Genomic DNA, 72,089 nt, shown 5'->3' on the forward strand with positions numbered 1-72,089 from the left:
TTATAGTTTCCCTTTGATGGTGTATCAAACATATACATATCAGAAGTACACAGAAAAAGCTATTCCTCCACATATAATCTCCATTCTCAGAAGAAGAGCAAATGGGTTTTGAATGACTGAATCGAGAAGTCAGCTAGAGGGAGAGCAGAAGAAATAAAATGTGAGGTGAAGGAAAGAAAGAAAGAAAGAAAGAAAGAAAGAAAGAAAGAAAGAAAGAAAGAAAGAAAGAAAGAAAGAAAAATATCAAAAGGTTGGAGGTATCTCCAAGCCGCTTGTTCTTTCGGGCTGGTATTTCAATCAGGCAGAAAATGGAGGGCCATCAACCCAGCAGTGACCATAAGAAATGCAGGGAGAGAGAGAGAGAGAGAGAGAGAGAGAGAGAACAGTGAACGAAAAGACACAGAGGGATCTCAGGGTAATTGGACTGCAGTTCTGTTGCCTCTCAGCTATTAAGCCCAATGTAGTGTAAAACATTGTCGCGTGGTGTGGAAGCGCGTCTCCGACATACCGCGTGTCTGCTTGAGCGTGTAGCGGGCAGGTAAGTTTGAGATCTGTCGTCAGGTATATAATGGGGTAATGGCTGACTGCTGAGAAAATGACAGGTGAAGTGACAGGTGAACCAAAAAATACCTACATGTGCGTACCTTTTGTTCACCACGCTGAGACAAGATGAATTCAAAATAAAAAAAAAATAGAACAGAAAGAAAAGCACAGCTGCGCTTATTAGAGCTTTCGAAATGAGATTTCGCGATTTGATTTCGGACAAAGTGTTTAAACGTTGTTGCTTGTATCATTGTTGCCTTGATTAGTCTTTCATGACACTGCAGAAATCAGAAAAAAAATATTCACAAGATAAGCGCATTTTACTGATGTGTAGTTTAAGGAAATTATGGTCCACTTGCTCACATGATCTGCACAAAGTACTGGCATGATATTTTATTGTCTGTTTTTGCTTCTAAAAAGTCAAAAAGCAGAGAAAAAAACATATTTTTCATTCCTTAATTAGCCTAGTTGTACAATCTGTTCAGCAACTTGTAAGCAAAATGTTCTGTTACTCCTGAAGGCCAGGAAGAACTGTTCATTTGTTGGAATCTCTCCTGGTTTCTTTTCTCTTTTTTTTTTTGTTTTGCCGTAAGCCAAAGCCCAGACACATGTCACCCAGCCATCTGTCCACTGCTGAGACACACACATCACACACACACACACGCACACACACACACACACACACACACACACACAGACACAGCTCTGTGCTAGAGATGCTCATGTCTTCAGTTGTGAACCAAATCGTTTTTGAAAGAGAGGATGTGACTGACTGAAATTGACTGATAGAGCCTAGTATTGTCTCTTAAGGGACCTACTTCCCCTCGAGTTCAGAGAGAAAGGACCTAAGGCTGATTTTTCTGGAAGCACATGACGTTGTGATAGTTTGACACAGTTGGGTAGGGCTGTTTCTTGTCCTCATCAGCTGAGAATGGAATTCAACAGCTTAATGTAAGAATGGCAAATATTTTCGACAAGAACAACGGAACTATTTCATCACAAAGCTGCGAAGCATGTGCCAAGATACCAGGGCTCACAATGGACAGAGAGAGAACAAGGGGTTGAAATATCTCAAAAAGGCTAGTATGAAAAGAGCTGTTTATGTATCTGAAGTTTGCGAGTCTTTGGAGAACTCTCTGCCTATGGTGCGTGTTTATGATGAGGAGGAGGTGCCCTTGCCTTTGGCACAGGAACAGCATCGAATGATCAAACCTCAGAGGAGAGCTAGTCACTAGAGCCTCTCTCTCTCTCTCTCTCTCTCTCTCTCTCTGTGTATTTGTGTCAGAAAGCTTGCTGAGTTGTCAGCACGTTCAACAGTCTGCCTGGATAAGCCCTGCCATGTTTATAGTGAAACAATAAAGTATAATTATACGACATGTATCAGATAAGTATTTCTGCCATTAACAAACCACTCGTCGTTCACCGTTAGTCTAACTTCCTATAATTAACTGATGCTGAGAAAGAGGTCATGGGAAATTTCACCTAACAATGTGAGGTGAATTTTCCACCACTGCCACCCGTCTGTTCATTTCAGACAGCTATTTGTAAAGCTCAGAAACATTCCAAGGTATGTGCAACTTATAAATATGTCACCCACTCGCAACAATACTTGTGGTTAACGGGCGAGCGACAGATACCTGGCTCGTGGTTAACATTCACGTATCGGAAACTTTGTTCACAAAAAAAATATACTGTATGTTCAATTTTAAAAAAATCACAAATAACACTGTTTTGATGTGGATTTTTTTTTCTTGACCGAAGTTTCAAGCGTTATCTGGACCAAGGCACTGAGAGCGCAAGTGATGAACGGTCTTCTCTAATTTTCTTTCAAACGGTTAGAACGGTTAGTTTATCAATAAAACATCACAGTTTCATCAGTAACACAACGACCGTACGTTTGGAAGCTATTCTAACCTTATATCTTGCCAAACACATTTGTCAATTCTCGATGCCGATTTTTATCCACAACTGGGAGTTTCACCTCAGGTGAGGAGGAGGCGAAAGACTTACCGCTCGTGCTCATGATGCTGCACGGGTACCATCCAAAAAAGAGAGAGAATGAGATCAAAAAAGAGGCAATACAATTTCAGCAAAATCCAGATTTGTCCCTTTGTTCTCGATGGCTGTTAGAACAGCTGAAGTAATATAATAATTTTAAAAAGAAAGTGAAATTCATCAAAGCGTCAATTTTTTCTTGGTGTGGTCCACAGCAAAGACTGACCAGGTGAGAAATCCTTGATTGTTACTAGAAACGGCGGGGTGTTCCCGCTGTATGAGAATCCGATTACAACACTGCTCCTTCTGTGACAATGTGGGAGGAGGGTAAAACAGATTGTAGAATGCTATTAAGACGCAATGTTGTCTAGTCACATTCCATGCTGTTTTTGTTGTTTTCCCTGCAGGTCAAACACTCTCCAGTATCCACCGCGATGTTTACTCTGTGACAGGCGCTGTCACTGTACTCCAGCAGAGCGTGGATATGTAAGCGCTCGCTCCCATCTTCGGTAGAGTGACGTCAGGCAGCGGACTGGCAAGCAAGCTCCAAGCAGCGTGTTTCCTCGGGTCATGCAGGAGGAAAGCTGAAAGGTAGGGTTGGGTTTTTAACTCAACGTGCTGACAGTAAATACAGACGCGTAGTGCCCTCTTCTGGGGTATGGATGTAAGCACATTATGATTAGATTTTTAGGATCGTAAATTGGGCTTCAGAGATGCGTTCAGTGACCATTTTCTGATAGCGTTATACATAAAACTAAATATTTTTAAATTATCGTTTGAAAGAAAGTTAGAGGCCATAAATTGCGCACTCTCTCTCTCTCTCTCTCTCATCTACGTCGGAAGGTAAGCGCTCGTTAAAATAGTAAGTATATGGAGGCACTTTGGTATTGCTGCGCAATTCAAAACGTGTCGGTAAAGGTACATCAGTAAGTGGAATCAAATTCTGTACAATAAAAATTAATTTTGATGCTAATGTTATGGCAAGTTTGTCAGACTTGCAACTTTCACTCTGTTGTATTCATAAGTCTCCCTTCTAGATGTCGCCCGGGGGAGTTCTCGTTCATGTTCCGTTTTGAAACACTAGTGGGCACTCTTTGCCTTCGTTTGGCCGTTACCCTGCGCTCAGTGCTACACTCCCTTGCTTCACCGTTGGACACCTCTTTTGATACATGGAGACTGTCAGACTGCCGTGTTGGCATCAAAGAGGAAGTCATTTTTTAAAACTCTTTTCTTGTCTACTCTGTTGTTCTTTGTGTTATCCTAACCTAAAGGCAGGGTGGTATGACCGCTGTACTGTTGTGATGTCCAGAGCCCTGAAGAAACAATAGGCCACTGGTATTAGAGGAAACAGGACAATGGAGGGATATGCAAGGCATACCTCTCTCTCTCTCTCTCTCTCTCTCTCTCTCTCTCTCTCTCGCTGTCTCTCTCTGTGTCATGTGTTTCAGGGCCATAATGTTAGTGTTTGGCAGACAGTGACAGGGATCAGCTTTGCTTTGTAACCTCCAGCCATATTCAGCTATCCACAAGTGTAGCATCAGCACTCTGTTGGGAACACCACAATATTATCCCCAGGCCCCTCTGAGAAACAGACTTTTTGCTGATTGGATGAGAAATGTATCCCCAAGGAGTTAACCATGTGATCTTTTCTTTTGACTTCTCTGTCTGAGCTGCTCCATTGGACTGACAAATGTGAATAATATAAATAATGTATGAGACTTGGACATCATCCAAATCATCATTTTTACAAGATAATCTGAAACATGGTACATATGAATAGTACACAGTCCATCTCCTATTTAACATTTATGCATCACTATGTATGTATGTATGTATGTATGTATATATAGGGGTGTGTGTGTGTGTGTGTGTGTGTGTGTGTGTGTGTTTATACATGCATATACATATTATACATATATGTTTGCATGAAATTAGGAGGTCATTTTACTGAAAGCCCACTATTCTGCTGGGGGTGCCTTGTCAGACTGGGTAACAGTAATAGTCCCCACAGATAAAATAAAAAAAAAAAAAAGAAAAAGGTAGCACTAGTGCTTTTTTTCTGAAAGACGTTGTTATTGTGAAAGCTAAAAGTGTGGGTTTGTTTAGGTTAAAGTTAGGGTTAGGGTTAGGGTCAGGTTGTTATTCTTTACTATTTTTATAATGGAAGTCAATGGAGGGTCCTAAGAATCAAGCATGCATGGTAATTTGTGTGTGTGTGTGCGTGTGTGTGTGTGTGTGTGTGTGTGTGTGTGTCTGTGTGTGTGTCTGTGTGTCTGTGTGCCTGTGTGTGTGTGTCTGAGAGAGAGAGAGAGAGAGAGAGGGAATGTTTGAAATGTCTGTGTGCAACGTTTGTAGAAATGTCTATATGTTTATGTATTGGAATATTTCCATAGAAACAGGCTCTGAAAACCTGCAGTTACCCTTCATGTACTGATGATACCTGGCTTTTACCTCACATACAAAGGTTGAAAGAGTAACAGTTTCTTTATCTCTCTCCATGGACTTCTGATTTTTATGAGCTTCATATTCATTCTTGCTATCTCACTCCGCTTATCGCTTAATTGCTGACATATTTTTTGTGATTGAGGTCTGATTGTGACACAACTGATAAACAGAGGAACCTTTATATTTTTAAAGGATGCAGGGGTCTCCACCGTCAAACAAAGCAACCATTTAACTATTGTACTGAAATATGACAAAGCCCAAAAAAACAGGAAATTGGTCTTCCTGAGGGCATCAGGGCACAGGGGCACCGGAATGTTCTTTCCTCAGTTACTGCCTCACAGAACGTCACTCGTCGGCCCCTGAGCTAAACAATCTCGCGGGGTACTTACAGAAAACAAAATGTAATTTTATCATATTTCAGTACCTCTTGGTATGACTTTTTGTGTGTGTGTGTGTGTGTGTGTGTGTAGCGGCAATAAATGTCACATAGCTGTGTTTTATTTTCTCATCCCCCTTGTCAATGTGAGGTGGTTTTTGAACATAGCGCACACATGGGCATTCACAGCGTTTCAGCAACTGCATTCCAGGTCATCTCAGTAACCATTGTGCGGGATAGCAGCTATTGTGTGGATGAGCGGACATTGTGTGACCTGCCTGGCCTATTGGCTCCATCAGTAGGTGAATTGTCTTTCACAGATGTGGTCGATAAGCCTGTTTGTCCCGTGCGTGTTTGTAATTAGCCGTGCGGCCCTCATATCCAAGCACAAACCAGGCTAAGAACCATAAAGCCGTCTCTCCTTCCGTGGCAAATCTCGCAGTCACGTGCTCTGTGCAATATTTCTACTCAGGGTGACTTTTCTAATAGCTTACTAAGAGGTCTTAGAATGCGCAATCTGCTCCATGGTTTATATTTAACCAGCAGGAAATTGTAAGAAATGGCTGCAACATTACTAGGTCAAGGTATGTTATCTCCATGCGGAGAGAGAGAGAGAGAGGGAGATAGAGCAACAGGGTAAAGAAAATGCTGGAGCTAGAGGTCAGTCATCCAGAGGGTTGAAGTGACAAGTAAGCAGGAATATCCTGTCGAAAAGAAAAAAAAAAAGAGCGAGAGAGAGAGAGAAGTCATTGGATAGCACCACGTCCATTTTCCGTGACTTCTTAAAAAGCATGATTGGAATGCTGATGTTATAAGATGTCCCCAAGGATGAAAAGGCTCCTTTAGAATGCGAGTAAAGAGGCGTATCTAACTGAATGACGAGGTTAATCACGTATACAGCGGCTTTGTTGTTGCTGAGAACAAGTCTGACCTGACAGATTGCTTCATTTTCTGTCTCAGAAAAAAAAAAAACACACATTGCATTCCTCTCCTTGTAATCTATTTAAAGAGACATGAAAACCATTTTTCTGTAGATCGCTGAATGCAAGCAGAAATGTGATGCAGAAATGTGATGTATTTAAATTTCTGTTTACTGGATATGTGTTTCGTTGTTATTTATCATTCGATTATATATTTTTTTTTGTTTCCCTGAAGTTGTAAACATTAACTATTAGCCGTTTGGCTTGACCTTGTTTACAAGCTGTTGGAGAAGAAAGAAAGTGGAGGAGAAATAGAGGAAAGACAGAGAGAGAGAGAGAGAGAGAGAGAGAGAGAGAGAGTTCCAGCACCGTAAAACAATTTGGAGGAGGAGTTTCTGTACTTCCTGAGCAGCACAGTGCCCTCTCCACAGCACACGACCACACATGCACACGCACATACACATACTCACACACACATGCACACACCCACACACATTAACAATCTCTTCAGCCTACTCTTGTGATACAGGGGAACATGACAGTCGGTTTTAAGCAACTGGAGAGGAACTCCTCTCTTTCTAAACTAAGAACACATTGACAAGCCTTATGAGGAACGAACACACAGCTGGGAGTCAGCAGGACACAGGTAAGTGCTACTGACATGAAAAATCTGCGTTGAAAGTGAGAGAGAGAGAGAAAGAGCAAAACAGAGACAGTGGTTAATGAGCGTGTACTTCTGGGTGTGCATTTAAGCTTACATTTTGATGGGGCAGTAAGACAGGACTTTGGTGCCATGTGAGTGTTGAATGTTGACTCAACTGGAAGTGCCATACAGAGATTGTAGCACTCTCTCTCTCTCTCTCTCTCTCTCTCTCTCCCTCTCTCTGGAAGGTGTATATTTGTAATATATCTGAATGATATGTCTAGATGACAGTTTTTGATTTGGTGACCTCTCTCTTTGCCGAGTTGTTTGTCGTGCTCTGTCCACTCTGTTGCTGTACCCTAGAAAAGGGCCATTCTAAACTTAGAGTCCATACCCCTTACTCAGGTTACATACTTCCCCATTCTAGTCACTGCTATCAACACACATTTGCAGCGAAGCCGCTGAGCTGTACAAAAAGTGGAAGTTCTGAGAGGTTTAGAGACACACACCTTGATCTTTATGATTATTTCCTCAAAATAGACTGATAGATAATCTATGCTTTTTTTTTTTTCCACAAACAATTTCGGAACATTTCAATTTATTTTAACAGAAAATAAGACGGTCCAATATTTTCAGACTTTGGCATCAGATTAAAATAATCCAAGATTGTATAGAGGGTGTGTATATTCAGTTCTGAAGAGATTTGTGTGTGTGTTTGAATGAATCCTTAGCTTGATGATATTTTGGATGATCATTGAACTGTTGATCATTTATAAAACTGACCATGTGAATACCTATCCATAAACAGCTAAAACATTATTGCACTGGTTAGATCTACAAGTGGGTTTTTTTTTTTGCCTTATCTGAAGGGCAGTGTGAGGTAGGGAAGATTTTAAAGATACACTCAGGCATGCTTCAAGGCTGTTTACAGCTGACAACACTCACAAGACCGCTACTGATTGAATTAGGACCAAGCCTAATTCCAGCCTTCCACAAACGCCAGGAAGTAAGGAGCATTTTGTTCTATGTACAAGAGAGAGAGCTAAAGGGAGGGAGATAAAGAGAAGAGAGAAATAGAGACACAGCTGATAAGTGCTCTGATCTTGTTTGATGGATGTATGGTGACAGATTCCCAGCATGGTAGGTGTGAAACCTGTTCTCGTGGCATTTCTTGGTTGTGTAATTAATTTTTATGTAGGTTAGATGGCATACGTATCTTATTAGTTTCTAGTTAGTGGTCATACATTATTGAATAATTTATTTGACATTGTGGCTTGGAATGCAACATATAGGATGCCAATAGTAAACCACTTTCTTCCTATCCTTGACTTCTCTTTTTCTCGCTCTCTCTCTCTCTCTCTCTCTCTCTCTCGCTCAGCTTTACAGACACACACATACACACAGGCACACACTCACTAGAGACCATTCGATGCTCCTGGAGTGATTGCCTGTTCTCTTATTAGTGAACAAGACTTCTACACAACTCTCCTCAGGTTTTATTTTTTTCTTTTGCACTGATGCTATCAGTGTGTTATCAAGTTATGCTTAGTGTCAGTCTGACAGCATCACACTCACATTGTGTGTTTTAGCTGAAAGGTCCTACAGATAGACCAGCCCCAACTTCTCCAACTTCTTTTCTTTTTCCCGCTTTTCTTTTTCTTTTCCCACTGGTTGACAGAGTTTTTTTACACAGGGCATTATGGCATCATGGGTTGTGGACAGCCATTGTTGCTGAACCAGGCAAAGTTAGCTGAGCTCCACGTGGGCAGAGAGAGAGAAAGAGAGAGAGAGAGAAAGAAAAAGAGAAAGAGAGACAGAATCACACCAGGAGTCATGCCATCACATGCCAGGGATGCTTTTAACCTAACCTGATAATGTGCTCATCCACTTGTCTGTTGAGCATTGTGTTTCAGTGTGTCAGCAATATGAGAGAGAAGAGTAGTGCTATGTCTCTCTCTCACATCATAGAGGTTCCCCTTGGCACACAGAACCACTGCCCATCCCACACAAGAATGCACCCAGCAAAGTGAGCTTTGTACGCTCACTGTCCGGCCAGCACAAGAGACAGAGAGGAAGACAGCCAGACAGACAGACGCAGTGAGCAGTTAGAGAGTGAATTGATAAAGAGAATGTGATAGAGACATCCGGATGAATCAAGAACGCCAAAGCCATTGTTTATGCAAGGGAAAAGAGGGAGAGAGCGAGCGAGAGAGAGAGAGAGAGAGGAAGAGAGAGAGAGAGCAACTCCATCAATAATATCCAGTAGAGCTTAAGTGGATTCCTATGTGAGCTGGCGCCACTGATTCTGAGGAGTAGGGCTAACCTGTCGTCCACACCACCATGGCATGCTGCTGTCCTGCTCCGTGTTTGAAAAACTGCTTCTCATTTTCAGGTTGGTCCCGTCCCTGGCTTTCATAAACTTTTGCCATGAGATGGAAGAGTAACTTAGACAGAAAGACAACACTGTATTTCAATGAAACATGGGTAATAGCCCTACCCATGAAGGTAAAGCATGTGACAAGGAAGCGTGCTGTGCCTAGATAGCTGTTTGTGCTTAGTGTGATGTTTGTATTGTTTTCACTCTGACAAGTGAGTTTGTCACTAATTGTGCGTCACACAGTTTGTTGCATTACAGCTCACTGTTGTTTTCTGTGTGTATGTGATGTAAAGCCTTGTATTGCTGCTCTGTGTCATTTTTGAAAACTTTATTAAAGTGAGGTTGATCAAAATATCATTTTTGAATGATAATCAGGTTGTTAGCAGAGAAGATAATCCATCAATATGAAGTTCCTAAAATGTAGGCAATTTGTATCTTTCGATCAGATAATCCTGTTGTGTGAGAAAAGCTAATGGACTTTTCATATGTTTACACAAGAGAGCATGCTCCCAGTCTGTCTCAGAATGTGCATTGTGTCCACTGTGTTATCTAATGGAGGCATTGTCTTTGGTGCAGATGTGTGGTCCTGCGATTCTGCTATAGAATCACTCCCCTGCTTAATGTCCCGTTCTAAAGCTTCAGTCTACATTCCCAGAACTAGTCAAAGTATGTTTTCTTCCATCCTCCTTCTTCCATCATAACCCTGCTCTCCTTTCCACAGACATATCACCTGCTGAGTTTGATGCCCTATGGAGTGAGCCACCATACACATTACCTGGGGCCAGTGAGCTCTTTCCAGGAAATGACATCATGACCACAGGTAAGAGCATCTTTCAGAGCTCTGATCACTGTGACTGGTTGAATTTTATGAGCAGATGGCAGGAGAGAAAATTGAAGAATTGTAGTTACTGTCATAAAAGACCCATTGTTTAAGCAATCATTCAAACAATATTGAGTAAACAATTTTACAATCTCGAAAATTGGGGCTTTGTTTTGTCGTACGTGAACTGAGGAAGTATTTTGGACATCCTCCTTTTACAATTCACAAAACGGGGAAGGTCGTACTCATCCTGGAACAAAAAGGGGCTATTATTTAAGCCATCTGGTAGATATTTATAGATACACTACAATACAGTTTACAGATCCTGTTTATGCTGAGATGTAAACTGAAAGATTAATATGGTAGATCATATATACTTACTCTCATGAACAAGTAAGCAAGTAAATTAATGATACTGGAGAGCAAATAAATCATAACTCAAACACAAAATATTTTTGTTCTATGAGATATAGGCTATTCACTAATTTTACTTGTCTCAACTCGCTATATTTGGATATGTTCTCTTTCCTTCTTTTTAATCATTTTTTTTGCTTACTAAGGGCATTATAAAAAAAAAAAGAGAGAGAGAGATAAAAAAAACAATTAAAAAACCTTTAACTCTGTATAAGTTCTGTTAGATCATATGACTTCATGGGTGCTCCATCCTTGTCCAGAAGTTTGTGCTGACCCTGGTTTCCTCTGTTTTTGAATCAGGGGAGGAGGAAGCGGAGGCAGAGGCGGAGGTGGAGGCTGACAGTGACTCGGGCAGTTACTGGAAGAGGAAGCAGGCTTTCTGCAGGAGCAGCACTGTATCCTTAGCTGTAGGAGAGCGTTTCTCCTCAGGTAAAGTTTACACCACTTATGCTGCCTGACAGACTAAAGAAGTAAACCCCCCTCAAATGGGCTTTAATGCCTGCCCTGAATCAGCAGATTCGCCACCATAATGTCATATTGGACAGCCATAATGTTTGCACTCAGCCATACGGTCATGTGCACTCCACTCTGGTCTATTAGCTGGTTTACAATGTCAGTCATCTGTCTTCAGCTGTACGCACTTCATTGAAGAGAGTGCACTTGTACCAAATGTTTGACTCCCTTTAAACCGAGTTGTAACTATTTAGCATGTTCAGTTGTGGACAGTTTACATTTTCGCTTCAACGACCTCAATTTTGACCCCGCCAGTTCACAAGCTAAGCGTTTGTGCCCATTGTAACAAATATATATTCATAATGTATTGTGTTTATTATTGCCTACTAACTCAGCTTCATTTACTTTAATGATGTTCAGAGGTGGTGCTGGTATTTAGCGGGCGGCGGCGTTCCAGTGTAGAACCTGACAGTCACCTGCAGGAAGCACTTCGTACTAGACTGAGGGTGGTGGAGAGCAACAGTCAGGATGTTATCCAACTTTTCAAGGTCTGTCATCAGAGACCCTTAACATATTACATAGCTGTGTTCATCGATTAATGGGTAGTCACAAATAGCATTAACTCTAACAACAAATTCCTGTGAATCTTTCCAGGACCTGTCTGCACGGCTGGTATCTGTTCATGCCGAGAAGGACTGTTTTGTCATCACCTTCAAGACAGTTGAAGAAATTTGGAAATTCTCAACCTATCTTGCTTTAGGTATGACTTCTTAAAAGACAACACAGAGTATCAGAATAAGTATGACCTTTCGCAACTTGAGAAAATCAGACAAGCACTGATAAGACACGATGTTAATGGGGAATTTTCAGGGTATGTGGCAAGGTGTCTAGAGAACTTCCTCTGTGACCAGTCATTTTGGCTGGACCCAGCGCTGCTGAGTGATGTGGAGATTTGTGTGACAGTGGATGAGGAGCACTTGGCAACGCTTTACTTGGGACTTCTGTTACAAGAGGGTAAGAGCCAAAACTCCATCGTTCTTAGTCACAACAATCAACAGGGCTTCCTATAAACAGGAAGATGAATGAATAGAATGTAAGTGCAGAACATACTTAGCTTTTCTTTCATTCTGGAATATCCCTTCGTTCAGCCACCTCATGCAGAATTTTATCAAAACAAGCCTATAAAGCAAAGCCATGTGACATCCTTATAGAGAGTCCATTCCAAGTATGGAGGTTGGCGTGTCAGTAGACTGTACATTTCCCTGTGATTGGTGACTGAAACTAACAACCAAAACACTGTCCTTCTTCTGAGAATTCAAACTGCCTGTGCTATCAACTTACCTAGTGGCTGTCATGGTCCATGAACTGAATCATTATTTTTGAAACAATTACAGAGCGATGGATCAGCTTTATTCTGAGAAGAACCTCAAATACAAACATACAGAGATCTTAAATGGATTAACCATCTAAGAAATGGATACACTAAATACATCCTCGTCCTTGTCTCTATCTAATCAAATGAACCTGCTCTTTGCAGGAATGACTGATTAGATCTTATCAGAGAACATATAATTTAACTCCACTTGCCCTCGCCTTTGTAACTTACATCAACAGCTTTACATGTTACTTAAGTTGTTATGGAGCACATCATTGGAATAGTAAGTTCCTAAATGCTGCCCAATTAACAAACAAACAACCGTCTTGTGCTTCTCACTGTTTACGCTGCGCCCAAAATAGAGAGAAAAAGGCGAGAGAGAGAGAGAGAGAGAGAGAAAGAAAGAAAGAAATTAAGATAGGAGAGGAGAAGAGGAATAAGAGGAAATGAGAATGAGAGAGAATAACACACAGTTATTCAGGTTTATATCTGTCTGTGCGTAGGTTCATTCTTTGCCAAGGCTTTGTCCAATAGTGAGTGCGCAGAGGAGGAAGAGGAGCTGTGCTATAAGAAGAATGACCTGGTTATGGTGAAGGATACTGGACAGGAGTCTGTCTGGGAAGGCACTCTACTGTCCACTGGACAGCATGGTCTGGTACCTGTCCATGCTATGCAGCCTCTACCCTACCCCTTCTACCAGTGAGTAGCCTTGCATTTTTACACCGAACACACTCCTCTCTCCAAGGTATTCTAAGCACAGTGAGGCCCATGCAATATTTAATGCTGAAGGATCTATCACAGCCGACAATGAGTGAGCATTTGTAATTTATTAATGGTTGTCTGTTTTGTCAGATGGTTTCTCAGGAAATACCCAGGAAATACTGGGGGGATTCCATCTGTAAAGGATCTATTTGAGCATCCTGCAGGTGAGCTTTTTCGGAACTACAAAAAAATACGAACATTTCCAGACATGCTTCTGATTAACAAGCAGGGTACCAGTTAAGTGATATGTAGAATTTACATTGCACCCCTTCGTTGGTTCTTTTTTAGCAACCGGCACCTGCATAGCAACAGTGGACTACAACCCCGTAGGAATGGATGAATTGCAGTTCAACCAAGGGGACGTTATAGAGGTGGAAGGTTTTCTCCTCAGAGGTCTCAATTTGTTCGTTGGCCGACACGTCTCCAGTGGTAATGTGGGATTTGTCCACAAAGCCCACATGAAGCCTGAGAACATCAAACCTCTGTAAGAAACAACAGTATGAAAGCACAGCACAAACAATACTAATATGTTTTTTTTTCAGCCATGAGGTCCCCAGTCTTTATTGAATGTTACACAGAAACACAGCCTTACTTTTATTTTTTTACAGATATACGCATTCAACTGAAAACTGACAGCTGGGAAGTTAACGTGTTATTTGTCCTATGACCCTTGCTGAATTTGATTTTGTGTTGCTGGCAGTTGGGCAGGGGATAAAGGGAGGAGGGCGGGTTTGATTATATGATGATGTGATGAAGAGGTCAGAATGGTAGTCATGCGGCCAATAATGCTGCTTTTGTTGGTCTCTCACAGCAGTGGACAATTGGTCTTTCTGAGTGAGGAGGAGAGGGTGGCACTGTCCCAGTTTAACCCTTGCCATGAGTGCTGTCACAGCGGCCTGCTGGACAAACTCTTCTCCTCTGATATCAGCACTGTTTACAGATTAGGTAAAAATCAGGTTCTTCCTTGCCCAGGAGATAGCTCCCACACACCCTCGTATTGTTTAAAGCAGCCGTCTTCCTTTGCAAACATTTTCCAGCTGTTAACAGTATCTTTCTATTGCTCTGACAGATAGGCTTGACAAATCTGACTTCATGTACATCAGAAATCAACCAAAAGCAGGTAAGAATATAGTACAGCTTCAGAATGGTTGCAGCTTACAGCTTCAAAACCAGGTCTCTACTTCTATTAAAATGTTTATAGATCTGTGTTTGTCTGCGTTTGGTTGGGTGGATCTGTTTAGTAGGTCAGTCATTTATACTGCTGCAGCAATTTCTTTATCATCACCTCTATCATATGCACAGTTCAAACAGCACAAGAGATGTGGATGACTTGGCTCTATCAGCCTACATTGTTTATTTTCTCTTCCTGTTTAACTTTATGTTTATTTTCACAATTAAAAGATTTACCAAATCAAAATTGTATGTGACCGTAATAAAATAAACCCTTTTGTTACCTCCCAGAACAGAAGACCACAGTGAGCGCCAGGCAGAGCATGGCTTCAGAAAAGAGTGGGACACCCCCATATCAGTCTTCACCCCGACCTTCCTTCTATGCCTCCCAAAGTTACCTGGACAGAGAAAATGAGGTGCTTTCTTTCAGCTTGGATGACACCTTCAAGGAGATGGATGAGTTTGAGGAGGACCCTCCTCTCTTCTTGGAGGATGGCAGCTGGGAAGCCGAGGAAACGGAGATATGTGACCCCATCCTTATGCTCCTCAACTCTGATCACTTTCAGGAGTCCTTTCACACATTTTGCGACCTCTCCTACAGTTTCCTGGACACCCTGTTTGGTGGACTCTCAGAGGACGAGGTGCTTCAGCATCTGGAGAATGTGAGAGAGGGGGCAAAGAAAAGCAAAATGCTCTGGGCCCACCGTCGAGCCTGCTTTCTCCTCGGCAGGCTGTGCGCCAAAAAGCTCAAGTACTCGCAGGCTCGAGTGTATTTTGAAGAGGCCTTGAAGATCCCTGTGCCGGGCTTTGATGATCTACCTCTTCTCATTTCCCTCTATACTAACCTCACAGGCATTTACTTGAAGCAAAGGATAATGGACAAGTTGCCATACACATTGGACAAAGCTAGTGCTCTCATACTGTGCCTTCCCTGTCATAACTTCTGCTCTCTCGACGAGTTTGAGCTTCTCAAACCAATACTTCGCAAATCGGTTGTTGAAAATGACAAATATTTAGAGGCTCGGACTTGTTACCTCATCCTAAGTCTCTTTCTACAGGTCAGGAAGATGGAGGATGCTTTGCCCTTTGTGGAGAGGCTTCAATTTCTCACCATTACTCTCTCTGCAGAGGAGGGAAGGCCTATGAGTCCTGTTGACCTTAACTGGATGTTGTGCCGGCTCTATCATAAAAAGTATCTGCCCTATCTGGCACTTGCTGCTCTTAGTCTGGACTCGGGCCTAGACCATTCTCTGGATGATGCTTTCCAAAAGATTGAACTGTTCACCAAGAACTCAGTGAGACTAAATCCACACTGGAGGGATGGGACATCTCTTCTTCCAGCACAGGTGGTGGTGTACCTCCAGCAGGCTCTCTCGATAGCTAATCGAGGGGAGGACTTGAAGACCCAGAGGGACCTATGCTTGTGCCTGGCCAGTGTATACCAGCAGCATGGAGCTCTGGAGAAGGCAATGCCCTATGCCCAGCAGGCTGTGCAAATGGGTAGCCAAATCAATGAGGAGGAGAGCTTTGAGGCTTCGGTGCTCCTAGCATGGCTGCTTGTTCTGACTGAGGAGTCTGAGAAGGCCCGGACAACTCTACAACCCCTTCTCAGGTCCTTACATGAAACAGACAGCCCCACACAGCGCGGTGTGGTCCATAACCTCTTGGCTTTGAGCTTCCGCAAACAGGACAAGGTCACAGAAGCAGCTAAGAATTTCCACTGTGCCCTTCAGATCTCACAGGAGAATGGTAACAAGCGCAACGAAGCATTAGCTCTTGCTAACCTAGGTTGTTTGGCGCTGTCTGTTGGGGCTCCAGGCCTGGCTGAGTGCTTTCTGCTCAGGTCACTGAGGCTATTCCAGCTGCTTTCTGAGAGTCCCACAGACGAGGAGCATGTCCAGGCTCTACTGTGGCTTGGTAGGAGCTACAAGGACCGGGGAGGGAGCCAAGAATTCAGGCTGTGCTGTGAGATGGGCCTTCTGATCGCCATAAGTGCCAAGAACATACACAGTGAGTTAACCAAGCAATGTAGTTTCTTGGCTTTGGGTCATCGTGGCACCAGATTAGTAATAGAGTGCTATAATGCCCTTGCCTTATTCATGGCACTGCTTGTCTTTGACATGTGACACTGTGAGAAATTTTGTTAAATTCAATCAAGTTGTCTCCAATTTAATTAGCAAAATATTGCAAAAATTTGTTGGATCGGTCAATCGCAAAAATGCTGACATTACTGAAATTATAATGAATGTTGCTAATTTACAAAAAAGATCGTTATCGATATTTGAAACGTAACTTGTCGTTTGTAATTATAGGTCAAATGGTTGTGGCGAAGGTGCTGAGTCGCCACTATGCCGATATGCTTCTCTATGGACAGAGTATCATATACTATGAGCACTGTGTAGCGCTGTCCAGAGAGCTCAAGGATAAACGTTTAGAGGGAGAATATCTGGAGATCCTCAGCAGCCTCTACCTCTCACTCAACACTGAAAAGTAAGATCCCGAAATGTTTCAGTCCATTACAGAGACATATGCTTATGATTTCTCAGTTGTTGGACAATAAAATACTTCCCGATTAAAGTTGTTTTCAGTTGTGAAGACCAGTGATGTTCAGGTGGGATACTGGTTATTGCTACACCTTCTGTGAATGAGGTGTTTAAAAAAAACTTAGTATGTGTCTTAATATCAAGAAATTACTGGTAGACACAACAACTATTTTACTTAAAGGGTAACTATTTAGAGCAGGTAGGTACTTTTAACATGTCTTAAACATATACATCAGAAGCTCATAGTTGTTCAGATTTGTTGTATCTTAAACCCTGGTGTATGAGATGCTGTGATAGTGTAGATAAGGTCAGAGTTCTACAACAGAGCTACGTCAGCAATGTCATATATATGTTGTTTACAAGTTGTGCATACATTGTTTTCTTCACCTGTCCGGTGACAAATAGGTGGCATGCTTTTTAAATGTCACATAGTTGTTGTGAGCCAGACATGAGCAGTGCCTGTATCGTTGGGCGTTAGCTGTAATACTGTAACACAAATGAACAACATACGACCAGAAATAATAAACAGAACCTTTGGCCAACTTCATATTAACAGAATGGGAAATATGAAGAGATCAGCAGATAACGGAGAGAGCCCAGGGAACTGTTTGAAATTTCAGGAAGTTGGGAGTGTAGTCAAGAGCTATGACATGTGTTGTCGCACTCCCTCCATACTGGCAATACATTTATGAGTGGTCTGTGATCAATATTTTCATGAGGAAGTACAAGTGCTTTATTTATCAAGTATCAGTTAATCAATGGTCATGCTAACTCTGTTGCACCGCACCAATCAATGGTCATGCTAACTCTGACATAATTCATGAGTTTAACTTAATGCATGTTGTTGTTGTTTTTTTTTTTACAAATGCAATGGATGGCCATAGTTAATTGAAAAAATCAAATACTTTCCGTACAGTAAATAATAAAATGAGCATGTAGCGAAGCAATGTGATGATTTAACCAATGATAGCTCATGCAAGTTTAGATTTTTGTCATATGCCAGGTAACAATGTGCACCTATTTTCATAACCCATGTATGTAAAATATTTCAACGTAACCCTTCCAGTTAGAGTAAGAATTTTAATGATTTTTTAATGATATATATTTTTTTTCACTCCCATTTCAAGGTATTTCCGATCAGTGTTACAGCCCTGTAGCCCCACCTACTGAGCACAATAAAACATTCCTCTGCTGCTGCTTTCAGTTTCCTGTAAAATTACTAGTGTGTCAAAGAAATGTAGTTAGGGTGTGGGATGACTGCAGAAATGCCTCATGTAATTACTCTGACACTTGTCATACCATCTCATGATTAAACAAACCACAAAAAGTGTTACTCAGTCTTTCTGAAGCTGGTCCACGTTAGAGCCGGATCACATGCTCCATGGATAAAATGTACAACAAGTCTGAATACCGGAACTTCTAAAGTACATACTGAACACCACAAAATACATACAAGCTCTATCACTCATTTTATGTGTTTTCATTTTCTGATATTAAAGCACTGTTAAAATGAACTGAGTATTATCTGTGACAATCACATAATATAAACTATCTGTAGGTCTTCACGGAAGTCTTTGGACTATACCAAACAAAGCCTAAGGATCTCTATTGACCTTGGGAAGAGACAGGAGGAGTCGGAGTCATGGCTCCAGGTGGGCCGCATCTACTATCTGATTCATGAGGATGAGCTGACTGACATGTACCTCCAGGTGAGACAATAAAAGGCCACTGGGCAGGTTTTGGGACATATTTCTCATAAATGACAGATGAACCACAACCACAGTATCGATCTGAAAAATTAGTGATTCAAAGAATTATCAAGCCTCGTTGATCTTTGGATCTACAGACTGCGTGGACTGTTTGGATTGCACTGTACATGTTTTGTGGAGAAAGCCTCACCCTTGTTTATAAATCTTATAGAAGATGTTCTTGCGATCTTCCTCTCTATAAACACGTTTACTAGGCGGCAGTAAAGACCGCGCTCAGGATGAATGATCCACGCTTCGCAATGAGCATTTATGAGGAGGCTGGAGATGTGTTCTTCAAAGGACACAGGAACCGCTTGGCTGCCTTACCATTTTACATAGTAAGCATCATTTTGATTGGCCGTTTTTAGGAATGATTGTTTTTTTTGTTTGTTTGTTTGTTTTTGTTTGTTTGTTTTTGAGATTGAATGATTGAACTGTTTTTTTTTTTTTGTTGGATGCTTTAAGAGCTGTTCTGCCTTTACAGGACGGGAGTTTGCCTTTTGCGAGGAGCATTAAAGATGTGCATTCAGAGTTCAGGCTTTTAAGTAAACTCACTGAGCTGCTAATGAAGGAGGGCCAGAACAAGGAAGCGTTGCAGTACGCCATCCTGGCAGTGCAGATCAGCACCGTCACTGGTAAGTAATGCTCACACAACCGTCAATGTGTTCAAAGGTGGACAAATCATCAACACACATCAACAGCAGCATCTGGAGAGTGGAGATTTTGCGAATTTGATAACCTCGATTCGAATGCTCTTATATCTTTTCAAATCCAAATACAGAAGAATTCTGTGGCAATTAAGTCCTTTAATTTACTATTCAGTAAAGGAGAACTGCTTTGAATTGTACTGTTTCCCAGCTCTGGATATGGGTGTTTCAGCCCATTTAAAAAATACTTTGCACCACACTTTGTACATCCAGTTCGGTATTACACAAGCTTCATCATTTCCAACAGCTTTCCCAGAACATTGATATTCCCCTGTGTTAGTTGGGATGCTGACCAAGCCAAATATTATAATTCAATATTATGTCGCCCCCTGCTGGTACTCACCGCAGCTCTCCCCAATATTTATATTTAAACATGTGCTTTATGATTGTTTTCCTATTGCACTAAAAAAGACAAAATTGTTTTTTGTGCTAGCAGTATATCAACCGTGACACGTCTCTCACTCTCAGGTGTACGCTTAAATGAGAGAGTAGCGTTCCACCGCCTGGCTTGTGTGTATTACTCTCTGGACCAGTATGAGATGGCAGAGAACTACTATCTGAAGTCCCTTTCCCTCAGTCCTGTATGCCTGGAACATGCTATTGAAGCTCGCTACTTTGTCGAAGTTTACTACAGACTGGGAGATCTGACCCTGCACAAGCTAAAGGTGAGGCTGTTGCTATGGAGATTGTTAGTGTTCTGAGAGATGTTTTGTTTTGTTTGTTTGTTTGTTTGTTTTTTTCCCCACCTCATTATGATGTGATGCTCCGCTGACAATTAGTGGAAAAGAAGGAAATACATGGTTTTATATGTGATGATAAATCAAAGATCACTGACATGTTTCCCTCAGGACGCTTTTGATGCCATTGGTTATTTCCACCTGGCCCTGGCAGCAGCTCTGGAGGACAGAGAACGTCCTCAGGCCCTCTACATCATCTACATGAAGCTGGCAGAGATTCACTCCCACCACACGCCCGACGCTGAGCTGAGCCGAAGATACCTGAACAGTGCGCAGAGCCTGAAAAGGGCGTTAGCAGGACATGCTAACGGTGCTAACACAGACCAACCAGATGCTGAGCACACGAATACGGACGGTGAGGACGCGGCCCCTGAACACTTTGTCCACGCAGATTCGGTCAACTCAGACACAGATACAGACAATGATAATCGCACGGAACCTGACTGTATGGAAACCAGTGAAACGAGCGCTGACCACGGACAGTCAAACCATAAGGAGATTATTCTTGATGATTGTGTCAATAAGGAGCATACACAGGCCCAGACAGATGGGGACGACTGTGAGATCACCGACCACGGCGTAACAGACAGCAATGATACAGACTGTTCAGAACCTGCAGAAACTGATGCAGGTCCAGTAAAGACCTAATACCAACCAGATGGAGTTAATTAGAAATGTTGAATACATAACGCAAGCATGTTGTTTTAAAATGCACAGAATGTTTGCACTAAGTATATAAAATCATTCACAGAGGGTTTTTTTTTTTTATTTATTTGTTGTTGTTGTTTTTTTTATACAGTAAGTTCTGAGCATTTTTGAATTTCTTCAACTAATAAGATGCCTTCCTACTTGCACGTTTTTTTTTTTCTGTACATATGCAGGGAGATTTTAAATTTCCATTATTTGAAATACACTCTGATTTTTCAGAGCATTTGTATGATAAAGCTGTAAATATGTATGTGTGTGTGGGGTTTTTTTTTATCATGGGGTTAAATTCTGAGTATTCTTAATGTTTTTGCTCTGGCAAATATTTTTATGAGAATTTCTTTTCTTTTTTTTTTTTTTTGAAGTCTTCCAGAAATAAATCCGCATCATAAAGAAAATTGCTTTGCCCTGCATTACTGTAAATTTACAGATTGCTTGCAGATGGTGGGTATTAACGTTAATTTCACACATATGATGTTTTTGGTGTTTTGAACGCTTACAAAACACCAGTCTACTCTACGACACAATACTGCCATGTGATGTGATCATTATGGGATCACTTACTGGCCAGGATTAAGTAAAGCCTTTAGCAGGCCCGGCAATGATTTCTTTCCTTTCCTTCCCTGTAACAAATTATTTTTATTTGGTTTAGGCCGAAAGCAGGACTTATTCATGCAACCTTTTCAGTTTTTAACTGTGTGTTTGACAACAGCCTGTCATTGTCAGAATCATTACATGTAACAGAAGAACTAACATTGACTGACTTTTCCTGGCCTGACACACATAAAATCTACAGAACAACTGGATGGATGTATAATAGACCTGATTAAATGTAGGTTCACTTTGATATAAGCAAAGTGAGCTCGCTTTTCCAAGCCTCAATACTAGGAACTCACAGCACTGCAACTTTCATTCAAGCCATGCAGTGTCACATTTGATCCTGTACATCCATTAAAAATAAAGGCTCGATGACTAGATCAGGTGTGTGATCTCAAGGTGTTTAAGGAGTGAAATAAGTTGACACAGCAATAAATAAACGGAATGCGAGTATTGCTTGGTAACACAAGAGGGCAGTGTTGATTATATATTCTCGTTCGCTAGGGCAGCAGTGAGAGCCAGAACGACAGTGTTTGGAAAGTTTTAAACCTGTGTAAAACGATTTCACTTCTATATATAAGACTTTCTGTATTTCTAAATATATGCATATGACCATACCCTAACTGTAAATATTTTCGGTAAAATGTTACACTCATACTGTGGAAACACGCAGCACTTGTTTATTTCATGGTGACTTAAGAAGAGTTGGACCGTACTTCACTCTCATAACTGTTTACTATTGGTAATCAGAATAGGTATGCCCCAAAACAATGCTCAATTTTGTATCTGAATTTTGCAATAATTCTTTTTGGATTTGTAAGAATAATCCTCTAAAAGCTAACGGATCATGAGAACACCAGCTATTGCAAAATTATAAATGATTCAAACAACGAAATGACAGAGAACAACGAACACAAGGTTATGCAAAGGCCAATATTATAATCATACAAACACAGATGGATTACATTATGCTTAAATTGGGCTTTCCATTTCTTTTCAGTGTAATTGTTTTCCTCTTGTCTTTCCTCTGACATCAGGGCAGACTTTTCTCTCAATGTGAATTTGCATATTTGTGCTAAAACCTCTCTTCAGTTGTATATTTGCTTGCCACATTACAAAGGAAGAAAGAATGTTTTTAGTACCTGAAGTTTCTTTTCAAAACCACCAGCGGTGCGGGCACTGCGCAAAGCACGAAAAGTGTCTTTTCAGTTCTTTCTTTCTTTCTTTCTTTCTTTCTTTCTTTCTTTCCACATTACATACATAGAAAATTCTTATAATATGTCTCTGGGTTTCGTCAGAATGCAAAAAAAACCCTTTTATTGCTATTAAAAAATGTTTGCGATTCAGTGGATTATGATCATTCACGAAATCCCGCTCTTGCTTTGGCAGTTTCTAGAAAACAAAAGGAAAAGGCTTTGCGCAGCCAAAACAAAACCAGGAGATTTCACCTTGGTTGATGTACCGCTCCAAAAGAGGAATTTATGCATACATAATTTTCTTGCTTTGCTGAGGACCAGATATTTTTCTCCTTCAGGCACTGATTTAAATGAGAGACTACATTCCAAATGAGTCATAAGCCAATAGTAGGTTTATGAAAACAATTGCCTGATCACAGCAGTTAGGGGGATTTGGAAAGTACTGGAAATATCATAGCACTCAAAGTCAAAGTCGAATTGTTCAAAGTGAAAGTTTTTGACTGAGTCGCCATGGCAGCACCCCCTCAACCAATCACCCCCACCCCCATCCCCATCCCCTCCCCTGCCCCACCACTACCTAACAACAGCTGTTGTCACCCTTGATTGCCAATAACAAGGAGGCACCTGAGAGGAAAACCAGTCTCAGTGGTTCTTGAGTATGTCTTTGTGACAGGACTTGGTTCAGTGCCCTTTTGGCTCCGACGACGATCCGGCATTGAAGTCAGACTCCCATCTCTATGCTAATTTACAGTGCGCTGAGTCTTGAACTTGGCATACTTGTGGCTATTTCAGTAAACTTGCTATGTTTTGATCTGTCAGCATGCTAAAAAGAAACGATTTGCTCAACCTAAACGGGGTGCCAAAGCTGTGAATCCCTCGATTTAAAATAGGTCGTAAATTCACATCTTAATTCGAGATCGCTCTCACTACTCAGGAAAACAGGGCCCAGTTTAAGGAAGTTGCACAGCACTCCAATGGTGCTAACTGGTTCGGTTTTTGGCAGTGCGAACGTCTTAAGAGGTAGGCCAGAGCTGCACATTCGGGCCTTGAGTAGGCCCAGGCACACTTTTCAGAGCCTGGCTTAACGACAACATATCACAAAGTGGGACCACAAGTGATGAAAACCTTCTAACAAGCACAACGTGGGTCTGCTCATTCGCAACATCATCTTTTAAATCAATCCTTTATTTGAAAAGGATGAATTTGATTCAGTTTCTGGCAGTGTGCTATGACATAACAGTGGCACGCATAGCATGATTGAAGGGACCTGTACAATGTAACATCAGCGTTTGAAATGAATCTCACAGTATCTGGGCCTTGAGAAATACAAGAACTGGAGCTCTGGAGACAAGTTCTCTCTTAATGAGTACCAGCTTGTTTTCCACTCTCTCTCTCTCTCTCTCTCTCTCTCTCCCTCACCCTCTTTCTTTTTCTCTCTTTCTCTCTCTCTCTCTCTTCTCTCTCAGTATTTGGACAGAAATGGTCTCGTCATCGAGAGCCAGAATTGTTACACTCCACAAACTGTTGTCAAACATGTCATAAGCATCACTACTCCCTGGAGGTGAGGGGGGGGACATTCAGTTCTGCTAATGTGAAACGCTTTCCAGGACCAAGAGGTTTGACAGCGATCCTTTTCTTTTTTTTTTTTTAATGAGTATAAGACATTTTTTTTTCTTTAGTTTAACCCCACTACAGGATTGATGACAATAAAAACAAAGGCAGTGCTGGTCCAGTTGGGGGTATCCAATTCGTCACAGTCTGGTTCTGATGAAGGTTCTGTGGAGGAGGAGGAACATCAACAGTGCTGTGCTGTATCAACCAGTTCATCTCAGGGGAAATTAGCTCTTCTTTTTTTTTTTTCTTTTTTTTTTTCTGCTGTACTATCTGCCAACGTCTTTTGCAGATGAAGAAGCTAATCACATCAACATGGTGGCTTCTACATGTACTCTCATCCTTGTACCCATTATATTTGGTCCTCATCTCTTATCACGGCCTGGCGGGGTCTATTTCACTCACCATAGGATAAGCAGTCACACAGTGAGTCGCCAACACAGTCAGCTCTGCCCGTAATACTCCCATCAATCACGCTGCAAACTCGCAACAGTTACGATATGGTGTGTCAGATTACAGTCAGGTAAACAGTATCCGTCTCTGACCCTGCATGAGGGCGCTTTAATGGAGCAGTTTTTGCTTTGTGTCTTCGGGAGTTTGTTAGATTATAGCTGCTGAACATGACAATTAAGGCGCATAGTTTCCGACGTGGTTAAGAGGCCGTTGGTGGAAGCGTGCTATCCAAAAATGAGCTCTTTGTGTGGGTGTGGGCATAACGCGTGACCTTCCTCTTTCTGTCTCAAAGTGATTGCTTCATTCACACCACTCTGGGCTGGCATGACACCCAAACACATAATTAATCGTAAGCATAAACTATACTGGAGTGGTAGAAATCGAAATTTAAATGGACAGTTAATATTTCTTTTGGAAGGATATTGTATCATCCATATGGGAATGTTCTAGCTTTGTGCTACAGAAATTGTCAAACTATATCATTATCACATTAGTTTGAGAAAGCGTAACTCCTACTCCTCCACTGCATTCTTCCCTCCTTCTGTTTATGGGAGAACTGGTTATACGCTGCATGCGCCAAGCTTCGGAGTGTCGGCATGCGTTTGTTTAAAATGTTTTGACCTGCATTGTAAAATGCATCTGGCTACATTAAGTCAGCTTCCAAAAAATGAGGTAATTAGTTGTAAAATGATTTCTGTACCAACCTTGAACTGCCATCTACACCCCCCCCCCATCCTTCTCCCTCTCTCCTTCTGTCTCCCTGTCCTCGCTCTTTCAATCTTCATATATTATTTTAGCCCACCCCCCCCCCCCCCCCCCCCCCATCTGTTTATGCCCTTTGAGGTTTATTGATGTTTTAATGATCTAAGATGTCTGCAGCAGATAAGCAGTTGTGAAGTTTCTAAACTTTAATGAAGATAAGCCATGACTTCTTGGGTTTGAGGGTGCTGAGGCAAAACTTCATAAATTTCCTTAATGATTGTACTTCAGACCTTGCTCAACCATCTTGTCCAATGAGAAGACGAGTACATTAGACCCTTTCAGCCATTTCTCTCTGGTGACTTCAATTTTTGACCTTGGCTATGTGATATTTTTCCATTTAACCTATCCATCATGGCAGAGCGGTATACCATTTTCCTTCAAACCAACCAGAAAATGAAGACTGCTGAATGGTTTTGTCAGACTGTAACCGCAATCTTCCCAGAGAGGAATACTTTGTGGTTCATTTATGTCCTTTAGGAGAGTCGGTCAGTTGCATCTACCGGACCTTCAATCAGCTCCGATATGTAGGATAATTCCTAAAATAAAAACATATTGGAAATGATCAAGACCGTAACCCAGCCTGTAACTCTACCGCTTCCTCTATTAAAGTCTGCCCCATATCATGGCTAATTCTTTCGACACTGGCCTTTTCTTTCTCTACTACCATGTATGGCCTTTGTTTAGTCCTTTAAGACAATGAATCTCTCCCCATTATTTGGTTTACTCAGGCACCATAACCATCTCAGATTCTCCACTCACAGCAGATGAATAAACAGAGTGTGTGTGTGTGTGTGAGTGTGAGAGTGAGAGTGTGAGAGAGAGAGAGAGAGAGGGAAAGAGAGAGAGACAGAGAGAAAGAGAGAGAGAGAGCTAGAGAGAGAGAGAGAAAGAGAGAGAGAGAGAGAGAGAGAGAGAGAGAGAGAGATGCTGAGAAGGGGGTGTGGGGGCGGAGGTTGGGTGAGGGGGGGTTGTGACACGGACCATTGGGATTCAGTTTCTGTCACTCTTGATTTCTTTTTGGGCAAGCAGCCAAAAACTAAAGCTATGAGAAGACTACATTTTCTGAATTACGCTAATGAAAATTGCAAGCGTCACCAAATGTCATTCAGCTGAGAGTATTGGGCATACCTTTTTCCTCCCCTCATTCTTTTTAAAACATCAAATTGAAATTTATGATCAGGTTTTTTTTTTTTTTTTTTTCTGATAACGCACAATATTTGCAACCAATCTCATGCATCTTAATCTGAACCCAGCTCAAATTTTCCATTTGCGGATCCAGACCCAATCGCTTCTATTAAAACAAAATGAGAGAATTTATGTGACAGGAAACAAAATCACAAACAATGCTTGAAACGTCTCCCCAATGCTCCCCATGCTTTTGTTTCGCTGCGGCTGTTATCGAATCGAGCAGACCTGTAAATCATGAAATGGGTTTTCCAGTCCTTCAAACTTACCTCAGAAATGCGCTTTGAAATTGAAATCATTTAAGAAATTTTAGTTGTACAAGCTCACGCACTGTTAAAGAAAAATGAGGTGCAGACCATTCGTGAATGATTAAATGCAGCTAATTAACATCCATTAATAGCATTCAGGTCCATTTTACAGTTGTTAATACCTCCAGAAAAACAGTGACGAGTTAAAAAAAAAAAGAAAAGAAAAGAAAAGAAAAGAAAAAAGGTTTTCTGTGAGCATACGTCTCTTAAGGCTTTAACAGTTATATGCTGAGAATAATCATGACTTTTGTATTTGGTCCTGATCCCAGCTGGGTTCTTATCCATGATATTTCATTTTGTAAGGTGGTAAACAGCCCTGTCTTTATAGTAGCAGATTTCCACAAGGTTTTTCAATCTGTGGTGTCTTGAATGAAACAGGTTTTTTTTAAAGAGTATATCACTGAAAGAGTGAGAGAGAAAGAGAGAGAGAGAGAGAGAGAGAGAGAGAGAGAGAGAGTGAGAGAGAGGAAATTAGTCACTCTGCACTTTGAAATCCTTGAACAAAAGAGGAACAAAGTTAATGTAAGTCATTCAGTATTAAACCTGCTGATGGGAGCCCATATTGATTCTCCATTTTGATGAATAAACCGACCAATATAGTATTTGTCAGTAGAATGAGTCAAAGATGAGTAAAAAAAAACAAAAAAACTTGGTTTCATATTTGCTTCCTTCTTAATAAGCTTAACAAAATAAGCTTAATAAAAGCTTATTTACAGCCATCAGCATGACGTAACATCTTTGCATTCAACTCATGCAACGTTTGTATTTACACAAACACAAATATCGAAAACGATTAATTACGTCCTTGTGTTTTTCTTTCAAAGAAAAGCAGACACTTCCAGGCATTAGTGACATTGTTCTTTGATAACTAATAACAGAGACGTATTCTAGACTGTTCCGGTACCTTCCAAAAATAGAGAAGGTGCCGATGTGACTCCGCTCACAGCTGGGAAAGTGTGAAAAACACATGACAGACAACGTGTTCTGTGAGGAGAGAATAAGCGGGTGAATTACTCTAATGGCAAAATCATTAGCCTGCCAGGGGAGGTTTCTGTTCTTACCTTGTGAAAATGGCTCTTGAGTGTGTCTCCATAATCGGCGCTCAGAGTGCAGTGGCCCGGGAGTAGTGTCTGGTTCCAAATCGGCATGGGCTCCTGTTGTTGTTATTGTTTTTGTTTGTCTGTGTTTACCGTGCATGTTTGGATCTAAAGCTGACATATTCCCCGTCTCTCATGTCTCAGCCTTGGACCCTGTTTGGCACTGAAAACTCTTTCAAGGTTCAAATTGTGGAGAAACGTTGACATTTGTGTACTGTCTAGCCAAGTTGATAGTTTTAGCATCTGCGACATGTCGCTGCGTTAGATTTATAAAGTCATATTAAAATTATGAAACGTCAGAAACATGTAGAATTCAAACGTGGGAAAAGAACGCAGCGTGTGGCCATGGGTTATTTGTTTGAAGAACATTTTTTTTTTTTTTATGTATTTTTCTTGGACATAAGGGCAAAATGAAACCAAGCTCTGTGGGTTTGCTGTTTTAACCCGAGGTTCAGGAAGCTGATTTTGCTTGGTTCACCCCCCGAGGTTCTCTGGAGTCCACTGCTGCTTTCAGACAGTGTGGTGCCACGCTGAGCATCATCCCGGTGGTCTCTGGAGATTGGGTGAACGGCATCAGAGACTCCCCCCCCACCCCATTTTCTCCTTCTCCCCCCCCCTCACATCTTCAGCAGACTATTGGGGAAAACTCCTAGATCACAGATACAACTACAGACAGCATGATCCCTCAATGGGACAATCATATAGATGGAAGGAGAGAGAGAGATAGAGAGAGAGATAGAGAGAGTTAGAAGAACAGAGAGGCCTCAGAAATTGGCTGACTTAGCTGGACGTCTGCCTTGATGAGAAGTCAAGGACAGAAGTGTCAGAACTGAGAGAAACAAGAGTCGTCACAGCAGAACCATGAATTTTGTTTGTTCTGACAACGAAGGAATATTTTGAAATCCCGTTAGAAGGAAATACCGATATAACAGTTTCATTTCGGTTTTGAATGAGTAGACCAGACGTGCTTAAGTGTCATAAACACAGTGTTTATGACATGTTGGAGCGGCAATTTAATTGAAGTAAAGTGGCTTATATTGGAAGTGTGTATATGAATAACTGCTGTGGGCTTCCATTCAAAAGATGTTAATCTGAACACAAGAGGCACTCTTGCGTCTGGTGTGATTTCTAACTCAGAGTTTCCCTTTATAAATCCCGCCTCACAGCTGGATTCAGTGGTAAGATGGGAGAATAGGAGTCCTGAAGTATGGAGGATCTAATAGCCATCATTATCTCAGAGGATGTGGCCAGGCAAGCTGTTCTCTCTCTACGGCCATACAAATCTTCTTTGTGTTGAATACTTGGTCAAGCCTAGGCAAACAGTGGTTTTGTGAAAGAGGAAAGCTCATACGCACGCACGCACACAGGCGCGCACACACACACATGCACGCACGCACACACATGCACACATGCATGCACACATGCATGCACGCACAGAAAAAACACGTATGGGTCAGGTGTGTTCCACGCTCATCCATAACTACCAGGGTTAAGTGCCTTAACAGCCCCACTGTTGCCTGCAATTTTTAATTCCTCAGAATTGTATTCATAGTGCAAAAAAGTCTGACCTTCCAAAAGGAGAGCAAACCCACTGCCCTAATACTGCTTTGATTTATAAATAACTGCATATCAGCAATCTCAATGATTTCCTCCTCATTTGATTGACATATTGGTAAAAGTTGTTTTAGTGTTCTTGAATGTTCCATATATTGAACCCCATTTAAACAAATCAGGTGCTGCTCTTTCCGAAATGTCATGCACAGCTTACGAGCCCCTCAATCAGGAATAACCTTCTCCGTTTACAATAATGCCATGAATCACTGGCCGTCCAAAACCACGCCATTAAAAATTCACATGCCCTATTTCCTCCTCGGCTCAGCATATGGAAATTGTGTACGTTAAGATAAGGTCTGCCTTTTGTTTCTGGTTATATGCCAAAACATAAAGACGTTTATGTACCATCTAATTTATTAGATTGTAGCTGTTCCCTTTGCAAGTAGGAACAAAAAAAAAAAAAAATGAAGAGGACAAAGTGTACGAAAAAATGCACTCCACTGGAATCTGGGACCGAAATAAGGGCCAGTGTGGAATGGAAATATTTTACAATATCGTCCACCGTTCCAATCACATGCTGTAGCCTTATTTTCCCATACTGAAATAGACATGGCTCTATCACTTTGCTGAGTGTAAACGGTGAATTCTAATTCTTCAGGGGGATATATATATATATATATATATTTTTTTTTTTTTCCAAGAGAGACAGATGGACACAATTCATAGTCAGTCTCAATTACTGATTGATTTACCTCTAAATAAGAGTAATTGTCTTGTGGCTCTGATATCCTCCTGCTGAGAGAGAGGGGATGGGTATGTGGGAACAGAATGATACATCCCTAGAGGAGTGTTTGAAATGGCTTTAAACGCTATGTCACAGTCAAAGGCCAGCTCAGACTGGCCTCCCTCTGTCTCATTCTCTGCATTTCTTAAAGAAACATGTTTTACTGTTCGTGTGCCTAAAGCTGGAACAACACCCTCTCTGTAAATACTTCTTTGACACTTTACTGTCTTAAAAGCTTAAGCCTTTTCTTTTCTCACGAACGCGCTGTCAGTTTGACTGCTCGTCTGTTTTCTTAAAGCGACGTGTTTTGATGTACAACTCTCGTCCAGACCAATAAAAAAAAGAAAGGCAAGCACACCAACAAACAAACAAAGCAAACAAACAAACAAAAGAAAAACAGTTTTCACCAATACGATATGCATTAAATACATTATTTATTACAGAATGCAAATGTCGTGACACAAATTGTATCTCATAAATATATCACTGGACAACAGATATTTTAAAGCACACTTCATTAGTCCAATCAAATGTTGGCAAAAGTTGGATGAGAGCAACTCAGAGGCAACACGTAAACACTTAACTAGAAGAAAAAGCAGACTGAACACTGTACTGCATGCCTGTACTGAAGCATATACTCACAGAGAATGCTCTAAAGAGGAACGAATAGGCTTCTAATTGTTTACTGACTGATTATTCCCTACACACAGTGGAGTACTTGTAAACAGTTACAAACTGAAACCATTTAACTGTGAATATACTCATTGATGCTCTTTGTGATACAGCAAAGACCACAGTTGAAGGCGTTGTGTTGCAGAGATGAAATTATAGATGACAGTGCTTGCCTTTACGTTCAAACTGGCTGTGACCACGCTACTATGGAATCATAAGCATGACATGAAAATTTTCACAAAAATAAGGAGCAGAAGATTCTATTTCAAACCACATCTGCTCTTCAGTAGGGTAGTTTTTTTTTAACCTCATATAAAATATTTTGAGCGACGGCAAAAATTCTTCATCATTTTTTAAAGAAACGTTTTTAGTTAGAACACATTCAAAATCTGACAACAGGGAGGGGGTGGCAAGTAATACCCAACATGGGGTTGTTTACATTCAAAACCTGAATGAAATCGAAAACCGCTCTCACAGGAGCAACACATTAAACACTCATCAAGATTTAATTAGAGTCCATCTCATAAATTAGGCTATTTAGATGACTGCATCTGCATTTTCACCACAAAAAAAAAAAAAAAAAAGGGAAAAAAAAAAATCCCATTAAATGTTTGTTAGCAGGAGCTGAGAGGACAGAACAGCACATCAGTCAACACTAATCATGTTTAGTGTAAACAGAGAACGCTGAGTTAATCTGCAGCCATATGCAGTCGGCTATATTATGTCACCGTTTCTCCTTTACCACAAAACAGAGAAGATAAAAACTTCATTAACAGCCACATCACACACCACAGACTAGTATAAGATAGACACTAACACAAGCAATTAACTTAGACGGTCTGCAAAAGAGAACACCACCAGAAGGGTGCAGTGTTAACAAGTGTCTCTCATTGCTCTCACTTACTTTGTCAACGTACACACACACACACAAAAAATAGAGATCTAAACATTACATTACGTGTACACTTTTCACTGTTACAGTGCTGTCTCCAAATAGAATGGCGATTGAATGTCAGTTGACGTCATTAACAATATCTATTTAAATATGTAAAGGTGTTGCAAGACATGTCACCACAAAGCAATTTTTGTTTGCATTGCAATTTGGTGAAACACAATTTGATCGTCATCTTTTTTTTTTCTTTTTTTTTTTCCTTCAAGAAGATTTAACGTGTGGAAATGTATAGAAATATAAAGCGCTTGTTTGCTTGTTTAACCACAATATACTTCAACTCTTAACACAAAGAGCCACAATACAGTACAAAGAGATTTTCCAAAAGGACAAAGTTCACAGTTTCAGCAGCTGGTCTCACTTCAAAAGATAGCCACATGCACAGATAAACAACTCACAAACACTGATTTTTTTTCTTCTTTTTTTTTTTAAAAATATCCTTAAAAGTAATAATGTAGCGTCTCGTATGTGCACTGGTTAAATATACAGACAGCTAATCTGAGAACACGGGGAAATTACTCAGTGTGCAATTCTTGAAACATTAATATTCTGTGATAATCATCCGAAGAGTGGAAACTGAACATCTCCTAACCATATTAGAGGTCCAGATAAAGTTTAGGAATCGGATCGTTTCTTACATAAACACAGAGTTTAAAGCATTTTACAGTGGTCTGTCGGACTTTGTGAAATTTCATCAGATCAGTCTCTGGGGATAGGGTTTGGGATTTGGCAGCATGTAGTACCATGCCAAAAGAGAGAGGTACAAAAAAAAAAGACAGTGGGAACTGATCAAAAACAGCAGTCTAAGCTTGGATCGCAGTACAAGTCTTGTTGCAGGTTGATACCAAAAGACACTCAGATTTGTCATTTTGGTCCACGAACCCACTGCTCATAAGACATGGATACAGTAATATAAAACACAATTAAGGATTTTCTCTATTAATCTGTGGATTATTATGAACGCTATTCTGTGAGGCAGAATCATATTAGTCGTTTGACTCTGTAAACCGTCAGTGTAAGCTCTTGATTTCTCCTTTCATTACTGTGGCACGGTCCTTTGTAAAGGCCACTGTCAGTCAGTGAAAGGGTTCATTCCAAAGCTCGCATGACACAAGTTAAAGAGAATATTTCAAATTAAGGAAGCGAATCCATTACTCTGACAGCGTTAACTTACAAAGATCGCCTCGGAGGAAGCACAACATGTACAGAACTGACTGCTGACTGCTTCGCAATATCAGTACCTCATTCCTCAGTGCAGTCATGCAGATTCTGAAATGATATGTTTCACAGGAAGCGTGCTGATGAAAATTAAAAAAAAAAAAAAAGGGGGGTGGGGTTCAAGCCAAAAAGTCACTGACATTTCAAGAAAGAATAATTCTTCACAAAACTGACTGACTCTCTCCGGTGCTCAGTTTGGCACAGAAGAACAAAATTGGTCACCTGTTGTTTCTCTTCAGATGTCAGTTGTAACGTCTAAGAAAAACATAAGGATTTTCCTTGGCTCAACAGATTAGACTCAATATCTCTGTCTTACATAAGAGCTGACCTGGGAAGGAATGCATGTCAAAAGACAAGGGACATCAGAAAGCAGGCTCAGAGAATGGCTCTATCTTTCACCCTATGTCTTTATTTGACCATATGGGTAATACAGAGTTCATTCCCCAATATCATTTTATTGATAAAACTGTTTGTGGGTTGCTTTTTTTTTTTTTTTTACTACTCAAAATATATGCTCATTTAGAAACATAAAAAATAGTGTTGTAACCTCCTCACTAAACCAGCCTACTTCAGTCTTTAAAGCTCTTTAAAAAGACAGAGAAGATCTCTAATAGCCACAGTAAAATGCACTGTTTGTAAGTAATAGTGATATGGGGAAACAAATAAAAAAAATGAAATGGAACAAAATAAAAACAACTAAGTACAGGATGAGGTAGAGGAGTAAAAATGTGACTCATCTGAGACCAAAATCATTTTTCAGAAAATGTCGATATAAAAGTATCTGTTTTCCCCCAATAATTTCTATCTAACTAGACTCTACACACCCATCTCACTTACCGGACGACACAAGGAAACATTGTGTTTTTGTTTGTCTGGTCTCTGTGAGAGATTAAAACCACCCTGGAACGTGTCTGGACTTGTGAGGAGATGGATCAGGACATACAGGTTACAAGTCGTTAGTTTTTATTACAGTTTCCATTCGAGTCAGTCCTGTCCACAGACCCGCAAAACTCACTTTTCTCCGAGCTCCCTTCTGCCGGATCGCTGTCCTCCGAGCTGCACTTGCTCCTTCGTTGGTGTTCGCTCTGCCAGCTATGTCCACTATAAAATCCATTAGAAGGCCCTATGTGGGGATAACGTGATCTGTTGAGGCACAGAATCTCTTTGAAAGCATATCTAAACTCTGGACTTCTGCAGTAGATGAGTGGATTAAAGGCTGAGTTAGCGTAACCTATCCAGTTTAAGATCCTAAAAGTTAGCTTTAAGTCGTCCACCCTCCTGATTGCCACCACTATGTTTAACACAAAGAATGGCAACCAACACAAAGTGAAGATTCCCATAATGATGCCCAGAGTCTTCAAAGCTTTGTGCTCTTTAAGGCAGAACTTCGTCTTCTTAACAATCCTTACCTCGCAGTGGTTTCCTTGTCCACCACTGCTACTGTTACCCTCCTGATTTCCAGCGTTGTTATTGACATGAAAACGTCCTTCGCTCTTGTCAATCTTCTTCAGCTGTTTCCTGGCCTCCTGGAAGACACGGCTATAGACGAATACCATCACCACCAGAGGGATGTAAAAGGAGACGATGGAGGAGGTGATGGCGTACGCAGCGTTGGTATCGAACTCGCAGCAGGAGGTGTTGTTCATGCACTCCCGTGCCTTGTCTTCATTAGAAATCCACCACTTCATGTGGATGGGCAGGAACGAGATGAGGGCCGCGATGATCCATACCAACAGTACCACAATGCGGGCCTTGCACTTGGTCAGCATGGACTGATAACGAAAGGGTGAGGTGATAGCTAGATAGCGGTCCAAGGCGATGACACAGAGTGTCTCGATGCTGGCTGTTACACACAGCACGTCCGTGGCCGTCCAAAACTCACACCAGAAATTGCCAAAATGCCAGGTGTTAAAGATGATATAACTGGCACCAAATGGTACCACCACCAGTCCCATAACCAGATCAGCACAGGCCAGTGAAGTAATGAAGCAGTTGGTCACGTTCTGTAGCCGCTGGAACCGTGCAATGGCTGTAATCACCAGAATGTTTCCAAAGACAATGGCCAGGACCAGAATGGACATGACAATGCCTAACAAGACCATCTCTGCCTCACTGTAGAAAGAGGTGACGTTGGGCTCCTTTGAAATGTTGAGAGACAAAGAAGGTTTTGGACTTTCCATGGTCTGGAGCAAACAAGATAAAGACAAAGATATATAATCATTGACAATGACAGGCATTCAACAAGAAAGAGCAAAGTACTAGTGAAGCATTAAGATAAAGCAAAAGAAAAATTCACAAACCTCCAGAAATATTTTTCTTTGTCCTTGTTTCCCATAAAAATTGAGGTTCGTATCTGTATCTGTTGAGTTGTCACAAGTACTAAGTTTTCCACTTCATACTGCACTTACTATGTTCTCCCTCTCTCTCTCATTCTCTCTCTTTCTCTCACTCTATCTCTTTCTCTTTCGCTCTCTGGCTCTCTCTCTCTCTCTCACACTGTTGCGGCGTTTTCCTCACTAACACACACACACACACTCTCCGTTGGGCTGTGCCCCATTGAGTGTGGCTCTCAGGCTATTTGTCAGAGCCCTTATAACATTCTGTGATGACATCATAGCTGATCTGCAGCCAATGAGCTGCCTTGCCTGGACAGAGAGGTAAAAGCTGCTCTGCATTTGAAAAGACTAAACCTACCACTGTAGAACTAACTAGTGCTAGTCTGCAGTTGCAGGAAACAGCTTTATTCAAGGAAACAAATAAGCACAAGGACACATTCAATGGCCTTTCAGAATATATTTTTAGTGCAAATAAATGCAATGCTTTGTATTTTACATATACACACATATTAATATAAGAATAAGAATAAGCATAAGAATAAGGAGAGTGAGAATAAGAATAAGAATAATCTTAAATAATTACAGTTTTAGCATCTTGGGGTTTTTTTGGTTTTTTTTTTTAGACTTGTCTATTTTTGAGACCTAATAAGATTTAAATCAGGAGAAAATTTAATTAATAGTAAAAAAGGAACCGTTGTGTCTCGTTCAGGCTTGCATTGATTTAAACAGAGGTTTTTCTTTGGCAGTAGCTCAAAGGGGACCTTCCCACAGACGCTTCAGTGCCAACAACCTGCTAGCAATCCCAACGCTCCATCCCTGTGTCCGAACCCCGGGAACTGAAATACGCTTCCTCTGGTGATTCAGGCTCGCCACAACACCCCCCCCCCCCCCCCCCCCATCCATCCTTTCGCTGTTTAAGTCCCTGCGGTGAAGAGATCAACTTTCACCCACACACACACACACACAGAGATGATGTCAGAGTTTGAAACTGCTCTTTGGCCCCGGCTGTAAACGGCTGCTAAAAATGAAAATGTGTGTATCGTTGCGTTTTGTTTAACTTTGTCAGAAGATACAGAATGCACACGTTAAATAAGAAACAATAACTTCGTCTGCCTCACCGTATGTAAGTGCACGATTATGAATTTAAGTCAAGCTAAATAACGGCCAGTGGAATATTTTACTGCGGACGCTATTGCGATAAATTCCAGAACATTCAAATATTGTCCAAACTCAGGTTACAGTCATGGCACACTCCGCATATTGAAAAAGTTTGCATATCACATGATTTGCGTTGCACACATGCACATAGCACGAAAATACGTGACACCAGAGACGGTTCTGTTTAATGCTGCTTATAATGGGGGGAAAAAAAAGGAATGCATCATATTCTCCTTTAATAATTTAACTAAAACTTACCGCGACCAAAATCCATCCATACTTTCATTGGTTCATAGTCAGTCGTCTGTGCGTGGGCCAGAGTGAAATTGGGCAAACGGCTTACCGCGTTGGATCCTTGTAATTTTTACCCTCTCTTTTCTTGCTTGTTTTTGACCTACCATTCACTCTGAAACCTTACATAAAGTAAAGTAAAGTACAGTGAACTGTTTAGTTAATGAAAATAACATGTTCTGTTGACCAAGCATGTTTACTTAGCATGTCAGATTGTTACTTGAAAGGAAAAACAGCACGGCATTTTAGAAGGAGAGATCAGGAAAGAGCCATTTTACTGCTAGATGAAGGAGTGCACCTAAGCTACCCCTACAAGGAATACCTTATTCTCAACAGTCAGCTTAACCTGGATAAATGCTTCAAGATATAATTTTGTATTCAGCCGATACAAACATGCAAATCCACCCCCTGACGATAGCATTCAAATCTAGTCCTTGGTAAAGCATTCGAGACCTATGTCTCCAGTAGAAACAAAACAAATTTCTTGGTCTCTCTCTCTCTCTCTCTCTCTCTCTCTCTCTCTCTGACAAGTGGGTCACCAAAGGGGACGTTTGTTTATGTCTTGGTAAAAGGTCTGGTTCAGTGATAGTCTCCAAAGAGATGGTGGTACAGGCTCTGATGCTGGCATTCATTCGTGTCTTTATCTGTGTGGAGGCTAATGTCTAACCTCCCTGAGGGTTACCAGCAGAGCTGTGTTAATACTGTCGGCGCTTGTATTTTCCTGGGAATCTGTCCTGTTTCAGATCTCTACCGAAACAGTTCCATAGAAATCATCGAAAAAACAAAACAACATGAAAAAAAAACCCTTCCTCAATACCTTCTTTATCTCTATGATGGATTATATCTATGAACTGTACAGTAACACCCAGTCTTCCAGAGGTCATAGTCTAATTTGCCAAAAGACAAAGGGCCGTGGTGAAAAATAGAAAGTGATGATGTATTCAGAGTCAGGGCCACCAGTGAGTGGCGGAGCGACGGTTGACATGTCGTCTTATATCAGTGCTGGTCTGGTTGCTCTTGGCTCTGTATCACAGAGATGGAGAGCTCTGTTTTAAGTGCACTGTGCACTGCCCTGGCCTCTCGAGTGTGGGAGCCGACTTCTAAAAAGAGAGGGGGGGGGAGGGGGGGTTCTCTCAACTCAGCATTGCCGAACATGCTGTGTCTTTGCTCCCTCTCTCTCTCCCTCTCTCTCTCTCTCTCTCTCTCAAATATGTTAAGTCTGCAGGAGAGAAGGGTGTAGTCTTGTTGCACTTTGTCTAAGTGTGTGCGCTTGTGTGTGTGTGTGGGCTTGTGTGTGTGTGTGTGTGTGTGTGTGTGTGTGTGTGTGTGTGTGTGCGCGTGTGCATAGGCACATTTTAGGGGTAAGGGTTAAATATCATGCAAGACTGATAGGGATGAGGGCCAGGAGCATGCAGTGCCTCTGTTCTGGAAGTGTTTTTCTGTCTTCTCCCTCCTGGCCTAACTTCTCAATCCTCTGCCTTACAACATATGCGGGTCATCCTGATATCTCACCCTGATAGATTGCATCATTCTTCATTTTAGTTTTTATGGGTTCTTTTTTTTTTTTTCGACCCATACACACAGTCTTTTTTTCATGAAAAGACCCTATAATTTAACACACATAACTGTCTAGTCTGTCCCATCAAAGTCACTCTGAAATAAGCCTTCAAAATTCTCTTCATTGGTTGCTTTTAAAGTTCACTAAACACATCTGCTGTACTATCCTTGTCAACACCATAATGGTTGAAGCACTCAACAGTCATAGATAAGAGGTACAGCATCTTTCATCAAATTGTGACATTTCTTCCAAAGAATACAGTAGTGTGAATGGATTCATTCAACCCTGCTACAGTAACACAATAGTGCTTGGTTTGTGCATATTTGAAGAACTGCACAAATACATCATTTCTTTATAATGGGATGCCTGTGACTGACAGTTCTAGAAAGTTCCATGGAAAGCTATTTGTCATTGTAGGTTAGAATGTTGCAGTCAGTAACCTCCCAAAATCTCGTTTGAGGAGCCCTCTTTGACTTTCTCAGCATGGTGTTGGTCCTTTTCCTGCATCCTGTCTGTTAAGTGCTTGCAGATTAAGACCCAACACTTGATCCATTCACCGTGTTAAGTGGAACAATGTGGCCAGAGACTACCCCCCCCCCTCTCCAAACCCTACCTCTCCATTACTGTAGAACAATATAGAGCAGTATCTCCCCACCCTGTTGCACTGATTCCCCCAGGGGAAAAAGTAGTTATTGCAGGTGTTCTGTTAAACATGAAGGAAATGACCGGCTTTGGGAAAAGTCTGAATCATTCCATGGGTGGGGTGAAAGGTTGACGTTCAAATCCAAATGTTTATTTTGATATAATCCTAAAACCCCCTCTAAGCTGACCTCCATGTCATAAACTCTGCCCCGATCTACAGTATGTAACACAGACTCAGACAGAAAACCAGAAAATCTGGTTTTTGATGTTTTCATCAGGATATTCACTGCAGTCAGCTTTAAGTCAAGTATGTGTGATATGTGCAAAGCATGTTTATGACCTTTTCAGAGTTGCCTAAAGGAAGATGAGCCGATTTCAGAATACTGTCTCTTTCTTTCTTTCCTTTCTCTTAAAGTGCCATGTAATTGCTTAACAGCAAAAACCCGAAGAATCTTTATCATTACAAATTACAAAATGTCCTTTTTTTTTTTTCCATCTATTTTAGCTTCAAGTCCTTTCTGCGAGCGCCCTTCTAAGTGATTCGTTATGATTATGGCTTAGAAGTCCATGCAGTACAAAGCTAATGCTATCAGAGCTGCTCTCAAGGAACTGTCTGAATGCATTGTCTGTTCCCTAAGGACAAAGGCATTCCTGGGAGGCTTAATCCCTACCCTTTAATCAGCGCTGAGGAGTAGAGGGGGGTGGGGTGGGGGGGGGGATATAGGGTCTAAGCCAGGTGGTCTGGTCACACAGCTCTCTTTGCTATCACTCACACAGCTGTCTGGAATGGCATGGCAGGCTGACAACTGGTCATATAACAATAAGACTACACCACACAGACGTCACTCTGACTGGAAAACTTAGCCTGCACGGCGTGTGACCGATTTCATTCCACGTTACGGGCGAAATGCTGACGCAAAATAAATAAATACATTTAAAAAAGAGTCAGGGAGAGTGAGAGTGAGAGGACAATGAAAGACAAAAAAAAAGAGAGAGAGAAACACCGAGGAGAGAGCAAGAAAAAAAAAAAAGAAAAAAAAAAAGAAAGTTGTTGATGTTATGCTCTAGTTTTCTGTAGCAGTAATTGAGAGATATATGTTTATATCTGCTGGCCCAGCAGACAGATGGCCAACCCATTTCCTCTCTCTCAGGATACCAGAGAAATATGTCCGGTAACGTGTCCCAGAACTGAACTACATTGCGCACTTACTGTACACTCAGAGTTTACCATAGTGAATATTACTGTAGAAGTCAAATGGTGGTATTGTCCTCTTCTAATGTTTATGTTTGGTTCTCTTAGCTGCATTACAACTAGTATGTTTTGAGCTTCCCAACTGAAATCTATGCTTGAAAATGAATCACTCTATTCTATGAATATCTGCTTTCAGAACTTTGGTTACATTAAATAGTTGGAGTTATTTTGTATATACAGTATGTGCATGTGTGTGTGTGTGTGTCTGTGGGTTTGTGGATGCGTGCATGTGTGTGCATGTGTGAGCGTGTGTGCTTGGAGATGAACAAGTATTGTGTATTCAAGGCAAAAATGTATGAAAAGTTAGGTACATGGTGTTCCAAATTCTTCAAAATCCTCACACTGAACACAATGAAAACCACAATAAGCACCTGGAGAGAACTTGGGCGTTTCTCTAAGAAGGACTTAACCAAAATCAATACCTCACCTTTACCCTTGTTTTTTCTCTGCACCGTGCAGTGATAACCGTCTGAACCGCGGTAAACTTGACTAAATTTACTATACTCACCATAAAAAATAGCAATCCAGCCAGGATGCTTAAAATCGCTCTTATTCCTCTTGTTTCTGGGCTGCTTTTTTTTTCCCCCCCTTGTGTTAGCACGTTGCCAGATCAGTAGCCTGGGTTTCCAAAATAGTAATCTCCTGCCCTCATCATAGACACAAATCAAAAGCATCCCCTCCTGCTATGAGTCTTATGGAAAAAATGCCAAAAATGTCAAAGTAGATTTTTCTCCAAAAACAAATAAAGAAAAAAAAAACCCTCAAGATCATCCCAGATTAAACATTACCTTACATCTTGCCTGAAGTTTTGATGCTTATCTTTTTCTGTGTACCAGTGCATTTCAGTCTGTCAAAACTAAGCAAGTTAATTTCTTTATTTTTTCAGTGCACTGACTTGACTGGTTGGGGTTGAAAAAAAAAAAAACGTCGCTCAAACAAGAACCAGACAAAAACGTCAGGGAACTAAAATGAACTTCTTTGCCAGTTAAAATAATTTTAAAAAAATGTATGTGAAGTGTTACATTTGGAGAGTCAATAGAATCCTGTAGGACCAGCTATAATCAGAGTTATCTCTTTACATACCACAATGCCTTATTAATACAGCTCGTGTCATACCCGAACTCAATAGAATTTATGGTCCTAACAATCAATACCTCGCTCCCAATAAAGCACCAGTGTGGCGCTTTTCCAGACTGGTCATCTCATGAGTGCATTCCACAGCCATAAACTTTCCAGAGTGCCATTAAAATGGAGCAGTCACGCTGTTTGTGGCATATCAGTGCGGGAGTGAGGGAAACTGGACTGACTCTGTGTTTTCCCGCATGAATTATTAATGCGTGTTGCTGACAGGACGAGTCGCGACGGCCATGCCTCTGATATTGACTAAAAGATAAATAAATGGAAATATCAATAAATAAAAGGCTCTAAAATCGCTTCAAATCTCTCAGGTGATAAAGGTGATCAAGTCTCTTTGGAAGGCCTGACCACTATACCAAGAATTCTAGCATATAAATAAATAGCCATGAATAAATCCACTAAATTTACATTCATAAGAAGTGGAAGAGAGTGTCTGATGTAATGAATTATGCATCTGGTTACAATTCTGCCATTCACTCCCTCTCTCTCTCCATTTGTTTCATTATTCATGCACTTGCATTTCACCGATTCCTGAGTGAACCGCATTCACTTTCAAGGGGACAAATTGTTCGGTGAGCCACTTTGTTTTCTCAATCAATTATAAGTTGTGCTGTCTTTTTGTCTTTTGACTCAGTGCCAGAAAGGAAAATGCAACAGGATGGTAGCCGAGTTAAGTCTAAGCATTTTATAGCACTTTGTTTTTCTGTTTACATGTTTGAGATAATACTTAGAAAGCGAGCCTCTGTTGTTTTCCTCCCTCCCTCTCTCTCTCTCTCTCTCTCTCCGTCTGTGTTATTGGACCACACAGACTCCCACTCCAAAGCTTTCCTGACTCCCATACGCCTCCTCTTCCCTCTCTCAAGCTCCACACCCTGTCAAATCACACCAGCAGTCAACTTTTGACCCGTCTGCCATGAACCGCTGCGGAGACTTGTTTTCGGTGCCAAAAGCTGAAACATTGTTTTGGACGCTTTGTTTCAGGCAGGTTTCCAACTATTATAAATAGCCACGGGCCATTTGAAGCAGTTCCTCTTAAGTGGGCTGGAGCATTTAAGAGCAATGTATACATATTCAGGGACATTTTGTGTGTGAGTGCGCATTTGTGTTATTGGGCACGGGGCCCGTTCAAAAAACTTCTCAAATTCCAATGCGATGGAGTGCTAGTCATCTCTAAACTATTGCACTTATTAGTAGTCAACAGGGCACAGAGCAGAGTGGCCTTAAGTCTGCACGTTAAAGCTACAGTACATGCCTGTGTGAGGGTTATGTCTTCAGGCGGAATAGGGAATGGAACACACTCTGTTATCTGTCTCCACCCAAGCATTCGTTACAGACACACACTTCAGGCGCTCAGGAGAAGCCACCGGTGTGACAGGTCCACACGCTCCCAGCAGGGCAAATGTCTTAGCACGCTGACTGCTTGTCTCTCTCTCTCTCTCTCTCTCTCTCTCTCTCTCTCCCTCTGTCTCTCTCCCACTCTCTCTCTCTCCCGATGCATGGATTTTAATTAGATCTCCTGAAATCTTGCCCTCCAGCTCAGCCACTAAAGCCATTGTTCTGACAAAAAGGACTCCAACGGATTAAGTGCCCCCCCCACCCCCACCCCACCCCTCGGACAGGACCTGGCAGATTAAAATCACTTAGCTTGTCCTCTTATTCCTGCCAAGAGTTTTTTTTTTTTCCCACAACGAATTATGAGTATCAACCAAAAATACATAGCCTCCCAACCCACCAATTAAACTTGGTTTTGTGAGATGAGGAAAAACGATAGCCCCCCCCCCCCACCATCACCAAATGGGACCGCTGCCATTTGTCACTCTGTTAGTACACTGATTCATATCATTACAGATGCATTATAAATGTTAAGTTTCACAAGTAGCGTTTCAAAGGTGTAGAATTTGTCACACGTTTTTGATTTCTATGTGGGCGGAGTTCAATGACAGAGGCTTTCTTTCTTTCTTTCTTTCTTTCTTTCTGCTCTGGTTGTGACTAAGCAAAAGAAGATAAAGTAGTGCAGATAACATTAAGCTATCCTTTATCTGCTGTATCTGAGGATTTAGTGGCCTGCCTTCACGCGGGTCCTCTCTCCAGCAGGCTTGAGCATGACAAACAACGTGTACAGGTTTAAAGATACTCTATGTCTGAGTCTTTGTGTTATTGTGCGTGTAGTGCGCGTCCTTATAATCAGTGCCCTAGCCAAAAACTGCGCTGCTAATAAATATTGTGTCTTGTGACTACAGTAGCTCTTGGCTATGATATTAGAATGTTATCTTGGCTTAAAGTAGGATTTGTAAGGAATTCAAATCTGAGTTTGCACACCCATGGGCAAAGAATGGAATTGAGTAATCTGAAAGAAGCCTTTAATAGCTCACTTAATAGGGTGATCAAGTTCTACTGTAGAACTGGGGGAGGTGTTTCTCAGATACATTTTTTCCCTTATTCCCCTTTGTTTTATTTCTGCTCTTGTTTAGTTGGTCTGGTTTATTTTTGAGGGGGATTAATAAGAATTGTGTTTATTTGGTGTCCTTGTAAAGGCATTTCCAGTTTCCATTTACATTTTAAGAACTGCCACTGTTTGTTTGGGAGGTTGTTTAAGGTCAACCCATCAGGTCAACGCTTGAGCGACGTCAGTTTCTTTTCATAAGACTCGTATGACCAGAGCCATGTTATTTGTTTCTCTAATTTAACCCCGAAATTTTCATGCAACGCTGTCTTCGTAACGGAACGATATGATTGTTTGACTTCTTACGATTGCGAGATTTTACCAATTTAAAAGAAACATGAACAGGGCCTTGATTAAACAGTGACAGTTTAGTTTCGTAAATGCTGAAATAAGACGTTCCTCTTGTATATCACTGAGAGACAGATCTTTTGTCAGCTGGTCTCCGGACGTGGATCATTAAGTCTGGAATGACAGTACGTCACCAAACTGGCCCCACGGCATCAGATTGTGTTGAGCAAACAAGATTATAGATCCAAGAATTTCCTTTTGTTATGAAATTCTCTATTTTCAGCATCTCAAACACTCAAATTTGATTTCAGCAAATAATATTTTCACAAATCGGATAAAAGCAATTTGTTGTCCAATTAGGACGTTAAACTACATTTTGGAATAACGTACGACGTTTAAAACCCAAGGGCTAATGGTATAATGGTGCTCTTTTGGGATTGAGTATAACTTTAACCAGGGGGGGAAAAAAATGGATTTCCTATTTTGGGTTTTGTCAAAAAGCTTTCCTCTGAAATGTCTTTGACAAGTATGGATGCTGAGGGTCCACAGTAAATATAGTGTGGTTTGTCTTCAGACACACAACAGATGTTGAGTCAGAAAAATAGATACGTTGAAGACTTTGTCTCTTTGTCTTTTCTGTGTGCTAGGATTAAGTTCTGTCTACTGATATATCTCCTTTATCGGCTATTTCTCCCACATGCGGCTGGGTTTAAGCACATACTGGAGTTATTCCATAAATTTCCGAGCTGATCTTAACATCTTCCCCCGTTCAAGCCTGCGAGAGTCTGTCAAACAGCTTTATCATGCCGGGTAGTGCATCAGGTGACAGCGCAGAGCTTAACTGCTCCAGAAACTTTACTACTCCTCTGTGCCCAGAAGTCGCAGTCAGATTGTGTTTGTTACGGCCGGCACTCACACTGATACACACAGACTGATACACACATCTGCGCATGCATACACACACACACACACTCGCACGCACACAAACACATCCACACATAAACACACACATGCTTGTACACATACACACATGCACACAATTGCGCAAGCACATGAGTGCACGCTTATACATACAGAGTGGTACACACATATAAAATGGATTAGTTAGTTAATTATAGGTTAAGCTTAAATGGTAAGCTTAAATAAGTATGTAGCTGGAGTTTTTTACTAGTTTTTGAGTAACAGGCAACTAACTACTTCCATAGTTAATCATGACTGACTAATCAGAGTGTTGGAGAAGCCAGGGCTATATATATATATGCTCAATTCTAGCTTCCCCAATATTCCTCCTATATTTACTTTATATGATAATATATATGCAGTTTCCCCCATATTAGATTTTTTTTTTTATTTCAGAGTTATCACTGGAACTTGTTGAGGAAGCTGTTGGAAAGATCAGGGCAGTCTGCCTCTACTTTGGACAAGAGCAGGATACGTTACAGTCTATAGGCGAGGCTAGGTCATCTAGAGGAACAATGAGTAAAAACTCTATAAGTATACCATATGTGCAGCTTTTCCAAGGTCAATACATAGACCATCCAATAGGAGTGAAGCCTATATTCAGTCCTGTATCAAACGGCCTGTCTTGGGACTTCAATCATTTAACACTATTGAGAGACTTAAATGTACATTTAGGCAATGAATGTGCCTTGTTTTGTGAAATGGCTCTTAAAATAGATGAGTACATTCTGTTCCTCCTACCACCGAAAGTGCTCTGGAAATCCTACATCTCAGCACATAAATATCATTTTAAAGCCAGAGTTTAAGTCCTGAAGAAACCCTGAAAATTCTAGACCTTGCCCTGTGTCCTATCCTAAGATAACTCGTTTAGGTTAATGTCCCGATATCCAATAACAGGGTGGCGGAAATAAAAAAGCGCAGATCATCATTACTGGCGACGACTATAAAAGCCACTGGCCGGAACATAGTGCTGATTCCGCTCCCAGACCTTGCAGCATACATTCCCCAGTCGCTGGGGTGACTGCCTTACTAGCCCATCATAAACCATCTGCTGGCTGTCTGTTATAGTGAGGGCAACATTCTTTGAAACCCAGAACTTTCCAGAAAGATTGTCACATTTTGTAAAAAAAAAAATAAAAAAATCAAGGACGTAAGCTAAATTTCTCTGTTTAATTTTGTGGAATAGTTACTCAAACTGCTCTGGAAGATGTAAAAGCCAAAAGAGTCATTCCCTCCATCTGTAGAATTCAGATAGAGGCTCAAGTTCCAGTCATACAGACATCTCCTCTGTCTGGTCTCCAATCAGGTAAACACAGGAAATTAGAGAATATCTTTATTGGTGCTACTTGGAAAAATCATGAAGTGAATTCAACTGAAAAATATTTCAAAATCAGACACATGCAGACACATTTGGTTAAAGCTTTGATTTAGAAAAAGCCTTACTTTCAAACTTATACATATTTCTGGAAACTCCCGTGAATAATAGAGCTGGGTCTGATGTGTGTCAGACACAACACACCGGCGGTTTGTCAGTTTTTTTAAAGCCTGGAAAACAAAGTCTCCAATAAATAAATAAATAAATAAAAAACTATCCCACCACATAGGAGCTTTATGGATTTTGAAGTGGATTTGACCTGAAAGAAGATTAATGTCTGAGGAGGTTGTCTTCATTACAGGTTCTGACCTCTTTAACTCCACAGACAATCAGGGGTAGTTTTCCAAGTGCACTTCAGACAGATGGGTCTTCAAACGTACATTGTCATCATGAAGTACATCCTCTTTAACAGTGCACACGCCCTGTTCAGCAATCTCTCATCATCACCTCGTTCTCATCTTTGAACTCTAATGCTCCCAGATCCACCCATTTCCAGGGGTCAGAGAGTTGAGGTCATGCCCCCGAAGCCACAGGGTTTGGGGCCAGAAGAGAGGAAAGGCCTAAGCGTAAGAGGAAGTAGGTCTTGATGAGGCTTGGACCTTGTTTTCACGCTGAAGTGCCAGGGGATTTTAGAATAGGGTGAGACACGCAGACAAGAACTGGAAGAACAGTCGGTTGGCGATAACGTCATGACGTATAAAGCCCACAACAGCGTCTGTTTTGTTTTGATAGGTGATATGCTGCCCAGCGCTAGAAAGTGTCACACGTGTACACTGAGACTGGAGGAATATTTGCATGTCACAGAGTGTATAAGTGAAGCTGAATGTTTGTGTTACTGAAAAAGTCTTAGAACTAAATGTACCGTGTTTGGGGAACCGGCACAAATGGTGTTGTCCAAATGCCCTAGTAAACTGAGTAATATTGATATCCTTTTATGGGCCTGTTTTTTCCTGTGTCCTTTTTTTTTTTTTAGGTCCCAACTTCTACTACGTGTCTTGAATATCTTTGCGAATTTAGTTATGAATTCGTATCTAAAATAACTACATTTAGAATATACCTACATGTGTGCTACTCTGGATCTATAAGAGCAGAGCAGATGGTAGATGTTTATTTATCAGGATATAAATGTAAAAGAACTCTGTGACAATGTGCACGTTCACAGATGTTAAAGTTATTCACTTGTATATTCGATATGTAAGTAATGAAGGATCATAAGTTATGTGTAATGTTTATCATTGACATACCACTGTCTTATATCTTGGTACAGTGTAAATGGCATTTACAGTGCATACAGACTTGTAACTTACACCTCATTATTAGAGCTTATTCACTAGCTTAAGATGTTCATATGACCTCAAGTTTTTGGTTCGGCTGATGGCTGCACAGCTGCAGAAAATAACTTCTAAACCATCGACCAATTACTCTCCAGGCTACGTTAACTACTCGAAACTATGTTCGCCATTTCTCCTTTTTGGGATTTTTTTCGGAGGGGAAAGCGCCATAATCAATTTAGAGGAGACACAGTCACATTTCGCATTTCATAGCAAATGAAGCCTTTGGAAAGCAACATGTCAGCGTTCCTTTTTTTTTTTCCAAACGTGCATGTGGCTGTAGAAAATGAAAGCCATATGATGTATGTGAAGCGATGGAAAGAATTTAATATGTACGCTGCTTACGAGGACTGCAGTAAATGGCTAAGCCCCCGGTCCACCCTGACGACTGCTCTGGGGCGGCTGCGTGCGGCATTGAGTGGTACGGAGAGCTTTAACTGCAAGAGACAGTGATGCTTTTTTCCAGCGGGACGTTTTGTTCCTCTTCTCTGGTGCTGACTGATCATCTCGACGCTATCGGTTTGGGTCACCATTAAGCTCGTCTGTTCAACTCCAAAACAGTTCATTAAATTTCGAGAATTTAAACAAATCTGGCAGATGGTCTGTTTTTACTATTCAGACTTTTTGTGTGTGTGTGTGTGTGTGTGTGTGTGTGCTTGCGCGTGTATGTTTGATGGTTCTGACCAAAGCTGACGCAAATACGAGATGAAATGGAACACTCTTTGAGCAACCTTGGAGAGCAATTCAATGTAGTTATCCAAAGATTGCAATGTTTTCATAAAGAGACACTATTTTTGTTTTCTTTACTGATGAAAGAATATAAACAATTTAAATTATGCAACAATTTAAGTTATAACCATTTCTATTTCTCTATTCAGAGATTTCTAAGCATTTTGAATGATTTTCAAGTGTTATTACCCCATTAAAATAGATATATTCATTCACCACCTCTGCGATTTCATTTGTTCCTCAGTGACCCTGAACGCTGGACAGTTGTTGTTTGTGCCCATGTTCCACAATGACATCCTCACAACATGAAGATCTTGCACTAGGTGGGACTAGGTTTCACTCAGGTAGCATAGCATTAATCATTTTCACTGTAAAAGTATAACAACACATTAGCTGTACTGTACTAACCTCCTTTTGTTTAACAGTTCTCAGTGCTGATTAGACTTAACCCCACTGACGTGTCCTTTGCTGATGCTATCAAAATTAATATTGCTAATTTGATCATTATCTTTTGTCCTAATGTTTTGTTATTTTCACAGTTTTGCAAGAGAAATGTGTTTTGCAAAACTACAGTCTGTAAGTCAAAAGTTTAAGTTTTTACTCTGGATTAATGGGGCAAAATCTACGTTTTCTGTCAAAAAGGCATGTTCCAAACATACCCCAGTCTACTGTCTCACACAGCTGAGGATGCACTGGATTGCATAGACAGTAGCACATTAAATATGCTCTTGGCCGAAGAAACTTCAGTGAGATTAACCTAACAACAGGAGAGTAGAACAGTCAGATTTACAGCATGTTTAACAGACTGACATTTAACACAAACAGCCTTTCTCAGAGTCAAACAGGGACAAAATTGATATTTTATTACATAACAAACTAAAGGATGTTTCACAGTGCCAAGAATATCTCTTGAAATCTCAGACACACCAGGCATAGTAATGGAGGAAAGCTTAGAGCATGCCCAGAGAGCTGTCTCATTGCTGTCTCCAGGTATTCTTTAATGGATAGATCATACTGTTCTGAGTAAAATAAACAGTATTACATGTAAGTGAACGTAGATGTAAGCACTGTGGATATTCTTTCATTTAATGAACAAATGTTTATAGTGGTGTTTCCGAACACTGGCCGATTCGTGTTCTTCTTTGCAAAAACTGCCAAAAATCCCGTGACGCTCAAAAGATTTGGCTTTCTTCACTGCCGTGGTAAAATACTGAGACTTCGGTGAGAGATACTGATTTAGTGGTGAGCCCTATCTATAAGTTATACTCTCACTTGTTTAACGCAGCTTTGCGCTGTGTAATGTCTACAAAAACTAAGCCTTTGGAACTGCAGGCCTTCTCTGAGAAAAAAAAAATGAATTTGTTGTATGGACCAGACACTTGAGGCAGTTACGCTGTAAATACAAGATAATTTTGTCTTAGGTCGATACGTATCGACTGATTTACTCATGAGAAAGAAGTTCCAAGTATCCCTCAAATTCTTCAGGTGGTTCCAGTCACTGATCTTCCCCACAGGCCCTCTGCCTTTTGTAACACTCCATAATCCCTGGGTGGGTGGGTGGGTCGGTGGAGGGGGGGGGGGTGTTCTGTTAAATACAGACGCTATTTAAATTTACTGCTTCTATTGCTGTGAGATTGAAGTACCGTATCAGACACAATGTTCCCTGGCATAGGAATACACAGCGGCGTCGGAAAAGTTTCCACCTCGCCACGCGCAGCCATGGCATAACCTCGTCTTATCAGTGCCAGTCCCAGAGGTGATCTGAAGAGGGATGGGCACACGCAAGTTCTCAAGTATCAAAGGCAGAGTTCAGCCCCCCCTGCCCCCCCCCCACCCCACCCCGGGCACATCTGCACGAGCGTCCCTACACTGGAGCAGAGGATCGCATATCGGCCAGATCAGACTGACAAATCAAGCTGTCATCATCCGTAGCCCCTTTTAACGCTCGGAAATTGAAAAAAAAAAAAAACACACACACACACACACACACGCGCCCCTGGCCAGTAGATCTGCTTTCTTTGGTTCCCTAAGACTTATGATATCCACGTGGAACAAACAAATCCATGTTCGCCAGCTTTGAGCCGGCAAGTCAGACACCTTAGCGTGGTAGCTAAAGGCTAGAGCCAACAGACCGTTTAACAGAAAGTCTAATGAGGTTCAAGGAGAAAGGTTTACCTGCAGTTTTGCCTTTAATTGGCTCCTTCCCACCATATTCACCCAGATAGCACAGCCTTATCTCTGTTCCCTGAGTGAGTGAAAAACACCAAGGGAGACTTGCCACACAAAGCCCTAGATGAGCTCATTGGCTTGGGTAATTGGAAACGCGGGACATGACAGGGATCTGGAGCCCTGGTGGTGACATGCGGTTGCAGCACTAACACAACTACTCCGCATGCCTTTCCGAAATCGGTTTCTGATTGTAACACGGCACTCCGTGAGGGGGATATAAATATGTAAATCCTTCTCGGATTACAGTGTGAGCCAGCCCCCCGGGGGGCAGATTTACCATCGCTGAGATGCTAAAACTTCAACTGGACTTGTCTTGAGCACTTTAAGTACACACAAGTTTTCTAGAGAGAGGGATACTGGGTCAAGATTAAGAAATTAGTACAACATAAGCTTCTGAGGAAGAAAATGTTTTTTTGGCTAAACAGGAAACAGAGGTATTCTGAACGTGACGTGCAAAATCCCAATACAAATGTCTTGTACTGTAAATCAAAAGCCGCAGAGAGGGCTAACGTCGTCCAATGTCCTCTCAAGCACGGAACGAGAGAGAAAGTGAGAGAAAGTGTGTGTGCGCGTGCGTGTGCGTGTGTGTGTGTGTGAGAGAGAGAGAGAGAGAGAGAGAGAGAGAGAAGGTGAGAGAGCTGCTGTTGAGTATTCAGACTGTGACATAGCAGTTATTCTTTGCTAATCCTTTATTTAATGCATGGATTGCCATTTCCTATGGGACTCAGCACAGACCGTTTTTTTTGGTCTCTAAGAAATTGAATCTCTTTTAAACACCTTGTGAGAGGCACCCAATGTGTTTGGATGTTTGTGTATGACCTTGTGTATTTGTACTGAGCGCTGTCGGTGTGTGTGTGATTTGGTACTTTTTTTGTTTTGTTTTGTTTTGTTTTGTTTTGCAATGCTCACTCTCAGGATCACCTGTTTTACCTGAGGCACATGTGACAGTTCACACCTGTTCGTGCAGCGTTTTTCTCTCAGGACACACCCTGACATCTCTCACCTGCTCTTCTATTTTAGAACACAGCAGAACATTTACATAGGGAACATTAGTCCAGAAAATATTCACTAGCGATATTGTTTTTCCTTCTCGTAGTGACAACCACAAACAGACGGGTCTTTATATTTTGAATTTAAATGTTCAGTGTTTCCTTGTTGAGTCTTTGCGTACAGTCTGTTACTGTAACTAAAGGGAAGTACTTTCTGCGGTTGAGGTCGCATTAGTCCATGCACCCAGTCAGAAAAAAATCTTCTTACTGGGAGGTAAATGAATACATTCAGAAATGGGGACCCATTCATGTAGAAAAGCCTTTTCTCTGGTGACTTTGGCTTCGGTTTTGCAGGATCTGAGAGCTTGACGTGATTAGCTCCATCATGAGGTAGCGCGTATTGACCAGATCAATACAGTGCTATAAAGGACTTCCTTAATCAATAATCTAACCCAAATCTTCCACATCCTGGCCTTTAATTTGTGCCACAAGTTAAGAGTAATGTATTTTCCTTCCATCTTGCCTCTCCTTTTATTGAGTTCTCTATTGATCGGAGACCAAAGGCGAAAAAATGGCAAAACCGGGTTATCGTAATGAGGCGTGGGGAGAACTTCATTTGGAGAGTACGATTTAGAATTTCAGTATGATTATGATAAATATGATGCTATCAGGAACATCAAGCACAGACGAATGTCGCTCAGGGGGTGTTCAGATATAGATTTTCTTACCAAATGGAAAACAGTTGCTAAAACATGCCTTTTAAAATAGCGTTAATGATTCAAAACTCCATCTGAGAAATTGAATTGCAGCTTGTTGATTGATGTCTTCTAATGGCTGCCATAAGCAATCACTACAGTAACTTGCGGTAGAGATTTAACATAGAGAAAGGCTGGCGTATATTCATTTGTCATATAGCGGCACGATGAACCGTCATTGCGGGATACTGTACGTTTAGATTAGATCAACAAAAGCTGGAAAAGTGTGACTAATCTCCTTTATAACTGTGACCTGCTGCGGAGTTTTGTGGTCAGGTGACTGTGAGTTAGCGGCTCGGGTGATTATAATGATTAGCATAACTGCAAAAGCAAATCCCTTTTATGCCCTCCCAACGTTGCATTTTCTCCTCGATATCCTGAAATTTCCCCATACATCTGTATGTGTTGTCCCAACAAGCTATAAGCCTTTCGAAATCATATGTGGTAAAACGAGAAATCCTAAAGCTAGCTGAATGAAATAATTAAACCAGAATAGTTCGCAGTATGTAAATCAAGTATTAGTGCAGTGGCAATGTCCAACTAAATATTTACAGTTACCTCTTTTATTAAGCTTGGCGCCGCTGTTCACTATTTAATTAAATGATATCTGACAGACCAATGAATAACATTAAGAAACTATCTGTTTTTAAAAATAGCATTAAATGGACCTGAGGTAAACTTAAACAACATTTTAGCATTGTTTTCAGAAATATGATGTTTTGTGTTAGTATCAAATAGTCTTACTGTGTAAAACCTAGGTTAACATTAACTTCCATGCAACTGAACTATTTAGTCAACTGTTAGCAAACCAGTTACAGAGGCTTGGCTAAATATGAAGCAGGCTATTGTCTGACTAGCTGACAATAATGTCACCAAACTGCATTTAGGATTTATGTCATAATATTCAGGTCACAGCACATAATAATCAGGTCACGGCACATAAAACTAGTTTTGGAATTTTTTTCAAAGCGTTGTATCCCGCTCTTAAATTACAATCAGGAACTTGCAGTGTATACAGTGCAGCGTCTTATGCTAGTGATGAGGAGGGTCACAAGGTTGTGGCCTTGACCCCTGCTGCTATGAAGTATCAACTACCATCACCATCATCTATCATACTAGATTTTGATTATTTTAATTAAGTACTAGTATCTGCTTGACTAAAACATTCCCAAAGATCTTAATGGTTAACTTGGTTGATCTTAGCAGTTAGTTCTCAGTTCATTTTAGTAGTTAGCCTTGTTGAAAAGATCAGTAACAGGGATGTCTCTCAGCTAACACAATCTTATCTTGTTATGTTTATTCCTAACTCTGTTTTTTCCTGTCATCATGTAAATGAACAAACAGGTGTCTGGAAATTTCCTTTCCAGGTTGGGCTAAAAACGAGCATGATGAAGCAACACCCAGAAACACTCGAGGGTTAAAGGGAAAAAAAAAAGGTTTAATTTAGTGCTCAAAGGGAGAAGTAGAGTGTAACAGTCAGGTTCTCACAGTCAGATGTTCATACGGTGATTTTCATATACATTGCAGATAGGATGTCATAAAACTGACAGCACAACAGATAAAAGACCTCCTTGTCCCGTTGACCTCTGAGACCCTAACGGTAAGGCCTGAGGAGATCACATGTTAGTCATATGTCTCCAATATACCCAGGACAACTGAGGTGTACTTTGTGCCAGAGACAACGGACAAGATGTACAGACAGTGAAAGGGATGTAAGTAACTGATCATGTACGTGAGAGTATGAAAGCGTTTGTCTGTGAATGGGTGTGGTAGGTGTGAATGTTTGTAATGCAGAGAAGACATTGCTAATCTAAATATGAACAGCGTATACACTTACAGAGCTGAACAGAGGAAAATGTGGCCTTTGCTAGAACACAGTATTATGGCCAACCAGCAGATTAACATAGCACTGCGGACTGTCCAGTCATACCATACGGATCAGCTGGACCAGTCATAGCCCAAGGGATACGATGGAACATCATCAAAACATTAAACAAACCATTAGACAAACATTACAAATATAAAGCCAATATTCGGTTTATTTATTTTTAGCATTAATTCTCTGTTTCAAAGCATGCTCTGGAGAAAGTTCCTGATGTGTGTAAGAAGGAATTCCTGATTTTTTTTGAACACCACCTGCAACATGTGCTAAAGCTTTTCTCCTGATAAAGGGGCAAGTTCAGTCCCTGCCAAGAGTTTTTGCATGGCGATAATGTAGTCATCTGCTTGTGTTTGGAAAGCTTTACTCCAATGACCTTTGAGTGGCATGGCTTCTGCTCAATGTGCTTTTGGCAGGAGTCTGTGTACCGCATACAATTTATTAGTGTATCGAGGTCTACTGTGTCCTACTCTCCGCTTGGGTCTCTGTGTTTAGTTCGCCACCAAGGGAAACTTTTTGGGAACAGGTTTGTTCACAGCATTCCATAACTGATGGATACTCACACACGCACACACACCTTGATGTTGTGTCATTAACACCGCGTAGTTATTTCTAAGAACTGTAGTATTTCTAAAATCTGGCTTTGCTGCATTTTTTTTTTGTTTATGGCGCTTCACAACGCGCATTCCTAACACAACGGACAGAGATCATTATTCATGTCACAAAAACTTGTCTTTTGGCTCTTAATCACAGTCGTAGAGATTCGGGTTACAGAAGTCTCTTGGATGTCGTGTTTGGAATAAATATGGTTTCTCCCTTGGCACCGAGCAAATTTCAGCCTGCATTTGGGAGGAGTAGCACATATGTGAGGTTGTTATGGTGTTATAACAGAGTTTGTGTGGTATCCAAACACATTATCCACACAAGTTCATGTCATTTCAGATGCAGATCAGTTTGGCTTTGGGGATGGGTGAAGTCTGCCATGTTCAATTTCCTAACTGTGTCTCTGATGCTTTAAAGTATAATATATGATCCTCAGGGGGTGGTTTCAGTTGTTTTCTGTTTTTTTTTCTCCTGCCAAGGGGAAAACAGGATTGTGACCATGTAATTCTACTTACAGCAGTAAATTCTCCCCCATGTCTGGTTTCAATATGATCTCACAAGTCAAGCATGTCTTGTTTTCCTCCTCTGTTTACCAGTTTGGAGCCAGTTAATCCACTAGATGGCTTTTAAGTGTTTTGTTGCCGTTGACCCCTGATGCCTTTGCGTTGCAAATCTTTTACAGTCAGCCAACTCAAGTCTGTACACCATCGATATCATTGTCAATACATGTGGCACTCTCACTATGGCAACAGAAAATATGATTTTCCTTTTTTCCTATATCAATTTTTGATGTACACATAACATCAAAAAAGAAGCATACGCAAAAAATGTAGTCATAGGATTTTTGAAAGACCATGACAGTGCTGTTCTCTGGGAATGACTATGCAGAAGCAGAGTGCCTAGTGAGAGAGTAAGAGGAATCTTACTCCATTCCAGGCAGCCATCGTAACCCACGCATACCTGAGATGCCTGTCAATAGACAAGCTACAGAGGTTCTGCTCTTCCTCTAGAAGTAATTACGACACTGTCAACTGCCGCCAAAGTCCTGAACCAAGTGTCTTCTAGACTTTCCCATTCAGTCCCCTGTGGGTTACCTCAGTCTTAAGTACTGGTTTTATTACTAACCCAACCACCCAGGAACACTGTAGAGTTCACAGGAAAGGATAAGGATAACAACATGATGTTACTAAGTAAGATGTGGGTGTGGAATGCCAGTGAAATACTGTTTTTTCTCTCACACACTTTCTCTCACTTGTTCTCTCTCTCTCTCTCACCTTAGGTAAAATGGCCTCCCTGGAACCGGAGTATCTGTGTCCATCCCCTGTATCTGGCAGTTGTAGCACCCCTATTAGCAGCCAAATTAAACTGGGCACTTTCATTTCACGGTTGAGAGAGTGAGAGAGAAAGGTGATTTCATCTGATCTAATTACTTCTCTCTTTCGCTCTCTCTCTCTCTCTCTTCTCCCTCTCTCTCTCTCTCTCTCTCTCTCTCTCTCAGAGACAGGGAGAAAGACAGACATTTAACATAGAGAGGGATGTTGTAATACTTCAGCTCTTTGTCAAGCTTGTCATTTATATTTTGCCTTTTTTTCTCAGCTTTATCTATTATGGTGAATTAACCTTGTTATTAGTTTGCTTAATTAGCTGAACGGTAGTTTGTTAATGTGATGTGTTCCAAGGTTCATTTTCTCTGCTCATCTCTGAAGAACTAAACAACACAAATCTTATTGATTAGTCTTCACGATGAACTTCACAGTGTAGCTAATGACTTTTCTTTTTCACCAAAGATATGATTGTTGTTTCACACACTTGACCTTTCATTATGTCTTTTTAAATGTCAGGCTATCCACAATGCCTGAGAGCAAACTTTGCTAATTTTCTACTGATTTTGAAATGATGAAACACCCGGCGGAGAACAATCTGTTCGAAGGTTATGATCAATGCTTTGCCCCTATTTATCTTAGTTATTAGATTGATAAATGACTATGATGATGATTATGAGTTTGTTATACCGTGTCTGTGCTGCCCTGTCACCAACGCTCAGTATCAGTGAGGACTGTGAGCAGCTGGCTGTATCAACCACAGGGACGTGAAATAGATTTGCTTCCAGATTTCAATTACATCCGCCAATTTATACTGAAAAAAAAAATGATGAAGCTTTAAAAAATAAGTAAATATCACATCAAAACAAAATTGTCTGCGGTGAAAGAAGTCCAAGCTGGGCCTAAAAAGTGGATCCAAAATTTCCATTCATTAAAAAAAATAACTAACTAACTAAATAAATAAAGACTGAATTGAGATGACTAATCATTTTCATGAAGTCCAGTTTATTTTGACATACTGCGCAGCAGGTCTGTTTATAAATCCTTAAGTAATTCTCCCTCTATTCCATTCTTAGGGCAGAACAAGTATTAGCACTACGCAAACCCTCTACATGACATTTGTGCTGCCTCACAGTTTGCATTCCTGTCCATTGACGATTGGGCTCTCACTGGACACGGTGTTGTTATTTTAAATGAGATCTCTCGTCTGTAGTCTCACACTGTCCCATTCATATAGTGGAATGTTACAGTTGAATGGCACACAGTGTTCTTCAGAGCAGTTCATCAGCTTATACGGACAGCGGTGTCTCCAAACGGTAATAAAATAAAGCAGCCATCCAAAGATTGTAAGGGGAAGGAAATCTATGTAAAGAGACCTAGTGTCTCGTATCATAGAACATTAGTATAATGATACATGCGCGTACCTGGCGCATTTTAAGTCACGGGGTTATAAAATAGAGGAGGAGAGAGATTAAGAGGTCGTCTTTGATGGGTAATCTGTTCGTTGGTGACAGTGGTTTTATACTTTTATCTTAATCCTTTATCTTTGCTTTTCATGCTTGACGACGTTTAAGACTGAGGATTTACGCTGTAACCGTTTCATTCTCAGCGCCGCTAGCCTCTCCCACGCCATCTCGACGGGCTCGTCCCCGCTCCGTGAAACAGGCGCTGTGCGGTAAATCAGCTAATCCGGCTGAGTACGATTTGTAAACTGCAAATTGATAAATCAGTCATTTTGCGTGAATAGTAAATAATTGAAACCCCTATGTTAGCCGAGCAAGTGCCATCTGCCTTGTTTGCCTGCCAAATCTCAATCAGTTCTAGAGCAACTATAGCTATGGAGTCCCAACACAGAGCCAATGCCAGACCCATAGCCTGGCCTTTCAGCAGATGGAAATAACCTTTTGTTCGAGCCCCATTGCAGATATAATTACCAGAAGAGCCTTGGCAGTTAAGACAAGTGCTCTGTTCCCTCAGCATCCAACCATTATCTTCTGGTATGCTGCGTGTCATCTTAAAGCACCTTATTAGTTAGGGGACATTGTGCATTAGAAAAGCACCAACACTGCATGAGGGTCTGTATTGACATTTTGTATTTACAGGCTTGTGTATTTTTAAACAGCGCGTTTTCTTATCTGTATTTTAAGACCCGTTTACTGGAATGACGTCCTGTTGTGCCCACATGCAGGCATCATAGGCGACGCAGACAGACAGTCCCCACTGAAGGGGGAAAAAAAAGAAATGCTGTACAAAAGAGAGACCTTGTTGGTTTGGATATCTCACGATTGCTTTTAAAGGTTAAGAGTACAGGTAGATGGATGGCTGGGGAGGAAAAAGTGGACTTTCAGGTAGCAGAGCCTGCACAATGCTCCCCTCAGCAAAGGAAGGGCAGATGGAACTGTCATTACCATGTGGGCTCACGGGTGATGTGTTTTTAATGGGCTGTGACGTCAAGGCGACCGAAGTGCATCGAACTTGGGCGAATCCATTCAGACAGACTTTTTGAGGACCCACTCAGGCTGTCACACATGCCCTTGTGCATCGGAGCTTCCTCCTTTGTGAAAAATAATTTGCTGTTACACCACCCTCGTACAGTCGCATTATCTTAGCATTAAAGAAAAACTGGTTTACATAACCTCCAAGAGACCGGGGAACACACACGAATCTACTAACAGTTTATCTGTCACAAGCATGGTTACTCTAAACAGTCGCAAAATGATCAAATATTTGTCGTCTTAGCAACAATGGTCAGGGTAAAGCATAAACGTGTGTGTATACGTCAGTATATGTGAATATGAATGTGTGTGTGTGTGTGTGCAGTGTGAGTCTATCCGTTATATAGCTCTCAGATTTACGACAGCCATTCTCTTCTCAGCAGTCACTTGATACTTTATCTCGAGGTTTGTGTCTGAGAGAACATTCCAGATCTGGCATGTGAGTTAGAGGGATGATGTGCCCTGCTGCGGTTTAAACACGGTCCTTCACACAACAGACTGTTCATATCAGCACTACATATGGTTCAAACGGGGACAGCCGGCAAGAACAGACAAGAAGCATGCCGGTCCACCTTATCAGGAATCACTGACGAAAATGAAACACTTTCTCCTAACTGCACGTTACCACGAGTATTTACTTACGAAACAGTTGTCAGCGTAGAAGAATCAAGATACAGCCAAAGAAATTTCGTGAGAAGAAGTTAAGAAATAGTTAAGAAAACTAGAGCAGCCTTTTCAATTCTGTTTTTGTGTCCTCACAGTATAGCTGATAAAGTAGAGTCCAGGGATTCCCTTGTTGAGTCTTTCAAACTGTGAACATTTGATCCTTGTCATATTTCACAAGCTCTGAAGGTTAGATAACCACCAATTCATATGTTTTCAAACCATTTGCCATGATCTGTGTCTAAAGCACGTGATGAACATGATAGAATGTGGTACGTATATAAACAACAAGAACAACAACAAAAAGAGAAGCAATGTAAATATGGGGAATGATGGCTTGTAGGCTATATGTATGTCAGAATAAACTGTCTGTTCTGGAACATACAAACAGGTTTGGCCAGTTGTAAAAGCTGCCACATTTTCTCCGCTGAGCGAAAGGACAGAAATGTCAATTGGAGATGGAACAGCCTCAGCTGTGGACCAGGTTCGACCGTCTGCGGGGTATTTTCTTTCCCACCAGGAGAGGCCTTAAACGTTGATTTATTCCCCTCTGCTCACATGCACCTTTCTTTTCTAATAACTTTTGGGGTTGTTTTTTTTCACATTTACTGCACTGCACTGTCCACAGTGTGCTCTCTCTCTCTCTCTCTCTCTCTCTCTCAGGAATTCTACAATGGGGTTTTGAAATTGACTATGCCACATGGTGTTTGGCCTGAATATTTAAGGTATCTGTGTTTGTTTTAGCAGGTGTTGGGTTATCAGAGAGAAGCAAGCTGGCTGATCTAATGAAGAGGCGCACAAACATTTGCTTGTATTAAACAGGTGATTAGTGTGAACTGCGCATTTTTGAATGTGTTCTCAAAAATTAACACGTGCATTTAGGCGTTCCCTTTCAGAGTGCCAGAATAGTGAACGACGAACAGACCAATATTGGGTGGGAGCGTAGACTCACAGGGTGAGATGTGTGAACTAAAATGTTTGTGCTATAAATAGACTCATTTACATGTCAAGCGCAATTTATTATGTTTGAACTCCCAGATTAGGATGGTAATTGTTTGTATTTTTTGAAGAGTTTGTACTCTTTGAACTTACATACACACACACACACACACACACATATACAATGGAGGCCACAGTGAACATACTGAGAAGCAGATATCAGGTAATCACAGAACAAGACACAGAGATGAGAGTTTTCACTGTGTTTTTGCTTTTTTTGCATCTTACATTCCTTCTCAAATAAATAAGTGCTTGTTGTTTGTTTTTGAATCGGGTCATGTCTCTGCCCTGGACGTGAGTAATGGCCTGATTTTATATAGCCACCAATTTCTACATTTCAGATTTGTCATTAACAATGTTTTCTTAAAGATCGTTTTTTAACGTGTGCTTTACCAATTCCCAAGATAATCAAAACTCCAGTATTCTCAAGATTTAAGCTTGTTCTGTCAATTAACTCAGCTTTTCACTTGCACACTGAACTTGTTTCAAACTCCTAGATAAAGGAACTCAATACATGTCAGATGAACTCCTGCTGATAGACTAATCCCTCGACATGGGTTTGACCGTCAGCAGTAGGTCAGATTACCATCGGTGGGGCCCGAAGTTACGATGGAATTATACGATGCTGTGTATGTTTCCTTTGGCTCTGATGAGGTGATGAAGCGTTCTTCTGCTGGAAGAGAGATTGAAGGACCTTTTTTTTTTTTTTTAATCTGTTAGGTGTATGAGTCATAAAACATTTTTATTTCCATATCCTGTCTTTCATTTTACTTTCATTTTAATTCACGTTGGTATCTCGGATGAAAACGCTACTTCAGTAAACACATTAATGCATCCCAATTAGTTCCCATGCGTATTTGGAGGTAATGCAGTCGGTAAAAAAACTGCGTGGAAAAATGAATTAAACTTTGCTGGTGGCCATGGTCTTTCTTTCTTTTTTTATTAAGAAGAGAAAGCGTGAAGGTGACATACTGGTCAGCAAGTAACAAAAATCCCCGAGGGTGTGTGGTAAACATATTGCTTCGAACATCAATGAAAAAAAACTTAAATTACTACAGAAACTTATCTGAGATCTAGTGCGTGCTATGTATCTTATGTGGCGAGCATGTGAGAGAGAATGTGATTGTCTGTGTCTGTGTATGTGTGTGTGTGTGTATATATGTGTGTGTGTGTGTGTGTGTCTGTGTGTGTGTGTGTGAGTATGTGTGTGTGTGTGTGTGTGTGTGTGTTGGTCTGCGTGGGTGTGTGCACGCACGCTCGCATGTTTTTGTGTACGTACACATGTGCTTTCGCGCAAACCGAAATGCTTTTGGAATTGGATTTGTCATTTTTGCAGAGGTGAGTCATTTCTCATTGCTTGTCCTCACCTTGGCCAGGCTTCCTGCTGACTGTGTGAGGCTGCGATATGGAGCGTTGTTTTCACCGCTGAAGGCACTGGGTATGGACAAGGAAGAGCTGCAACCTTGTTCTGCAGCTTTCAGAGCACTAACAATAGGAGAAGAAGAGCAAGACGGCGAGCGTTTTTGTGATAGGGCAGCTGTGTGTAGCAGTTCCTGTTAACACTTGTGAAAAGAACAAGCATTCGTGGAAATACATAACCTTGCTGAAGAAATATGAAATGTTTGACTTGTGAAACTTTGGTTTTTTCTTTTTTTTTTTTTTTTACCATTGCTCACTTCAAAACAAAGCAGAGAAATCTAATAATAATAAAAAAAAAAAAGGTTTGAGATTTTGACATACAATTCTCTCAACAAAGCTGTATTTCTACACCCGGGAGCGTCACTGTTGTTCCAAGTTTTCTGATGAAACATACAATATCTATTAAGATTTAGTCATAAAATTTACAGTCGGCATTTGAGCATCACAATAAAAATAGTAATGGTACCGATTACTCATGGATATGGTATTACATCGTTACATAACTAACCTTTACATGACTCAGTCATACCCCTTTAAAGAGCGAGGAGTTTTCACGCACATTTTGAAGTCCTGTTCATCGACCTGTAAAAATGGCCTGTTTTCTTTATTTCTTCATAAATTATCCTGTAATGTAAATATATTTATTTTAAGGTTTTCTAAATACCCTAGCGGAGAATTGTATATAAATGACCACCTAGTTGCAAACTAGTATTTTGTAAACCAGTCTAGAGTCCACTGTAGGCTAGTCTAGTTAAGGTCCACTTCATGCTTAATTCTCTTTGAATATTTCATTATCATGAAGGCAAATATAGTGCATCTTATTTATACTACTGTAATCAGTATGTCTATAGTACTGACTCTTCGTGATGGATTAGGGTTAGGGTTGCTCTGCCAGACTAAGCTCCTCAGGCTGTTTACAGGCCCCTAATAAACAGCTTGTAATGGAGAGTAATGGACCAATCACAGATAGTCTGAGTAGATTAGGGTGAAAGCAGACAATAACTGGGAGGTAATTGAGTCTTAACTTGTGAGAGTAATGGTAAGGTGAGAGAGGGAAGGAGAGAGATTGCTAGAACTTCTTCTCACACACACACAGACACACACACACACACACACACACACACACAAATACACAGAAATACACACAAACACTCGCAGATACTTCTCAGATAAGACTTTCTTAGCAGGAAAGCTTTTCATCACTGTCTCAGGAAACCAACGTAACAATATAATCCAATATCATGTCCTGCATGTATTGAAGAGTGGGGAGTGTTGGATGATTTTTTTTTTTTTTTGTACAAAACTTACAAAGCCGTTTGTAGAACTACAAAGCATATAAGGGTTTTTTTTTTTTTTTGGTCTCTGTTTCTTACATAGTCATCTGGGTGGATTCAGTTTAGAGCAGAGCATCAGTTCCACTAAAACCACAAGGGCATGTTTACTTTCCTCACTTGATTAGAATACTATATTGGAATTTCAGTTGATTGAGCAGCATGGTTAACCATATGATCATGTTATAACGTGGCTAAATTAAGTTGGCCAGCAACCATGTATTTCTGAACAAGAGGGAAAAAAAACAGTTTTTCATATTTTGTTAACATCTTAGCTATACCACTACTGACTACAGTATGAAGGCGACGATTTAAGGAAATGACAAAAGAGAAGCAGTCTCTGCTTGTTGTGACACTTCCTGTTATCAAAAAAAAAAAAGCACAACTTTTGAGTTTTTTCAGCGTTCTTTCACCTGTCCCAACCTTGTCACACATTATGAAGTGGAAATGTCAAACTGTCTAAACTATAATCCTAACCCTTCAGCAGGCCCTGCCAACACCGTACCTAATGAATAATTCAGGCCTCTTAATCTTGAATGAAATATTAGGATGTGACAGGGACACTCATTAAATAGCTGATCAGGAAGCACTAATATAATGTTTGTTTTGATGAACGTACATTGGTGTATTAGGCATGACGCACTGTTTGTTTAATCAGGGAAGATGATAATGAAGAAGCTTCCAGCTGGTCCCCATCTCTCTTTGTGAATGCGAGGAGACCATTAGACAGGGAAGACTAAAAATATCAGGGGGAAAAATGAATGGACAAAAGGTTTATTCACGTCAGCTTTGGTCAAAGGAACTAGATTCATTGAAATGAATGCAGTTGGTATCAGGATAGCTTTTCTCTTTTGAAAAAGGAGAGGAAAGATGTAAGTTTTCCCACACATTTTCATTCATTGTTTTTTTTTTAAAATATTACTTTTATCATTATCAATTCCTTGCTAATTGCATTTATTATTAATTGCATATTAATGATACACTTACTTCCATCAAACATCACTAGAGTGTCTGACATGGACATGACAACTTGCATGTTATGTATTGTTTATGTTATAATGTTGAGCAGAAGTAGCCTACAAACCCCCCCCCCCCCCCCCCCACCGCCCCCTCACCACAGCACTCCCCCCCACCCCCCGCCACAAAAAAGAAGAAATAACATTTTTAACTCCTCTTGGGTAACCTCATCTAGGGTGCGACTCATTTCACAATTGCTCACTGCAACGAAGCTCATATATGCTGTTTCAAGCCACTGAAAACATAGACAGAAAAAAAAGTTCATTAAAATTTGTCTCTTTAATAACAATGAAAGAGGTTTGATGGACACAATGCAGTAATGGATCAGCTGAGTGAAACACTGATTTTGCTGTCACCTTCTGCGTTTTAAAGCGTTACCTGCTTAAAAAGAACAATGACATCTCAACGCTGCAGTCAGTTTTACCAAATTAGGTCTATAGCAGTCAGAAGGCCTCGGCACAGACCTGTGTTTGATTTGGGTTTCATACCCCTTGACTTCGGGAAAATCATATCATTAAGCTGCAGCTTTACACAGAGAGATCCTGTTTTTCTCGTCAAAACTATTTTTTTTTTTTTTTTAAATATCGCAGAAATTTGAAGCAGACTGGAATCTGCTTCAAAACAGAGCTCCTCTAAATTCTGCTCATGGAGACGCTTTTATAAACACATCATTCACTCTATCTGACTGAGTGTGAAAAGAGATTTTTTTTTTTTTTTATTCTATGACTGCATGGGAATAGCAGTGGAAATGGGAATTTCATTTGAATTTCTCTAATCCTTTCTGTTAGGTGGTTATTTAATTTGATCGATGCTAATCCTATCATCGCACTAGTGATGTGCCATTATAAACTCCAACACATTAACACACACGGTTTCACCAGTAATGAGCCACAGTCACTGAGATTGTGGATAAAAAACTAAACCCAGGCAGCAACTTGACACACTGTTTAATATTGAATTCAAGCAAATAAATATATAACATAGACTAGAGTACTGTTAATGTACTACTGGATTCAAGAGGCATCAGTTTCTCATTAAACAACCTAAAATAGCCTGCAATTAAAAGTTTCAAGTGGAGCTTTTCAAATAGCCAGTGTCTCTCATTTCATTTTCACCTTGTGTGTGTGTGTGTGTGTGTGTGTATGTGTGTGTGTGGGTATGTGTGTGTGTGTGTGTGCGTGCCTGTGCATGAACAGTCTTGTCTTAGATGCATTTGTTCAGCTACCGAAATATAAGTTGCAGCGTCAAAGAGAGAATTTGAGGAATGCCAGGGTGATTGATTACTTTTCGGTGCTGATAAATCACAAGAGACGTTCAGCATTTCTGCTGAAATCAGACACCCAGATGAAAAACTAAGAGACCGAAGACTACAATGACCAGAAATGGAAGCGGCAAAAAAAAGTGGTGCTGTGTGTTTATTTTCTTTAAATACATTGCTTTGTTGAACGAGACAAGTTGATAAATTGGTATGGGGAAAAACTTGGCACTTAGCCTGGAATTTGAAGATAGCCTATCTGCTCTGATGTGTGTCACAAGCCAAAGGTGGAAACAATTAAATCATATCAAGTCCATCTGTCTTACAGCCGCCTAAATAAGGCAATACAACAGGCTTTATATAACATTAGGGAAGTTGACAAACGTGTCAGGATTGAGATACAGTTGACCGTGGAGTCCATCGGTGGTCAGATTGGAGGATTTCCTTTCAAAGGCATCCAAAACGTCGACATCTTTGAAGAGAGAAAATAGCTGACCTCTGGAGAGGATTTTTTTTTCTTTTTTCTTTTTTTTTTAACATCAGAGGAGAAAACGAGATGTTTTCACAACAGGTCACTGCTCTTTACACCACCCATGAATTCTTCTCATCTGTTTGTTGTCCCTGCTCTTCATTTGACGGCTGAGGGGCAAGTTCCCTCTGTAAAGGCTAATTAAGCAACATACCAGCTCTCATAATAGACACCACTATAGGAGTTAAGGTCAACCTACTGGACTGTAATCTCTAATAATAAACACATATGAAGTTGAATGATTGAACAACTTAATGTCATTACTTTTCATTGTGTTCAGAAAATTGCTGCTATTCAGTTTATAGCATTAATCACATATCCAGTGAATTGTCGGAAAAATAAAAAGACCCAAATCGCATCTATTGAAGGTTACAGATAAAGGGTGTCATTTTTTTTTTCTGTAGAGCAGTGTTTCACAACTTAAGAGATAAACAGTGTTTCTTACTGAGTTTATCAGATGAAGTTTGTAAAATGATCCACTGGTCCAAAAATATATCAAATCACATGGTAGTTTTTTTTTCATAATTAATGCCTCTGAGGGTGTTTTAAATTCAAAAGAAAGCTTTTCTTTCTACCATTTCATTTTACTCCATTCACCGGTTCACAATCACACGCTCTGGTCACATCAGTATATCATGAGATTCTTGGTTTGAGCACATCAGTTGATATGCTTAAAATAATCATTCACTTTTCAAAAAAACAAACAAACAAAAAAAAGTAATTTCATAATAGCATAACTCATATGACCACAATTCCTAAACATTAAAGACAGTGTTTTATACCTTACCCACCTTTCAACAGCACCAAAACACATGATTTGATTTTTCACTGTTGTAAAGTCACCATTGCAAAATTGCAGGACACACAAAGGTGAGAGTGACATTGTCAAATGATTGACATGTGTCTACTGTGTCTTATTTGTTTTATTCTTCATCAGTGCCTATTTTCAAGAACTCTAAAAAGGCCTAAAACATGCAGGTGACAAGTTTCCTGACCCCCTGACAAGAAGTGACAAGTTTCCTGTCTTCTGCTGCAGTCTAAGCTGACTGTAGACATAATCTTTCTCTAATCTGTCAGAGAAAGTATCAGATCTCTCTGTATGTGATATTCAGCCCTCTTTCTTGCCTGCTTCTTTCAGCATAAACATTCGGAGAAATTCAAGCTTCCATTTCCAGACTGCAAACACATGTATACATCACCGAATGAGAAATGTGTTAAATATCTGCATATCGTGCAAAGTTTCTCTTCTTATCATTTCACCAGTAGCTGCTGTGATAAAAAAATATGTGAGGAAATGAGGATCTCAACCTCTATGGTCACCACAGACGTTCTGTTCTGTCAGACGCACTGAATGAGACTAGATGAGGAACAGTCAAAAGAACAGCGCTGTTCTCATTAAAGTCAAATCCTAATCCACGCTTCTCCTTTCAACTTCTTCTTGGAAAGTATGATGTAGTTGTTTGGGAGACAAGCAAAGACTTAGAAATGAAGTCCATGTGTGTTTGGGGGTGTTCATTAACACCAAATGTGCTATATGTAAGGCTAGGGTCAAATTTCTCCTCTACTCAAGTGCAAAAAGTTCAGGGCAGTTGTCTGGGTTTCAAACGTATCTGCAAAGTAAGAGGCCTCAGTTGCCTCATGTAGTTTCTAAACACATGCTGAGCATGGTGAATAGCTCCTAAAAGTATGTCATAGTATTACGAGTGCAACCCGCTGGCCGTTCCTCTGTGTGTTTATTATCGCTAGGCAACCATTGTGAGTGAGTGGCTTTTTTGCTTAAGCCGTTCTCACCTGGGCAAGAAGGCCCGCTTCACCTGTGTCATCACCGCTCAAGCCGGATAAAAGACAGGGCATCTCATCTCTCATGAAAAGTTCACTCGGCTTTTTCACTGGCTGTGCCAGAGGCATCATAAACCCAAATATTTTTTATCTTTTGATATTTGGTTGTTTACGCTTTATGGTACTTTCTTTTTGTTGTTTTTATAGTTTCCGTATAGGGTCAGCAGTAGAAGAACTGAGAGGTTTTTTTCTATTTTATGTTGGCAGGTTTTTTGTTTTTTTGTTTTTTTTTAGGTTGCAAATATAGTGTGGTTGTTATTTGATGACCAATATTTGATTCATTTCTTGATTATTTACAAAAAAAACCTGTCCCTGTTTTGTGCCTTACTTTAGACTCTGCATGTATTTGAGCTTTTTGTTTTCTTATGGTCGCCATAGAACATCTCCCTGGTAACGGCCCGACGCAGGAGGCATTCAAAGGTGACGTGACAGAAGATGAAGAAAAGTAAAACACGCTCTGCTCCCTTGTATGTACATGCTTTTTACATTACACGCACATAGATGATGGCAGACATTGTTATAAGTTACGCGTGTTAAGTGTGATTTCGTGCCACAGTTACATTGCCAGCTTTGTTTCAGTTACAGAGCGAACATGGTTTGGCTTCATTTCAATGGACAATCAGTCACAATGTAGCGTGCCCATCTGCGAGTTTTGATGTGATCTTGTTGAAATGCCAAGATAAAGAGCTCAAAGCAAGCTTTGGCGAGCTTTGTTTTTTTTTTTTTTTTTGGCTGCTCCTTCAAAACTTTTAATGTATGTCTGCTCAAATAAGCTATTGATTACTAAACAAGCGCCCTCGCCACTCCTTTTGACTGAGACAATATGGTCAGCCTGCTTAATAACACGCAATAATCATCTCTAAGCTTTTAACCTCTGTCAATCTACAATGCAGCCAGTCGATACACCCACGAGAAAGAAAGACTGCGCGCTCAGTCAATGTAACTACTATCTCATCTCTTCAGTAATTCCGCAGTTACATTATGCTCTGGAAAATAAAACGTCAATTCTTTCCTGCCTGTAATTTCATTTTCTTGTCTCGGCATAAAATCGCTGGCGTTACACTGCTGTTACCTACATTAACAGAGAGGTAGCAGCCAAGATAAAGGAAGACAGTAAGTGAGAGAGAAAACGTGCTGAAAGCAGGTGCACCAACACAGATGTTGTTCCTGAAACGAAATTAACATCCCCGTCATGGTCAGGGACATGTATAGAAACGCCGGGGCAGGCCCAATTACCCATTGTTTTGGTTACCATGGCGAGAGGAAGAGATCTCAGTGACGGTGAAAAGACTATGACAGTTGTAACACGTTTGATATTAGCCATGGTGATGAAGGGTGCTCAACGGCCTGAGGTTTCACAGGGAACATTTACTAAAGCAGTCAGTTTACATCAAAGTCTGAGGCAAAGACATCATCAACAGGGGCCACCCGTCGTCAGAAGCATAAACCCAGACGAAACAGAAAAGCAACTCTGAATCAGTTTACTGTGCATATCAGTCTAAGGCATAATTGGACAATTTAATTAAGAGAAGTCTGTCTGGAATTTTATAGAGGTCAGCACTGTGTTAGGGTTTACCGGGCTTAACCTTTATTTTCTGCATGTGATGAAAGTGGTACAAAGAGCACAGGCACTGGTCTACTGAGTAATGGAAAAAGTCATAGTTATAGACAATTCATTTTTCACCCTGTTCTTGACAAAGAGACAGGTGCACTTACACCACGGAGCAAAACAAAAGTCCAAGAGCTTGTTTCCAATAATAGAGGGTCTGGGCTCTGTTACGGCATATCGTGCATTTTCCTTGCGTAGTTTGGGTCCATTCAACCGCTTAGAGGGTAAAGTAAATGCCAACAAGCACAAATCCATTCGCAACGATAACTTTGATCTGATGGTGATGCGTCTCTATCCTGATGAGAACGGCCTTTTCCAGGATGACGGTGTCCCCAACCGCACGGCATTAGTGGTCACTGGACGGTTTGACGAGCATGAAAAAACGATGTAAACCGCAAGCCGTGGACATCTCAGACACCAGATCTCAACCCAATTGAAGGCTTATGAGAAATTCTAGAGAAGCGTATGAGTCAGAATTTTCCACAACCATCTACCAAACACCAATTGACGAACTTTGTCATGGAAGAATGGTGTTGCATCCCTCCAGTAGAATTCCAAGGAGCTGCAGACTCGAAGCCAAGGTGCAGAAAAGCTACTCTGACAGTTCACGGTGAATCAGTGACGTATTAAGAAACTTTGTTATTCCGTTTATTTTTTGCAGTTACCTGTATTTCTGACCCGAAGGTAAAACTTTTTCTTTACCCTAAGTGTATATGCTTACTTGGAAAATTCGCCCGCATTAAATTAATTCTGAGACTATTTCATATTCTCTCACAGTGGACCAGTGGTTATGCATATATGCATTATTTTTTCCATGCGCTGTTAAAAGTTGTGTCATTATTATGTGTGTTTGGGGTTTGAGGGGCCAGTGTTAGGGCAGCCATGGAAAAGTAATTGAGCTAATCCTGTGTTTGAGAAGGAACTATATGCTCTGTCATCAGAGCTCCTGAGTGTAACTGGATATCCAGTGTGGCCTGTGCTGGGAATCAGGCCGCCTGTGTGAAGGCGATAGAGAGGTACACCTTCCCCCCACACACCTCCCATTACTGAGTGATACACCTCAGCGACCCCATATCCTGGAGGAAACTGATAAAGACGTCAGGAGGGGGAAATTTGTGTCTCACTGAGTAACTCTGCTACTTTACGCTGTCAAACTTGACAATAAAACTTCTGCTGTGCTGTGTGAGCTGAATCTTTCCTCACTATATTGTTTTATGCTTATTTTCTCTCTCTCTCTCTCTCTCTCTCTCTTTCTCTCTGGCTCTCGCCCTCACTTTGCTGTCTTTCTCCTTCCCTCTCTTTCTCTCTCTCTCTCTTCCTCATCCTCCCCTTTGCTCTTTAACCATCAAAACTCATCCATCCTGTCAAGTTGTAATTCCTGCCTGTGGGGAAATCTATCCCCCTCTTACTATCACTCTTAATCAAGAATAACAGTTGTGACAGTGGATTAATAAAATCCATACATAGTACCACATATTCAAACACTCGCTTTCCACAGGAGAAAAGATTCAGTGGTGTGTAATGGAATGATGCAGTGTACACAGCTGTCTGGTTATACATCCTCGTTAAAATAAGAGGCCTTGTGTCTTTGAACACCAGCTTTGTTGATAAAATCTCTTTAAAAATAGTACAACCTCTGTGGTGGCCTTGTCTAAATATTACTAAAAACAGAGAAATATTATACATTTCTATATTTCTGTGATATAGGTTATCTTGTACCAGTCTGATTTGAGCAGCTGGTGTGTTTCTTTCTCACACACTCAGAATCACTCCTCCACCATACCAGCATTTCTCAGTCACAGGCTCCATGATGAACGGAACCCTGAACCCCACCCTCCAACCAATCCCTCTTTTCTCAGCTGCTCTCACTGACTCCTTATGTCATTATAATAACATGTAAGTTATGCTTAGGTCGGCTGAAGAGAGATTATAGATAGGGAGAGATGAAATCACGGTCTCCTCTCAGTCTTTCTCTGTCAAAGTCCATATTTTTCTTGCTGTTCTTCTCTCTCTCTCTCTCTCTCTCTCTCTCTCTCTCTCTCTCACACACACACACACACACACACACACACACACTTGGTACTAAGAGTGAGACAACAGGTGTTGCGAATCAGTGGGGTCCAGTTTAGTCGTTGAAGGGTTTTCTCTCTTCCCCAATAATGATGAGATCACCATGGTAATTTCATTATAGCTCCTAAAGCTCACCCTCTGACCACCAATCTAACCAGGGGCTGCTTCAGCTCTTCCCCCCCTCTCTGTCTTCCCAGAGAACACGAGAATTATAAATTATAGAAACTTATGTTTGAAGAAAAAAATAGGACTATTTTGACAGAAATTTTGAGTAAACTGACCACAAACTTCAAAGCCCCCGGGCTACTGCTTAATTTTGAATATACCCAGAAAGCAATCACACTCTCTGTGCATTCGCAATTTTACCTAACGAAGGTTATTTACCTAATGAAGTACATTTTATGATGCACTTCACTCTGAAATGCATCTGACACACTTTAGGACGAAACATCGTGGTGCCAGTGACA

The 72,089-nt window shown here is 40.9% G+C and overlaps 3 protein-coding genes across 4 annotated transcripts in view; 1 reads left to right on the forward strand and 2 right to left on the reverse strand.

Annotated features, from left to right (window-relative positions):
* ablim3 (actin binding LIM protein family, member 3) overlaps window positions 1-2,566 on the reverse strand; it is a 51,837-nt gene extending 49,271 nt beyond the window's left edge. For both annotated transcript variants that reach the window (XM_030764647.1, XM_030764645.1), the window contains exon 1: window positions 2,554-2,566. In XM_030764647.1, coding sequence (XP_030620507.1) covers window positions 2,554-2,566 — 13 coding nt within the window. The remainder of the gene's footprint in view (window positions 1-2,553) is intronic.
* Window positions 2,567-9,262: 6,696 nt separating this feature from the next.
* Window positions 9,263-20,676, forward strand: sh3tc2 (SH3 domain and tetratricopeptide repeats 2). The gene is made up of 18 exons (XM_030765551.1): window positions 9,263-9,314; window positions 10,021-10,119; window positions 10,834-10,962; window positions 11,407-11,534; window positions 11,641-11,746; window positions 11,857-12,000; window positions 12,865-13,060; window positions 13,214-13,287; window positions 13,412-13,607; window positions 13,935-14,068; window positions 14,193-14,243; window positions 14,585-16,303; window positions 16,606-16,783; window positions 18,395-18,545; window positions 18,800-18,922; window positions 19,069-19,219; window positions 19,760-19,956; window positions 20,140-20,676. The coding sequence occupies exons 1-18, from the start codon at window positions 9,263-9,265 to the stop codon at window positions 20,674-20,676; spliced, it is 4,365 nt and encodes a 1,454-aa protein (XP_030621411.1).
* A 13,399-nt stretch (window positions 20,677-34,075) lies between these two features.
* adrb2a (adrenoceptor beta 2, surface a) lies at window positions 34,076-35,230 on the reverse strand. The gene has a single exon (XM_030766411.1). It carries the CDS (start codon window positions 35,219-35,221, stop codon window positions 34,076-34,078), a length of 1,146 nt encoding a protein of 381 aa, XP_030622271.1. The 5' UTR covers window positions 35,222-35,230.
* Window positions 35,231-72,089: the final 36,859 nt, after the last annotated feature.

This window comes from Chanos chanos, chromosome 2, assembly GCF_902362185.1.
Source record: "Chanos chanos chromosome 2, fChaCha1.1, whole genome shotgun sequence".
NCBI classification, from domain to species: domain Eukaryota; kingdom Metazoa; phylum Chordata; class Actinopteri; order Gonorynchiformes; family Chanidae; genus Chanos; species Chanos chanos.

Bases quoted from the DNA above. Each gene is read 5' to 3' on its own strand.
- sh3tc2 (XM_030765551.1), top strand. From the start codon at position 9,263: ATGGCATGCTGCTGTCCTGCTCCGTGTTTGAAAAACTGCTTCTCATTT. The intron at 18,923-19,068 runs GTAAGCATCATT...CTGCCTTTACAG, and splicing joins CTGCCTTACCATTTTACATA to GACGGGAGTTTGCCTTTTGC. The intron at 19,957-20,139 runs GTGAGGCTGTTG...TGTTTCCCTCAG, and splicing joins TGACCCTGCACAAGCTAAAG to GACGCTTTTGATGCCATTGG.
- adrb2a (XM_030766411.1), bottom strand. From the start codon at position 35,221: ATGGTCTTGTTAGGCATTGTCATGTCCATTCTGGTCCTGGCCATTGTC.